This window comes from Adiantum capillus-veneris, chromosome 1, assembly GCF_014529385.1.
Source record: "Adiantum capillus-veneris isolate H3 chromosome 1, ASM1452938v2, whole genome shotgun sequence".
Taxonomy (NCBI): domain Eukaryota; kingdom Viridiplantae; phylum Streptophyta; class Polypodiopsida; order Polypodiales; family Pteridaceae; genus Adiantum; species Adiantum capillus-veneris.
The window spans coordinates 135,260,872-135,321,819 of record NC_140931.1 but is presented as its reverse complement, the minus strand read 5'-3'; the positions used below and the strand labels follow the sequence as shown (position 1 = coordinate 135,321,819).

At 42.1% G+C, this 60,948-nt stretch overlaps 1 protein-coding gene across 1 annotated transcript; it reads right to left on the bottom strand.

The window, feature by feature from the left end:
• Nucleotides 1–1,914: 1,914 nt before the first annotated feature.
• LOC147465617 (folate-sensitive fragile site protein) lies at nucleotides 1,915–36,334 on the bottom strand. The gene is made up of 11 exons (XM_086520955.1): nucleotides 36,178–36,334; nucleotides 27,365–27,432; nucleotides 26,783–26,867; nucleotides 26,585–26,668; nucleotides 25,979–26,018; nucleotides 4,183–4,228; nucleotides 3,325–3,383; nucleotides 3,087–3,154; nucleotides 2,893–2,970; nucleotides 2,703–2,821; nucleotides 1,915–2,380 (listed from the first exon to the last, which is right to left on the bottom strand). The coding sequence occupies exons 1-11, from the start codon at nucleotides 36,231–36,233 to the stop codon at nucleotides 2,277–2,279; spliced, it is 807 nt and encodes a 268-aa protein (XP_086377081.1). The 5' UTR covers nucleotides 36,234–36,334; the 3' UTR covers nucleotides 1,915–2,276.
• Nucleotides 36,335–60,948: the final 24,614 nt, after the last annotated feature.

Below are 60,948 nucleotides of genomic sequence, written 5' to 3'. Positions count from 1 at the left end.
ATGTAGATACTTTTGATAGTCTTTGTTTTTTTTGTTTGCATCTAAGCTCATCGAGTACTTCTGTGATTCTTTGATTTCCATATCAAACCATTTCTTGAGCAACCTTTATTGATGACTTTGCCATACATGTGCTTCACAACAAAGCATTCATTTACACAAGAGTAAATGACTCACTTGCAAACTTCCCACTTGCATTCTGGTGTTGGATCACTTCATAGATTTGTCTTCCGTAAGATTTTTCAACCCTAAAAATGTATATAGGTGCTTGTTTGAATCAATGTACAAAGATAGCTATCCCACATTATGTTGGGTATTTACATGCATGGGTCTCCCCATACATTTCAATACATAAAGTCCTATTATCCATATTCGGATTCCATTTTCCAACTGTAAAACTATGTATGAAATTGAAGACAGTTTTTATAAAATAACGTAATGACAATCATTGCGTTTTCTTCATGTAAATCGATTGGTGCCATTTCATAAAGATCACCATTTGCAATGAGCGTGATAGTGCTATTGCACATTTGAAGAACGTTGAAGTGCCATATTGATCAAGTTCTTTTTTATCACTATAGGTTCAACTATACATGTATACATCCTCCTTGAAACATGCGGCATATTAAATTTTTGTATATCATGTTGTAGAGTCATTGTGCATGCATACATACATATAACCAAAGAAAATAACCTCACCATTGTCCTTGAGGTGAGAAATGTCTCTCTTTATGTCGAGAAAAGGTTGATCTCTATCCAAGCAAGCATGATAGTTGGATTCACGGAGACGAATGTAACAACCAACCACCAAAGTGGATGTGCCTTTTGGATAGGGCCATTCTCACAAACTATTGTATGGAGAAAGGGGATCTCTATTTGAGTTTACGCAATCTAGCAGTTATGAAGTTTTAGAATTGGGTAAGGTCATCCTCATTGTCCATCGTATGTTTTTAGTAAGTACTCCATTGCTTGAAGCTTTTAAGTGGGAGGTTGTTGGGATTAAAGACCACAATGACGTCCAAGCTACACTCAAATACACAAACACTCGTTACACGCTCAATATTATCTTGATCCTCCTATCTCTTAGAAGCTCGAGATGCTTTTGTGTTGACGAATTGGAACATTGTGATTGTATATTAGCAGTTTGCCATTTTTGGTGATGCTTGCTCTAATTTATGAAGCAATTCCTATGAAGATTGTGCTTCATAGTTGAGAGTTGCATTATTCAAAGAACCACGCAATTCTTATGAAGCACGTGCCAAGAGGGATATAGGAGAAATGAGCAACACCCTTAAATGACTTACCATTTACCTTGACAGACTGACCTCCTCCTTGTCACAAGGGTGAGACTTTCTTGGACCATACAGATATCAAAGCCAACTCTTGGACCTACACAAATATTGAACACAAACTGTATGCATAGCTATTCACTACCTACAAAAACCGACAATGAGTTTTGCACCTTAGGTCTTGACATTCAATTGCTTCTGGAAACTTGTGCACACTTACTCTAGAAACTCGCTTCTTTTTGGCAAAATAATATTGTAGCATGAAAGTAAAAATAATTGAGGGAGTTCGGCATACATTTGATGTGAAGTATTGCTGGATTGAATCTCTCTTTGATCTTTTAGTTTGCAAAAAAGTCCTTTCATTTAAGAGCCTCATATGGGTCAATTTGATAAAATTGTTTTATTATTTCCTATGCTGATTGGACTCACTTTTTCGTATGAAAGCTTTAAAATTTTCTTTTATTTTAGTTTGTCAATAGGTCCCTTCCTTCCATTGCTTTACATGACTTTACTTCCTCATTATTTTAATGTTTTAGAATGCTAATGTGAGCCTTTCACCTTGTTTAAAACACTCTCAAGATGTTGTCGCCCACTTCCAAAAATCTATGTTATATGAACAATAAGAGGATACACAAAACCATAAATGTACATGTCAACTATATGAGTGATCATTTCTTACATAATAATGGGGTCTGCTACAATTGAGCTACATCTTTTTGCATGTGCATGCTTGACTAAACCAAAATCCTACAGCTGCCATTGCCAGAAACTATGTTCATTTCTATGCTCAGGTCCAAAAGAAACCAAATATTTTCAACAGGTTTTGGGACGCTTCATAGGCTCAACAGTTGTTTCTTTCTCCCAATCCAAGCCCAAAAATTTCACAAAAGCTAATGCAAATCCTTACAAAGCAGTCTTGTAGACTCCAAAACAAATTGCAGAGAATACCATTGAAAAGGGAGCAAGTGACTTGGAAAGCAGCCAACTGTATCAAGGAAACATCCCCTTGAAATATTTATCATCCTCTTCTTCCTGGCTTGTTGATTGAGTCACACCGTCTCCTGCTGTAGCGGAAGGTGACAAGCTGGAACAGCCTGAACAATTAAACAATGCCAACATTACTCTTTAGATGTCCATTGCAACCTTGGGGAGTGCACTTATAAGAAACCATCTATTATCACATGCATTCAAATGGTATTAAAATGATTGTGAGGCTATAAAATGATCCCTTTTCTCTTGTTTAACTTACAAGTTTTTCCTAATTTTCAATAGAAAAACCCCTTTTGCAGGTAAAATAAATAAATTTTATGAATTAAAATACCCCTCCTTTTGAACGCTTGTGATACACAAACATGCTTTGAGGTGCACCCCCCCAGATTGCAACCTGCAAGATATTCTTGCTCTCAGCATTCTTACCAGCCGAATGTACAGGCTCGCAGGTATCGACCTCGCTCTCTGACATTTGCTCTGCATCCTCCGTGCGCCTGTTCTTTTTGCGTTTTCCATGCTTACATGGCCTCTCTTCCGCTTTCAGCCTGCAAACAACCACCTTTAAGATCAACCATAAACTCTTCCTTTCCAGGTATTTTAGATCTCTTTTGTAAACCTTTTTTTTTCTTTGTCACGTTGTTGTTTCAGCCTCTCACGATCCCTGTCCCTTCTGTAATTTAATTTTTCTCCACATCTGGCATATAACGAACTTTAACATCAGCTCTTGCAAATGCATTTACAATTGATGATGGATGTAAACTTGGCCTCCTCGAAACAACAGTGTCCTTGGAGAAAAAGAAAGAACAGTACCCGGGGCAAAGTCGTAATTTGACTAATGCCTGTTTGTTTTCTTCAACCTCCCTGTAAGTAAAGTTGACCTGCCAAGATCCCACCATTGCACTCGCAAATGCATCAAAATGATCCTTGACTTAGGCAGAAACTTTATGCCATGTTTCGGGTTTTTAGAGAAAATAAAAAATAAAAATCTTTCATCCTGCCAGAAAACAAGCAAACTAACATACTACGTCCAAAGCTCACCAAAACATGCCTCATAGCTGGAAAGATCATCCTTGGCGTCGCATTTCCTATTGCCACATACAAACTGACCTATATGAAGACAAATAAGAACATCTAGCCTTAGTGCATTTTGGCAGAGTGACTGAGCCAAGAAAAGACAATTACAACTTGTCCATACTTCAATTGATGGATTACATTGAAAACAAGGATAACACAAAAATTGAAATGCAGCACACAACATTTTTCCACGATACTTGTGTTGGTTCTTCGTCTGTTCCCTACACCACTGGTGTTTCGTATTGGGACCAGGATAGATCTTTAAAGGCTGGCAAGAATTCAACAAAAAAATATAGATGATGTTACAGAGGCCATGCCCTAAAATATTGCCCATGAAGGACAATCATTGGCACACAAAGGGGCGAGAGAACTATTAACACACTCTCTTGTTGAGAGCAGGAAAGCAGCCTGGTTTAAGATGAGGAATGCATATCACACATAGGAGTAGCAATGCCTCCCATTTACACAATGATCTTTATACTCATTATTGCTATTTGTATGATGCCCATCCTAAGCACAAAAGAGGCTCACTAAAGCGAAATAGTTCTGACTCTGTGTCTAATTATAAAGAGCTGTTTCTTGGCCCGTAAAACTAAGGAAAAAAGGCGGCAGCAGGACTTTGTTCCACAAATGAACAAGCATTGAAATTCACTTATAAGTTGCAGTTTCTGAAGAAGCGTCAATAAGGATAATCCTAGCATAATTTGAACATAATGAAGTTCATATGCCTCACAAAGTTCAAATGCACTCAGTATTACTAACAAGCAGCTAGAAAAGGAGAAAATTAATCACACACATTGCGATGTGCATCTCTAAATTGAAAAACAGTCACCTTTGCCAGAAACCACCTCCTTTTCTGCACGCCATCTCATTCCTATCTGCCAAAGTGAACCATGAGTAGTAAGAACCTTTGACATACATGCGCTGCCAGCAATTATGAGCCACTAAAAACAGAATAGACAAGCTGATACAAAGGTTAAAGCAGCACTTGTGTACGTATAGAAAGGACTAGGAATACGTGAAAACAGAACATTTGTCCTAAGAACATACAGGTGTTAGTTAGATTAGCCTCAATTTCCAGACATGAAACAATCCACATGTTTGAACAAAAGTCAAAACGTGTCTCTACAATCACGATGCCAAGAACTATTCAAGGACCGTTAATAATTTGATTACCAAAAACCATCAAAACATCATAGACCTTCCAAGTCCTTTCATCCACAAAGAGCGAAAACACTTGTGATTGCTCTCAAGTCCCCAAACTCGCAGTTGAAGGCAGCTTGCAAACACAGAGCCTCCTTTCGGCATGCTCTGCCTCTCCCTGGGGAGCCACTGAGCCAACACAACCCACCCGCCCTTAACTACTGTTTCCATGCTCCACCAGCCCCCCTTTGCTGCTGCTTCTGGGGCCCGCCACCCTCTTCTGCACACTGCTCTATTCCCTTGCACCCATCAGCTGCTTAGCTCCTTGGTCACTTTCAGTTGTTGCCTACCTTGCCAACGTCCTTCCCGTCTTTGTCCACGTTTTAAAAGGTTGTCAAGGCACAATAAACGGACGCACACAACTGGCTCAAACACGAGCAAACCTCGTGGCCAACTGCCTTGGCCCCCGTTTCACACTTGCCATGCATTATTCCAAGACCTCCAAGCCATGTCCGTTTGCCCGTATCAAGAGCGTCGAGGGAAAAGAAAGAAACAAAAATAAATTAAATAAATAGACACACCAACTGGTCATGTATCCCCTCTTGAAAGATTGCAAGGACCTCGATTGCATGCCTATGAAAACGATCCATGCCAACACATGACAATGGACACACTGTGGACAGCCCACCACTATTTGGATCATTGCAAAGAGACTCATATTAACTGCAAATGTCTTTAAGCGATAATTATTACAACAATCCTGTGTGCTCGCGTAAGTGTTAATTACATCTCACTTGAGAATAAACCAATTACATGCTTTCCAAAGGAACACTGTAAACCGTACAAATGTATGCTATCAAATGTATTTAAACAATAAAAGCCACTCTATGGCACTGAATTGCAAGAACATGAGAAATAGAGGCATCACCGCTACCCTCCTTTGAGCATCCCCCTATGCACTAGATTCTTGCTCCACAAAGCCTGATTGGACCAAAAGTCATTGTAGGTTCCAAAGTTGAAAGCCTCTAGGTTAAGTTGCAATACATAAGGTGACTCTACTAACTTAATCTTTTCCATCCATTTTGCAGCCATTGGTGGATAGTTGTAAAGGTTGAGGTGCTTACCAGATCAGTCTCCTTTATACGGGACCTCCCCAGAGACAGATATGCCCGCCTAGCACTTGAGTCCTCTCAACAGTTAGCCATGCAGGGAGATACAGCATGCTGGTATGAGGAGATGCCATCATGGTTTCAGGTACATGGGCAGATTGCCCCCCTTCCAGTACTCATTGGATGCACCCTCTCTAACAGTTAACTCTTACACAGTCCAAGATCACCAGGCTCATCTGCCAAGACCTGACTTAGCTAGATACCAGGAGGACTTGGATACAGCCGGCACATGAGCTGGGCATGAAGATGGCTTTCTATAGAGAGCATCTTCTCTAGCTTACTGAGGATGGTTTTGTGACGAGGCCCAGATACATGGACGCCCACTTATCTCATGGGATACAATGTGCTATTGGCCGGATACGCACATCTTCACACCAGCTTCAAATCGAGACCGGTAGATACAGCAGAGTACCAACAGAGGCCATGACATGTCCCCTATGTCACATGGCTTGAGACAGAGTTGTACTACACATGCCACTGCCCAATTTACTATGAGATACGAGGCCGCTTTCAGTGCTTGTTCAGAGAGGGCTTTGGACCACTCTCTAGAGTCATGGGGTATGTTTTTGCTCGATCTACGTAGACACAGAGAGAGCCTGATGAGAGGAGAGGCTAGCCAGTCTCAGAGACGGATCACAAACTTCTTTAGAGCGGACACGCGGCGGCCGGAGGAGCAGCTACCACAGCAGAGCTCACATTCTCCTCACACTAGAGGCACGTTAATCGATCGAGCGACTGAGCTAGGGAGATCCAGACGCCCACAACTACGGAGGACTACATAGCATCGACGGAGGCTGTATCGGAGGATTCGGATCACTTTGGCCCGACATGCACGACGCCTGGTCAGACTACTGACCATGGAGAAGATTGATGAGATCCGCTAGCAACCGATGATGAATCTCTTGTGATTTAGCTCTTTTGAGGATTGTACACCCTGCTCATCTTGTACCAACCTTTGTATCAGCTCTCATCCATTCCCCACACACCGGTTGTATTAGCCCCCCGTCACTACTTTCACCCCCCTACTAATATCCTACACAATTCCAGCAAGTTGCTTGATTTTAGTTTTCACTTTACTTCATTTTATTTTTGTACCCAGACATTGTATTAGATCCACCAAGATTGTATCAGTTTGGTCTCATAGGTCATTTTGGCCTTTTGAAGACGTTTAATATAACATTTCTGTCACGATTGTGACTTGTTACACTCTTCTTGATTCATTACAGATGCAGATGCGAAGTGTGACTAACACAGGAGGACTCCTGTTCTCGAATGGTCACACTCCTTCGTCCAAAAGACATACCTCTTCGCCAAAAGCCACACTCCTTCGACGACTGGTCACACCCCTTCACCGTACGGATGCGACTCTTCACCCAATGGTTGCAGCTCTTCGCCGAAAGGATGTGTCTTTTTGCCTAAAGTCATGTCTCTTCACAAAGAGACATGCCTCTTCACTGATGACTATTCAATTCCTATAAAAGGAACCCTTGTATCACACTTTCGATCAATCAAACACAGAGTCTTCTTAGTCTTGTTCTAAGTTCAGTTTCAGTTTCTTAAGTCTTAATCATGAGTTTAAGTACTTAATTAAGGATTAGCGACTAGAATCCTTACAGTGGTATCAGAGCGAATTTTTCCCGGGACCCGAAGGTTGCGAGCCTCTCACCCTCGCCGCTACTCTCCCCCTTCCCGGAGTTGTATGGAAGCAGAAGAAAGATGGCCAGGACCCATGTCAACATGAGGTAATTTTTTCTCAAACACATACATAAATATAAGCAGAAGATAGCAGAAAGAGTGGGTGTTGCGGCACACCGGTTGCACTCCTGGAGTAAGTCTCTCCAGCAGTAGGAGACTCTTCGCGTGGACGACTTGCGATTTTTCCCATGAAGAGTCGCACCCCCCCTTGCGCATCTGACGCGAGCTAGTGCATCCAGGCCGCCCCTTCACCCGGCAACTCACACACGGCAGCCCACGTTGGCAAGCGCTGGCTGTTTTCGCTGGAGGCAGCAGCGTTCAAGTTTAATCAACAGCAGCGCAGCGTTTGGAATTAAAAAAAAACAAGGCCAGCGCTGGACTTTTTTAAAGAAAGGCCACCCTTTTAATTAAAAGGGTTTTTGGCCGGCCGCCCAACCCAACTCTTAAGTGGGCACCACTTTGGAGAATAATTATAAAAAAAAAAAAACCAGAAGGCCAACTGCAGCCAGTGCAATGACTAATTAACGCCAACGTGAGAGAAATTCATCGCCCCCTCTTCTGCTAATATCCAACGCCACCAATTCTGGCCATCGCCAGACGCGCACGCGAGCTTGTTCAGAGTCATGGAAGATGATGCCCTCGACGTTCCCGTCAATTTTCTCTCGTACATAGACGAGGTGCCCGAAGCAATATTGCCAAAAAATCCTCCTCCGGCTCCCGAAGTGATAATTATACCAGATACCCCCGAAGCAGAACCCGTACCCGAACCGGAACCCGCATTCGAACCGGAAGTCATTCTCATTTCGGATTCCCCATCTCCAGTTCCAGTTCCAGTTCCAGTTCCAAAGGAAAGACAGGTTCCCGACTTCATTCCGGCACCCGAGCCTGCTCTTGTACCTGCATTACAGCAAGCAGTGTTGCCCCAAAATTACCTGGTTTATGTCACTCATCGGCATGCCTCGCGCTCACAGGGCTGGGTGGTGTGGCATATCATAGTTACGTGCGAGCCTCTTCATTTGCCACACTACGAACACATATTGAGCCGGTACCCCCACTTGGCCTATTCTCTGACGGAGTGTCGCATAGATTCAGTAAACGACATCATTTCCCAGCAGCCTTTAGTTCAGGTTCACAACGAGTTACAGCTTCCGGACTACACGCCTTTGACGCCAGACGACACACCTCCTATCGACGAGGTGGAAGATATCGAGAATTCGGATCTTGGACCAGATTTCTTAGAGGAGTGGGACACAGCATCAGCAACAGCTTCACCCTTTTACGGCAACCACACCTCTCCAGCTTCTCCGAGATATTCCCTCTGAGCCGTCAGAATGTCAGAGACAGGCAGTGCTGCACCAGACGATCCAATAGCCATCCTCAGAGAACAGATGTCCATCCTCCAAGAGGCCCTCTCCACTGGTCTTGCATCGATGACCGCACGTTTGGATGTCCTGCAGGCCTTTTCTTCTTCGAGGACGCAGCCAGCTACCCATTCAGTTTCTTCGGTAGCTTCAGTTCCTGAGCAAGTCGACGCTCCGGAACCAGAGGTAGACAATCCTGAATTGAAATATCTTTTTAAGATAATAAACACAGCACAAAAAAAGAAGATAGATGCAAAGTTGCCCGAGCATACAACGGTCACCGCGATAAGCGCGTGCTGGACCATTGGCTTTTCAAAATGAAGGTTTACTTTTCAAATACTGATCTCATTGAAAGCAAGAAAGTTGCTTTGGCTAGCTCTCTACTAAAGGATACTGCATTCCTTTGGTGGCGTCGCCGCATCAAAGATGGAAAAATCACCGCTACTTGGGACAAATTCTGGCGCGTTCTTTGCAAGGCTTTTGAGCCTGCAAATGCCGATTTCCACGCCCGGTCTTCTCTCCGCCGCCTGAGCCAAACTGGTTCCTTGGCCGCGTACATCTCAGAGTTTCAGAAATTAACTCTTGAGATAGAGACTCTCAGTCCTTCCGACAAACTCCACAGTTTTGTTGACGGACTTGAGCCTTCCATGCGAGATGATGTCCATAAATTTAACCCTGCCACACTGGATGCTGCAATCGCTTATGTTGAGCGTCTTGGTGACAATCGGCGCCCACTCAGAAGTTTCCTTCCTGGTGATCGAGTTTCCAATTCTGCAAGCTCTTCACAACGTAATTACCAAGGACAAGGTGGTCAGAATCAACGTTCTTTCTCAGAAGCTCACTCTTCGAGACAATACTCTGTTGGACAAACTTCTTTCCGACCCCAATCTTCTGGACAAGCAGCCACTTCCAGAGCCTCCTCTTCGGCAAATAATCAGAATCGACGAAACAATCGTCCCAATCATAGAAGGAATGGTCGTCGAGATTTTCGGCCGAATACGTCCTCTGGACAGCAATCCTCTTCATCAGCTCCTTCAACCTCCAACTCCAACCGTACAGGATTATGTACAATTTGTCATGGAGATCACAGGTGGTATGAATGCCCCAAGAAGCCAAATCCTTCAAATCCTCGCCAGAATTCTCACATGGAGACCACAATTTCAGAACCTATCCACAACCAACCTCCTGTCCCAGACAAAGGCAAACAGGCAGCACGTTGTGTTCGAGTTTCCAAGGTTGTAAGTGCCTTAATGATGAATGCTTGGAATCACGTTTCTGCTCCAGTGGATCTTTCGAATCAGGTTCTCAATCTCCTTGGCTTTGTTGGCAAGCAGCCAATCAATGTTCTTGTGGACAGTGGGTGTTCTACTAATTTCGTCAGCACATCTTTGATTACTAAACTGCGCCTTCAAACTCAACCTAGTGAGGCAGCTTACCAAGTAGAACTTGCTGATGGTTTCTTCCTCGAGTGCAACAAAAGGATTGAAAAGCTGGATTTTCAGATTCAGGATTACCAGGATCAGCTTGGTTTTTCAGTTATGCCCTTGTCACATTACGACTTGATCCTTGGCCAATCTTGGTTATTTCAGTATGATCCAATAATCACTTTTAGAGATCACTCAATTCGGCTCTTTCACAAGCAACAGAAAATAGAGCTTCATGGTCTTTTCAGTGCCAAACCCATTATATTGGTTTCTGCTTTACAAGTCAAACGGCTGGTTCGAAAACGTGATTGTGCTACTGCCTTAATCATGTTAAGAGATGTTAAACCCGGTGCAGAAGAAGCAGAAGTTAAATCCTCCTCAAATATTGCCTATTTGTAGCAACCCTTCTTTCAACCACATTTGGACTTGTTTCCCGACGAGCTACCAACAACTTTGCCTCCTCGGCGTCCCGTGGATCATCCCATTGATTTGATCCCCAACCAACCTCCACCAATTCGAGCCCCTTATCGAGTTTCATACTCAGAGTCTCAAGAGATACAGCGGTAGCTAGAAGATTTGTTGGATAAAGGTCATATTCGCCCAAGCAAATGTCCCTTTGGAGCTCCTGTTCTGTTGGTCAAAAAGAAAGATGGATCTATGCGTCTTTGCATCGACTATCGTGCTTTGAATAAGTTGACGATCAAAAACAAGTTTCCCCTGCCTCGCATTGACGAGTTATTTGATCAGTTACTGGGAGCAAAGATCTACTCCAAAATTGATCTAAAATCAGGGTATCACCAAATTCGAATTCGCATTGGTGATGAGTACAAGACAGCTTTTCGCACAAAGTATGGTCACTATGAATTTCTGGTATTACCATTCGGGTTAACCAATGCCCCGGCCTCTTTCATGACGCTGATGAACGAAATATTCGGACCATACTTGGACAAGTTCGTAATCGTGTATTTGGATGACATTTTAGTTTTCAGTCGAACGATGGCTGATCACAAGAAACATTTGAAGCTAGTCTTCCAAGTTTTGCGAACCGATGTGCTATACATCAATAAGAAGAAAAGTGATTTCTTCAAGAATCAGGTGGAATACCTTGGTCACATTATTTATGCCAGTGGCGTTGCAGTCGATCCCAAGAAAATACAGGTCATAGTGGATTGGCCTTTACCGCTCACCATCTCAGACGTGCGCTCCTTTTTGGGACTTGCAAACTTCTATCATACCAAGGTCCACAAATTCTCCGACATAACAGCTCCTTTGACTGAGCTTACCAAGAAGGATAAACTTCAATGGACTGAAGAAGCAGAACAGTCGTTCAAAGCCCTTAAACACGCCTTGACGACAACTCCAGTTTTGGCTATTGCAGATCCTACTCAACCTTTTCAGGTCATGACCGATGCGTCAGATCGTGCTTCTGGAGGTGTTCTTATGCAGAATGAGCGTGTCATTGCTTTTGATAGCCGCAAATTTTCAGCCATACAAATGAGATACACAATTTATGACAAGGAATTTTTAGCCATTGTTCATGCTTACCGCACTTGGAAACAATATCTTCTTGGCGCAGATTCCGTGGTGCAAACAGATCATCAGTCATTGACATACATATTTACTCAACCTGTGATGAATCCACGTCAAGGACGATGGGTTGAGTTCTTGGCAAATTTTCATATGATTATTCAATACGTGCCAGGCCTTGCAAATGCAGTTGCAGATGCCTTAAGCCGCCTTCCTTGAGCCATCAACTTTGCCATTTCCGGTGTGCAGATGGAAATACCTGCTGGTTTCAAGCATGAGTATTTGACAGATCGAGATTTTGGGGATGCATTTCAAGCTCTTAAATCCTCTACTCCGACTCCTGTAGAGATAAATATGTTTGCAACTTACACCATTGTCAATGACTTGCTGTGGACCTTTCAAAATAATCAAGAAGTACTCAGTTGTCAGTTACAAGTTGAAACTTCCACTCTCATGGGGAAAACTTCATTCACTTTCCACATTTCTTGGCTCAAACAATACATACAAGGAGATTCGCCAATTCCAGACTTATCTTCTTATGTGCTAGAAATTGAGGATGAACACATAATTCTTGTTCCAGAAAAGATTCTTGATGTTAGACAAAAAGAAACAAGACGAAAGATCACAAAAGAATTTCTTGTCAAGTGGATGGATCTTGATGAGTCACACTCAACTTGGCAGACAGATGAAGATATGCAGCAGTACCCAAACCTCCTTCAAGAATTCTTTGAAAAGCGGAAGACTTTCATCTAAACACGGGGTTTTAATGTAAATGGAAGGGAATGTCACGATTGTGACTTGTTACACTCTTCTTGATTCATTACAGATGCAGATGCGAAGTGTGACTAACCCAGGAGGACTCCTGTTCTCGAATTGTCACACCACTTCGCCCAAAAGACATACCTCTTCGCCAAAAGCCACACTCCTTCGACGACTGGTCACACCCCTTCACCGTACGGATGCGACTCTTCACCCAATGGTTGCAGCTCTTCGCCGAAAGGATGTGTCTTTTCGCCTAAAGTCATGTCTCTTCACAAAGAGACATGCCTCTTCACTGATGACTATTCAATTCCTATAAAAGGAACCCTTGTATCACACTTTCGATCAATCAAACACAGAGTCTTCTTAGTCTTGTTCTAAGTTCAGTTTCAGTTTCTTAAGTCTTAATCATGAGTTTAAGTACTTAATTAAGGATTAGCGACTAGAATCCTTACAATTTCATTTCATCTCTCTCTCTCTCTCTCTCTCTCTCTCTCTCTCTCTCTCTCCATTAAGGTAGACAACACCACAGCACAGTGGGTAAGGCGATTTACACCAACCTTCACATATGATCAGCAGACGGTTGAGTATACAGACGCATACACTTACCTAGGAGTGGTCATCAATGGTCAAAAGTTCTCCTTGAGGAGAGCAGTAGAGACTAGACTGACGAGATTCAGTCGTGTAATGCATATGCTCTCGTAGAGACTCTCTCATTACACGAGAGTGCCTTGATGTGTTGTTCATTGTTCAGCAAGCGTCCTTCCGGAGAATATTTGTAGTGTCTCCTCTTTCAGGATGTGACATGATTCTAAGCATTCGATGGTTACGTGAGCATAACCCCCTCATTGATTGGGCGGACAATACTCTCACTTTCAATGGCAAAAGTGACTCCCATTGTCATTCGTGGAGAGGAAGTTATTCATTCTTCACCTCTCATTTCTAATGTGCATGCGAAGCTTGTAAAGGAAAAGGAAAAGGAGACTCTCTAAGTCTTTTCTTCTCCAAAGCACGAAACACATGTTTTGCACGACACACATGTGATTATTCACAAGGATGATGATTTGCATGATAAAGATGTGATTGTTCACAAGGATGATGGTTTAGATGATGCTTTTTCTAGTGAAGCTAACCTCATTGCAGATACGATCAATCACAAAGAACAATCTTGGCTCTTGAGTCGAGGTCCAAAGAACCCACTCAGGAAGTATTGTGTGTACGCATGATTAGTCAGCACACATTGTTCGAGTGTTTCATTCGTGACGGTTTCTTGTATTTTTGTCACCGTCTTTACGTGTTCCCTTTCCACAGGCATGCCCTATTGTAAGATGCACATGATTCACTCATGGATGAGCACGGATGTACGCGGATCTCTCTCGAAATGAACGAAAGTTTGCATTCAAGGAATTCACATTCCATGTCTCTTCCTTGGCATGACACAGTCTTAGAACGAGCACAAGAAATTGACCATCAAGCATCGGCATTTTCATTGTGATTTGTCATAGTTGATAAGTTTAGATCAGAAAGTCAAGATTCGATCTCACTTTTTGCATGTGTTTGATGAACGGTTTGGCACTCCGTCACTTGGTTCATCTCAATTGCATGCACAGTCGTTTAGAAAGCGTAGTATTTTTCCAGTCACTCTACATGGAATGGATATGTTCATCTTTTTGTGTTGGAAGTGGTTTCATGAATTTTCCTCCTCGGAGATTCTTGATGAAAGTGGACCTACTTCCATAGACACAGTTAGACCATTGAAGCAGCCACAGATCACTTTGTGTCGCTCTCGATGTGACCCAAAGAAGCAAGCGTTTCAGACCTTTATGAAGTTCAAGTATCGCACGACCCATGCATCAAAGTGAGCCGGCGAAGAGTCCTTCTCAGTCGGCGATCTCCCTCGACACCATACAGTTCGGTACCAATACCTCACTTTAAAAAGAAGGGGATGTCATATGTGCATGTGGACAAGCTACTTCAAGTCCAAGGTTCAGGTCAGCTTAGAAAGTGTTCTGGCACCTTTGTGAGCCTGTGCACAGGCCGTGCATGTCTAGGCACTTAGAGTAGTTGCATATCCTCTGGTTGCACACAGCATGATCATCAACATAACAGTCAGTACCCATCATGAGCATTTTACAGTGCACAAAACCCATTTTCCCTTTTTTATCCATATTTCACTTATTATTTAATAAGTGACTTTGTTGGGAAACTCGATAGGCAAATTTGCTAAGTTAATATATAAGAAACCTAGTGCTAGCACTTTCTGACAGAAGAGGCAGCAGAAGTCCTACAACTTGCAGTGCACCTTCTTAGCAAGACCGGCAAAACTCCCTAGCGTTTTCAGCCATCAAGACCGACCAGCGTTTTGCTACAGAATGACCAGCATTTCCAGATTGCAAATCAGCATAGCGTTTCTAGTTTGCAGCACTACCTAGCGTTTTGCAGTTTCTGGCGAGAATTCAGCCCAAGCACTTCAGCGTTTTCTGTTTCTAGTACTTGGACTCCGCAAGTACAGCCCCAAACCTTGAAGATCTCATCTACCCGTGGTAGATCCTCGCCGCACGGTCAGATCAGCGAGCGTTTTCAGTTTCAGCCCGCTGTTCTCAGATTTCAGCATCTGCGTTTTCAGCGCATCGTCATCGCGTCGTCGCCATCGCCGTCCTTGTCTATACAATGTCAGAATTCAGCAATTAGTAGATTTGCAGATTTCAGCCCGTCTCGTCGTCGTCATCATTGTCGTCGACATCCTCGGGAAGTCCATTGCATCTAGATCATTGTACCACATTTGTGCAATCAATAGCATATAGCATAGACCTCTCTCGCCATAGAGAGGGGGGACCCTTGGAGGAGGGCTTGACAATATTCTGGTGTCGTATTCTTCTTCTCTCTCTCTCAGTCTCAACACCTTCATTCACAGTGTCATTCACTTTGTTTGTGATCATTTGCACTCTCTCACTAAAGGAACGGAAGGCTCTCCCTTCCGTAAGTAAAAGGAACCCTTGAGCACAGTTCGGAGCACTCATCTTGAGAGTATACAGATGCTTACACCTACCTTGGGTTGGTCTTTAGTGGACCAGCATTTTCATCGAGGAGAGCATCAGAGACCAGATCGACAAGAGCCTATGCAGCATTGGGGGGATTGGAGAGGATGTGTTCACAGATTCAGTTTCAGGAGCCTCGGATGAGACTCTTGCTTTTTGACACTCTGGTGGCTTCCGCATTGCTCTATGGAGTTCAGATATGGGGGCCCTCTTTGGACCATCATGTGAGGTCGGGTCGCACTGATGGATGGAGAGGCATGGAGAAGCCTTTGGTCTCTATGATCTCATGACTTAGTAGAGCCAAGGCTTCAGTACCACATGACATTATTCGAGCAGAGCCCCCCCACTAGTGGTTGAGGCGCTCACGATATCAGTCTCCTTTATACACTGCTTATGGGACCTCACTAGAGATAGATATGCCCGCCTAGCACTTGAGTCCTCTCGACAATTAGCTATGCAGGGAGATACAGCATGCTGGTATGGAGAGATGCATCATGGTTTCAAGGACATGGGTTCAGCATGGACAGATTGCCCCCTTTCCAGTACTCATTGGATGCACCCTCTCTGACTCTTACATAGTCCGAGATCACCTGACTCATCCGCCAGGACCTGATTCAACTAGATACCAAGAGGACGTGGATACAGTCGGCACAGGAATTGGGCACGAAGATGGCTTCCTATAGAGAGCATCTTCTCCAGCTTATTGAGGATGGTTTTGTGACAAGGCCCAAATACATGGACACCCGGGATACGATGCGCTATTATCTCATGGGATACGATGCGATATTGGCCAGATAGGCACATCTTCACACCAGCTTCACGTCGAGACTAGTAGATACAGTGTAGTACCAGCAAAGGCCGGACATGTCCCCTATGTCACATGGAGCCGGAGACAGAGTTACACTACACATGCCACTGCCCAGTTTACTACGAGATACGAGGCCGCTTTCACTGCCTATTTAAAGAGGGCTTTGGACCATTCTCTAGAGTCATGGGATATGAGGATCACACATGTCTGGGACTGTTTTTGCTTGAGTTGCGCAGAGAGAGAGAGAGAGAGAGAGAGAGAGAGAGAGAGAGAGAGAGAGAGAGAGCTTGATGACCGAAGAGGCTAGCCAATCTCAAAGGCAGATCATAGACTTCTTTAGAGCGGACACTAGGCATCCGGAGGAGTAGCTACCACAACAGAGCTCACATTCTCCTTATACCAAAGGCACGCTTGTCACAAGACGGGCACCACGTGCCAATAGAAAAGAACAGACTTTTAGCACTTCAATAACTGAACTGAGAGAGAGAGAGAGAGAGAGAGAGAGAGAGAGAGAGAGAGAGAGAGAGACGAGATGCGACACGGAGTGGCGGAATTCCACCCCAGAGAGTATTGGCCCCAAGCCTTGGCGCCCCTTTCGGTATTTCTTTATATTGCATCAACACTGTACAAGCCGGTACTCCAGACTCTGCACCTTCTCCAGGAAGCATCCCAGAGAATGAGCCCTTAGCACATATTTAAAGGCCCTAGGCCCCAAAAGTAGTTTACATGAAAAGCCTTCAAAACTCAAAAGCTCATGGTCCAACAGCAATGCCAAAAAGCTACCAACGCGATTTGTGGAATTCCGTACAATTGCCACGTCATTAGTCAGCGCAAAACGCGGAGCGTCCGTACAGCTGCCACATCATCACTTTTGTGTGTGTGTGTGTCCTGCTTTATTTTAATCCCTTTATGTCATTGGGGCCCCATCGGACGAGGTCTCCATAAGTTGGTAGGACTTCTTCTTCTTCTGCTACTTGTTCTTCTTAGGGTTTAGGCCCCTCGGTCGGCATCTGTAAGTTGGCTCCATTCTTTAGGGCTTTGACACGTCAGCAATTTGTGACATCTCCCCTTCTTGAAAGAGAGTAAGTGTCCGCCATTACAGCATATCAGCAAAACAACAAGTTAGCTTAAAATTTCCGAGGGACAATCAATTTTCTCTTTTTGTTAAGGAGTTAGCTTCTCCTTTCGGCTCTTTTGATCAAGGAGGTGGCTTCTCCTTTCAACTCTTTTGATCAAGGAGTTGGCTTCTCCTTTCGTCCAGATCAGAACTATTGATATTCCGGTGTAGTAAAATTAGCCATCACACCCAAACCGCACTGATCTTCCACGGGTGTCTTGATGCACTAAAATTACATACCCAAGCAATCTCATCCAATTAGGAATATTCAGTGGTTGGCACATCACAATGCAGCACAAATGCTCCCATATGCATGTTACAAGATATAGAAACATAAGTCGCCGATGAACACTTCTCCCGCATAACCTAACAAGGTCCGAGCCGGGAGATATTCAACGACTCTCTCATCACTCCTCCCGCATAACCTAAAAAGATCCGGGCCATGAGATATAGAGGCCTTTTACAACCAAACACCCCCCAGACCGTAGCCTGCGTTGTTTGGAGGTGCTGAGAGTAACCACTGCTTAGACTTCTTAATACTCCTTCCGTATAACCATCCAGGTTCGGGCCGGGCCCGGAGTCACAACAACAATTGTTTTACAAGCATACAACCAAACGCTCCCAAGCATCGGCCTGCGTCGTTTCGAGGTTTTCTAGCATACAATGGAACGCTCCCTTGACATCGGCCTGCGTCGTTCTGAGGTTTTTAAACATACAACGAAACACTCCCCAGGCATAGGCCTGCGTCGTTCCGAGGTTTTCAAGCATACAACGAAACGCTCCCCAAGCATCGGTCTACGTCGTTCCGAGGTTCAAACAATATCAAAACAGTATTTCTCACTTCTCCACCCGGGAGTAAAATCACCAATCAATGAAACTAGTATTAAAACCAGAGTCAAACATTTCAACTCGGCACCAAGACAAGTTCAAAACAGATACCATCCATTTCAAACAAATTCCAAACAGGATCACCAAACAAGTTCTCAAACAGATTTCAAACTTAAAAAGAAATCTCGACATCAATCGAGCTCGAAAAGTCGATTGACTTTCCATCCTGAAACCTGCACCAAACAAATTAGGGTTAGGTTCATTCCGTAAGGTCGTAGCCAAGCACAGCATGGTCCATCAGCTCTTGGACGAACAATGTTTCTTTGGCGGCGATGGTAGTCCCAAGATAGCAATCGCACTAGACCTCCAAGGTCATCAGCTCGAGAAGAGACATCTACTGAGAGATGTCGAGAAATTTCAAGTTATAATCTGCTACGGCTTCCATGGCAAGCATTTCAGGATACCCCACTCTGCCAGAAGTTGCACTGCAAAGGAAGATGTCAGAAACTATATAGCTTCGGACAAAAATTTTCTTGAAAGCTTGCCAAGTACTTGGAATATGCTGCTTGGTAGCTATCAACATTTGCATGGCGCTGCCTCTGAAAAAAACAGCGGCTCGAAACAAATCTTGGATCCTTCTCTTGTAAGTGATCTTTATGGCTTATGCCCTGTAAGACATGAGCGGGGAAGACAGGAGCGCGCCCGATGGGTGATGAAGTAAGGGTGGGAGTGGCTAATAAGTCCAGGGTCGGAGCACGAAGCTTAAAATTTCCAATGAACTTTGGAAGTGCGATCTTGCTCTGTCTGCTCTTTGGTGGGACCGGTATGCTTTCAAAAAAGCACACGCCTGATGCTCTGATACCACTGTCACAAGACGGGCACCACGTGCCAATAGAAAAGAACAGACTGAACAGACTTTTAGCACTTCAATAACAACTGAACTGAGAGAGAGAGAGAGAGAGAGAGAGAGAGAGAGAGACGACACGCGACACGGAGTGGCGGAATTCCACCCCAAAGAGTATTGGCCCCAAACCTTGGCGCCCCTTTCGGTATTTCTTTATATTGCATCAACACTGTACAAGCCGGTACTCCAGACTCTGCACCTTCTCCAGGAAGCATCCCAGAGAATGAGCCCTTAGCACATATTTAAAGGTCCTAGGCCCCAAAAGCAGTTTACATGAAAAGCCTTCAAAACTCAAAAGCTTCTGGTCCAAAAGCAATGCCAAAAATCTACTAGCGCGATTTGCGGAATTCTGTACAACTGCCAAGTCATCAGTCAGCGCAAAACGCGGAGCATCAGTACAATTGCCACGTCATCACTTTTGCGCGCGTGTGTGTGAGTGTCCTGCTTTATTTTAATCCCTTTATGTCACTGAGGCCCCATCGGACGGGGTCCCCATGTCACGTGACGCATCTAACCCTATGTGTACGTGGACAAGCTACTTCATGGCAAGGTTCAGCTCAGTTCAGTCAGCCTAGATTAGGAAGTGATCTAGCAATTTTGTGAGTCTGTTCTCGCAGACCGTGCATGTCCAAACACTTAGATTAGATGCATATCCTCTGGTTGCACACAGCATGACCATCAGATTTCCATCAGAACCCATCAGGAGCATGTTTACAGTGCAGACCTATTTTCCCTATTTTTGACATTTTTCACTTATTATTTGTAAGTGACTTTTGTTGGGAACTGGGTAGGGCAATTTCACTAAGTGAATATATAAGCAAACCTAGCGCTAGCATTCCCTAGCAGAAGAGGCAGCAGGAACTCAGTTCAACTCAACGGGACCCCCAGCATGCCTAGCGTTTTCTGCATCAACAAGAGACCCTAGTGTTTTTGCATCCACAGACCAGCCTTGGCGTTTTTTGCAATTGCAGATTCCCAGCGAGAGTAGAACAGCAGATCAGCCTAGCGTTTTGCATTGCAAGACAACCGGCAGCAATTCAGCCTAGCCTTTTTGGATCAACAAGACCAACCAACGTTTTGCAGATTCTTCACGACAAGATCCACAGTAGCATCAGTGTTTTCAGTTTTCAGCAGTCAAACATCGCAGAACAAGTCCCGAACCTCGCAGATCTCACCTTCCCGTAGCAGATCCTCGCCGCACGGTCAGATCCGCCGAAGTTTGCAGATTCAACCTGAAAAACGCAGATTTCAGCATCTGCGTTTTCAGCGCATCGTCGTTGCATCGTCGTCACCGACATAGAGTCAGAATTCAGCAAATAAAAGATTTGCAGATTTCAGCCATTAGCGTTTTCAGATTTCAGCCCGTCTCGTCATCGTCCTGATCGTCGTCGGCAAGTCCAAAGCATTGTAGAGATTTGTGCAATCAATAGTAGACCGCTCTCTCCATAGAGAGTGGGGCCTTCGGAGGAGGGTTTGACAACATTCTGGTGTCGTTCTCTTCTCTCTCTATCTCTCAGTCTCAGCACCTTCAATCACACTGTTTGCCACTTTGTTTGTGATCATTTGCACTCTCACACTAAAGGAACGGAAGGCTCTCCCTTCCGTAAGTAAAAGGAACCTTGAGCACAGTTCGGAGCACTCATCTTGAGCAAAGTTCAACATTCACTTCCACTACACCTTACACCCCATAAGTTGGTAGGACTTCTTCTTCTTCTGCTACTTGTTCTTCTTAGGGTTTAGGCCCCTCGGCCGGCATCTATAAGTTGGCTCCATTCTTCAGGGCTTTGACATGTCAGCAGTTTGTGACAACGCTTATTGATCGAGTGATCAAGCTTGGGAGATCCAGACGCCCACGATTGCGGAGGACCACACAACACCGCCAAAGACTGCATCAGAGGATTCGGGTCACTTTGACCTGACATGCACGCCGCCCGATCAGACTACTGACTATGGAGGAGATTGATGAGACCCGCCAGCGACGACCGATGATGTGTAACAAACTTGGACACCCTAAGTCAAGAGTCTACCGCGACACAACAGAGATTCACTTCAAACTAGTTCACAGATCACAAAAGAGTCGACACGGCTCGACATAGTTCCGTGCCAAGAGATATTTGCCCCAAAGAATGACGCTTGTTTCGGTATTTATTTTTATATTAATCTTTGAGCAAAGTACAACTAAGCCCACGAGAGCACCCGCTCTCAGACTCTGCGTCCAGATGCTCTGCAGGTGAGTCCCTAAGGCCACTTATAAAGAGTTTACAAGGGATGCTAAAAGCAGAGACCCAAAAGCATCAAAATCAATAGCAAAACTGTCCCAAAAGCTGCCAGAGTAATTTGCGGAGATCCGTACGCTTTGTCAACACAAAAAGCGAGAATCCGTACGGTTTGTCAACACAAAAAGAGGGAATTCGTACGCTGCTGCCATGTCAGCACAGCCAATGCGTATCGCGGAAATCCGTACCGCTACGTCAACCAATCGACACATTTTTCGAACGTCCGTACTGGGTGCCACGTTACCATGCGTGTGTGTCCGGGTGGCTCTGCCACGTCACTAGTTTGTGACATACCCCCCCTTGAAAGAATTGTAATTGTCCTTGATTACGCCTGCAAAACAGACAGAGGCCATAAACTATCTTAGTAGACACTGACTATTAGTATTGACGCACTAGACACGACACATATAGCACTTGTACAAAACGACAGTCACATCACAGGACATCACAGGACAAATCACAGAAAAATTCATTCCAAATCTCAGACCATGACCATCGGCAACGTATTTAGTAATCGCATCAAGATCCATTCCAGACCTCACTGATGCCCGATTAACTAATCCTTATTGCAATCATGTCTATAGAGAATTATGAGACCGAAATGTTGCAGTCGTTTCCCCTTTCAGTTCCTGCACTCAAACAAGTCAAATGAGAGAGTACAAATCAATCATATTCATTTTCGGGAATTCCGTGTCATAAAGTCATACAACAGAATACTAGTCAACCCATTAGTATCCCTAAAAGGGGACATCACTGACCTTATTCAAAAATTGGGGTAATCTGTTGACAAAGGAGCGGAGTAACTCCCCTCTTGTGCAAACCCGCTACACTAGATTCACCCTCGCTGAATTCGGGGTTCTATCGGAGTAGACTATGTTAAACCGAATGCTTCAAGGTAAAGTTCCAAAATCTGAGGAGTATCTGCTAGGTCCTCCTCCATCCACTTCACATCCAATGTAGGATAGTTCTTGAATTTAACCAAGAACCACCTAATCACTTTACTTTTTATCTTTCTGTACTTGTGTGCCAAAATCTGTTCTGGAACGAGTATCTCCTCACTTTCCTCCACTTCAGGTTGCTCATCAGGCTCCCCATCAACTGGCACATTGCCTTTAAAAGGCTTCAATAGACTCACATGGAATGCATTGTGAATCTTCCAAGTATCAGGCAGCTTGAGTCTAAACAAGACATCATTTATCTTTTCTTTTATCTAGAAAGGGCCATAATACCTCATGCTAAGCTTTTGAAAAAGCCGCTCCTTTCCTTTTCGTTTTCTTAGGCGTGCCTTCTCAAAACGTAAGAGCACCCAATCGTCTTCCTTTAATTTCAAATCTCGTCGATGTCGATCTGTTGCCTTCTTATGTCGTTCTTGAGATTTCGTTAAAGCCTCCCGGACCTTGGCAAAAGCAATGTCCAAGTCCCTCGTGCACTGGTCGGCTTCAAAAAAATTATCTTTAGTGTTAAGGAAGGGTGGAACCTTCGGAGCACCTTCAATGATCTCAAATGGCGCCTTCCCCGTCGAAGAGTGGATCGTGTTATTGCAGGCCAATTCCACCAAGGGCAAAAAAAATTCCCATTGAGTCTTCTGATCAGAGATGTAAGACTTCAATAAATCCTGAACAACTGATTTTTCAATCTCAGATTGCCCATCTGTCTGCGGGTGGAATGCTGACGAGAACTGCAATTGTGTGCCAATGTTCTCTCAAATAGCCTTCCAAAACAAACTTGTGAATCAGGGATCTCTGTTAGAAACTATTCTCTCAGGTATGCCATATAGTCAAAAAATCTGTGCAATGAACAGTCTCGCTAAATGATCCGGCTTGACTGTTTTCTTCACTGGAATGAAGTGGGCTAGCTTGCTAAATCTGTCAATGACAGTCCAAATGCCATCATGCCCATTTTTTGTCTTCGGTAGATCAAAAATGAAATCCATTGCAATACTTTCCCAGGGGCGGGTGGGAATGGGTAAAGGTTGTAGTAATCCCTGCGCCTTATGTCTGTCAAACTTGACCTTCTAGCATACTAAACAACTGCAAACAAAGTCGTCCACATCTTTCTTGAGTCTCGGCCAAAAAAAGTAACACTCCACACGTTTCAAGGTGGTGTCATCAGTGGGGTAAGTCAAATTCCCCGAGTGTATGGAGAATCCCCATTTCATATGACCCATTAATTCTTGGATAGAATTCGACTTTAACCTCTCGCAATAAGCGTCCAAAGAATCTCCCTTGGTCATCCGAAGATGGTTCCAAGCGGTTCTTACATCCCAGGTCAGCCAAGAAGAAATAAAGAGCCTTTTAAATTTCAACCACTTGACTAGAGCTTCTTTCCTCAGAAGAAGAGTGGACCACCATGTTCAAGCATTTCCTTTGAGAAAAGATGCATCCCTCCTGATCTTGGAGTGCTCTGAGTAATGTCCTCCAAGAAGACTATGTCAAACTGCTGGATAAAGGCCAAAGCCCTCACAGCATCTCGGAATCTAAAAAAGGATTCAAATTTTATCGATTGTCCACCTTCTTTAAATTTTTTTGTTTTCTTGCTCGTCTTCGAGGAAGTCATATTGGTTGGCTCTGTAGAAGTGCTTCTTCTTTGCATAAAACATATGGTCATCCGAGTCCGAACTGTCAGAGGATGACTCCTCCGTAGAGCTATCAGAAATTGGGCGGAATCTGAGTTTCTTTGCCTTTTTCTTGCCTTTTCCGAAGCTTTGCTTTTTGCTTCGCTTTTTGCCCTTGCTGTCCTCCTTGCTCGAGTCAGAAGAGCTAGAAGAACTATCAGAAGAAGAGGAAAAAGAAGAACTGGGTAGTCCTTCAAAGCGTACACACTTCTTCTCACTTCTTCTGCTTTCTTGCAAATGCAAAAGAAGATTGACAACCCAAATAACCACGGTAGTCAATTCCATTCTTGCGCTTTTTGGATTGATTTTTCGTGTCCAAAAGGAGACTGATCTGAGTCTGAACCACCTCTTGAAGTTCTTGTTCTGTAAACATCCTCGTAAAGAGGTTTCTTGATTTCCGGTTTGATTGGTGGTTTGGCGGCTTTCTGCCACCACTCAGTGTGCAATCCAGCGATGGATTGCTGAGACAATAAATTTGCAAACTGAGGGTCCACAAATTTAATCATCTGCTTTGTGCACTCGTCAATCTCCTTTCGGCGCTTCATCTCTTAAAGTTCATACTATGTAGGCCGAGGTGGCCCGTACTCTTCTTCTATTAATTCATTTAAATCTTCTGCGTGGTCTCCTGCTGCATCAGCGGATGCAGAAGAAGTCGACTGATTCTTTTCGAAATCCGTAAGTGTCGCGAGATAAGGATTCGGAATTCCCGGTAGAAGAGAAATCAGCCGTACTATAACAAACTTGGACACCCCAAGTCAAAATTCTACCGTGACAACAGAGATTCACTTCAAATTAGTTCACAGATCTCAAGAGAGTCGACACGGCCCGGCATAGTTCCGTGCCAAGAGATATTGGCCCCAAAGATTGGCGCTCCTTTCGGTATTTATTTTTATATTAATCTTTAAGCAAAGTACAATTGAGCCCACGGGTGCTCGCTCTCAAACTCTTCGTCCAGATGCTTTATGTAGTAAGCCCCTAAGGCCTTTTATAAAGAGTTTACAAGGGATGCTAAAAGCAGAGCCCCAAAAGCATCTAAATCAAAGGCAAAACTGCCCCAAAAGCTGCCAGCGTAATTTGCGGAGATCCGTACGCTTTGTCAGCGCAAAAAGCGGGAATCCGTACGTTGTTGCCACGTCAGCACAGCTAGTGCGTACCGCGGAAATCCGTACCACCACGTCAGCATGTCAACGCATTTTCCGGGCGTCCTTAATGGGTGCCACGTCACCATGCATGTGTGTGTGTCCGGGTGGCTCTACCACGTCACCAGTTTGTGACATGATGGGTCTCTTGTGAGTTAGCTCTTTTGAGGATTGTACACCCTGCTCATCTTGTACCACACACATACCCACATTGTGTTATATTAGCCCTCATAGGTCATTTTGGCTTTTTGAAGACGTTAATATAACATTTCATCTCTCTCTCTCTCTCTCTCTCTCTCTCTCTCTCTCTCTCTCTCTGTGTGTGTGTGTGTGTGTGTGTGTGTGTGTGTGTGTGTGTGTGTGTGTGTGTGAGACATGCAGACAACGAGCACATTGGTCGTCGAATCCTGCGCTCTTGGATAGAAGACAAGAAGAAGAAAATGAGACGGAGCTTCTCACAAAAGGAAATTGGTATTAGTTGCCCGAGAAATAAGGCAACACTTTAGTAGTACACATCGAAACAATGCTATAGCAACTGCCTCCAGCAGTGCCAACAAAAACATCTCCAAGGAAAAAGCGAGAAGTATAGGGCTCCAGATCAACAAGGCTGTGGTTCAATGCATTTAAATAGTGCTAACCTGCAGAAAATAACCATCTCTCTAGGCACAACGAATGCTGATAGCCTTAAAACTCAATGGATTTTAATTTCATAATAAACTGCTTTCTTCTGAATCTTTCCAAAAATACTCTTCCAACTCTACATGAAGACAAAAACTAGTATCCAGCTCTCACATCGCAAACTTCAAAAAAAAACAAACCAGAATACCTTTCCATCCTTGTAATGAGCCATGTCAGCAATACAATATCTGATTGATGTTGAGTACTCCAAGATAGTTCTTAAAAAGTTTTCATTAAATAAATTTTAGGAGGCACTGTGATTCCACTGTTATTCTTGAATGATGGAGAACCTTTAGGCTCCAGGAGTCCTGAGCCACTGAACACCTGGTCTTACACATTAGCAAACTAATGCATTACTGCAAATCAGGCTTTGATCGAAACATGATGATAGCTTTTCTATAAGCAAGTTGCTCTGGACATGATCGTTCACAAGGAGCACATGTGACTGTATTGAGTACCAAATCAAAACTAGCTTGTGCTTTACTACAAACAGCCTCAGATCTCGATTCGTACTTAAATGTAAAACAATCGTTATTGCCTCAGACCTAGATCATGCAATCCTTATTGCCGCAAGATCACTGCTAACACAAAACTCACTTTCTTTCAACACTTGAAGCCCAGTGTGGATAACAATTTGTAGATTCCCATTCAGCATGCATAAACAAGCGCTAGACATCTACACGTCAACCACGAATGAACAAATTGTTTAAATTCAAACCCAGCACTATTGGACACACAAGTTAAGAGAGGATACTCCTTGAAGAGTTTGTCATAATAACGCTTTGCCAATCTTTGTTCCCATGAGCTGTCTGAATCATCATCTTTGGTTCGGATAAACCTTGCAAAAGTTACACATGATCAATACAGATAGGTTCAAAACGGGAGGTGCTAAAGGACCCATTTTCTCAAATCAATTGCACACAATACAGAAAATCCCAAAAAACTACAACACCTGTAAGTTTCTCGCAAAGTATCCTGATCCGTCTTTATCGGTCTTCTTTGTTCTACCACTGTAGTTGGTTTGCTATAGTGAAGCACTGAAAAAATAGATACAGTTTTAACAGCTGCATGGTAGTGGTAGACAAGCAGTTCTAGGGAAACATGCCATTTCAGGTCGCGTGTAGCCCATTACAAAAAACTCCTTGTAAAGGATTGTTCCACGACCTTTTCCTTGCTTTGAGGATGCAATGAGTCGGCAAGCAAACATCTTGTTACTTGCCCTTCTCATAAGCATCCAAAGATGGGCAAACTGGAACTTGCACCTACTACCAGATCATAGGAGTCATTCAACTGCACTCACAATGTGTAGGGCATTCCACACTAAACCTTGCTTTCTAGTTAAGAAGTATTACATAAGCAGTCATGTATCTGGAAGCCTGCTGGGCAATTATGCTACTACCATCATGACATCTTGTAATAAGTAAGCCCGTACGTCAGAAGATGCAAAAGATCTTTCAAAAACAAAATGCTTCAACTAAAGCAATAAAATTTGTTATTTTCTGTAAACTGTTCACATTGGGCACTTCATACTCACCATAGTCATTCATGAACTTCTTGTGGCGATCATAGGCATTGAGTCCCATCAAATGATCAGTATAGTGCCTGCAAATTATCCTCATATCAATATAGTAGATATCTTCGATTGCAATAAATATAAAATTTCAAATGGATGACAAATAGGCAGACACAATGGCATAAAGCTTTATTATGGTAGCAATCTCGGGTAGCACTCTTGAAATCACATATCTCAATTCCATTAAGGTAGGCAACACCCAAACCAATGACACATAGCTTAAGACATGCAATGCACATACTACCTCCAGCCAATGGCAGAAAAAGTGCACAACTACAATGAACGTGCCTTTGTGCACAAGCATGCCATTTCCAAAAACAGAATGCAGACCTACCACAAATCCTATTGGTCCAGCTATCGAATTGAAGGTGGCTCAAAGCTGAGTTCATGTTCCTTTCAGAGCGGGAATGGAACACAAAACAGCCCAAAGTGAAATCTGTATTAAGGAGAAAGGGAGGAGAGAGGAATTGACTTGAGTCTTGACGGTGGCTCAAAGCTGGGTTTGTGTGCCCAAACTCAAATCTGTGAAAAGGAGAAAGAGCCCGGAGGAGAGGGAGGCGGGGGCCCCCGGGGGGGGGGGGGGGGGGGGGGGGGGGGGGTTAAGATATTCATCCCCAGTAGTAGAAGACAAATAGATGGCAAAAATAACTAGAAAGCAGCCATTATAGGGTGCCTGTACTACAAGACACCACTTTATGTATACCAGAAGGGAAAATGTTCATCTCACGTTGACCGCCTGCGTTCCAAACGGGGAACCCGTTCCCTTTAAGTTCCCTGTGGGCGTTCTCACAAGGAGAGAATGTATTTTCCCTTGAAAAGGTACAAGTGGACATTGCATGGCCAGTGTGAAACGGTTGCAACCAAACGGGGAATCTAGGTCGGTCAACCAGGGACAAGTCTAGTCAGCACTGAATTCTGATGAGTATGGAAGCGATGTGTGCGCCTAAATGCAATTTGGGCCACGCGGCAAGTCACTGACAACTTTATAAGTTGGAAGAGGCTAGGAAACTAAACCATAAGTGGCATTAGAGCCACTTGCTTGACTTCTCCCGCTCCAGGTCATTCCCAACTTGGGGGACACCCAAAAGAGACAAGGGGCAGCATTTTTCAGTTTTGTGAGTGGATTTTCACGTTCACAGGTTTAATGGAAAGCTTGCCCAATGCCTTCTCCCTTGTCCCATGTAGAGCGATGATTCTGCTCCCGTACATCTCCCCCCCCCCCCCCCCCCCCCTTACACATATGGTAATGCCCCACTAATTTGGCTCCTCAGATGACTATGTATAGTCTTGTGGGTTTAAGCGCGTTTGCCAAGGCAAGAGCCTTTTGAACAAGAACCGGATTAGCTAATTGCTAATCCCCCACAAGCATGCACAGTTCCGTCAACACAGATTGCGAACCAAGGGTTGTCTCGCATGAAAACTCGTCCAAATCAAAGGGGAAGTGTCCCATTGCGTGCGGGAGATCCTGAGACACTCATAGTGCTCCGCTCAAAACGATCCAAAACAGCGAACTTTCGCTTGCTACATTTATTTGCAGGTTTAGGGTTTCGCATCTGAACTACAAGATAACACCTAGGAAGCTTCAGGGAAGCCTTGGGGTACTTATACATGAGTCTAGACACCTGCCAGTCACCAAAACAGGAAATTACAGCGTGTTGAAATTTACTTGCAACTCAAAGGAAAGCTTCTGCAAGAGAACATGTCCTAGACTTGTACTTTTGACCTACAGAGATTTTGGCGCATTTATGCTGCCGAGATTGAGTTGCAAACCTGCAATTTCATCCCTTGACAGGTTTGGACAGCTTGGTTGGAATTTGGTCTCTGTGTCTGGATCGTTTATTTTCAATTGAATAAAGAAATACCGAAAGGGGCGCCAGTCATTGCAGGTGTCGGTCTTCATGTGCGCAATGACATTCTAGTTGCTGGATGCATCTATTGTCACAACTCAATTGAAAACAAATCTTGTATCCTTTTGTAATAATGCTTAGTTTTGCATTTGAAAATTGTTTTCCTCTTTGAATGCAAGATAGGTAGAATAGTGCATTTAGGATGGCCACTGATAAGTAGTCACAAGTTAAGGTGGACCCACGCAGTGGGTTAAAACATAAATAATGCACACTCCCACCGAGATAACTTGAAATGACGCTTGTGACATGTAGCTCATACATATCGGGGTCATACTTGCACACAAAAAGGATTGATGCCTTGAAGTGTGGGCTAGGTCCACCAGAAAAGACAGTTCCAATCAATAAGATGGCATGATCATGAAAGATTTCTCATTGTGCATGTGGGTCGAATGCTTATATGTCTCTACAAGCATCTTGGATTTGTGTTTTAAAGCTAGAATCGTGATCTACTCGATAAGAGCTTTCATTTGATACCCATATTGATATTTCTTTTTGTGAACAGTTTCCCAAAGAAGGAAGGTTCTCGAAGCTTCTAGAAGGTTCTAGAAGATTCTAGGAGCAAGGTCTTGAATTTTTTAGAAGGCCTTGAATTTCAACAAAGGCCTCGAGTTTCAAAGGATGCCTTGAATTTCAAAGGGGACCTTGAAATTCAAGGTCTCACTTGAAATTCAAAGGAGACCTTGAATTTCAAAGGAGACCACTCCACCTATAAATAAGCCTCTTCCCCTCTCATTGCACCTTCTCCTTGTTGCTAAATTTTCCTCTACAATCAACCCAAGAAGTCCCCCTTCACTACCATTACCATCTCTCTCTAACGTCTACTACTCTCTCATCCTCAAAAAGCCATCTCTCTCTCCCTCTAGCTTGCTGTTTTTTAGGACAACACACCTGTAAACTCTGAAATTTCAGCTTTCATCTTCAATTTCGCGCTCTTCTACTCACCCTACAAGCAACCAAGGCGCTGGATCTCTCCTCTATCATAGGTATGAGCTGAATTTTCTCTTTGTACATGTCCAAGTTTGCTTTTATGCATGTGCACATAACATTTTGCATGATCTACAAGTGTGAGTCTTAAACTCGCTCTCGGGTTGATTGTAACTGAGCTCAATCCTAAGGTACTTGGATTGAGCAGAAATATTTCCTTCGGGGAGGATTGCCCATCTTCAACCCTCATTCTGTCTCTTGTCTCTTTCTTGTGTTGAGATTCATACTTTGCAAGTTCTTTGAAGTATTGAACCACCAACAAGCACTTAGTTGCACGGGGCCCTTACAGTGGTATCAAAGCTTTGCCATGGCAGCTCTCCTCCCAACATTGCGTCTTATCGAGTGAACCGTCCTCTACAAGAGGAAATCCAGAAGCAAGTGGAAGACCTACTTAGTCGTGGGTTGATTAAGCCTAGTAGCTCACCCTTTTGTTCTCCGGTTCTTCTTGTTCACAAAAGAATGACACTTTCAGAATGTGTATCGACTATCGAGCACTCAACAAAATAACTATGAAAAATAGGTTTCCCATTCCACGAATTGATGACATTTTGGATCGCCTTGGTGGCGCCAAGATTTTCAATAGAATTGATCTAAAGAGCGGCTATCACCAAATCAAGGTAATTGCACAAGAAACCCACAAGACTGCTTTCCGCACTTCTTTTTGCTCGTATAAATTCTTAGTGATTCCTTTTGGATTAACTGATGCACCGGCAACTTTCACCCACATGATGGAGCGTATCTTTAGAGGTCACCGCCAATATGTCGGCACTTTCATTGACAATCTTCTTGCATTTAGCAAGAATGAAGAAGAGCATCAGCAACATTTGGAAACTGTTTTACGACTTCTTCATGAGAACCAGCTTCTCATCAATGGTAAGAAAAGTGAGTTCTTCATGCATAAAGTAAATTATCTTGGGCATGTGATCTCTTCAGAAGGCATTCAAATGGATCCAAAGAAGATCACAATAATCCAAGAATGGCCAAATCTTCGTGATGTGCAAAAGGTGCGATCTTTTCTTGGGTTATGCTCTTACTATCGCCGCTTCATCAAGCATTTTGCCCACATTGCTTCTCCTCTACATGACCTAACCAAGAAGAATGGCACTTTTCAATGGAAGAAGAAAGAGAAGGCAGCTTTTAAAAAGCTGAAAATCGCACTCACTTCAAGCCCAATTCTCATCATCCCCGACTTGGCAAAACCATTCGTGGTTGAAGCATATGCTTGTGGCAATTGCATTGGTGTTGTGCTCAACCAAGAAGGTCATGCTGACGCCTAAATGATGTGGAGAAGAGGTATGATATTAATGAGAAAGAGCTTTTGGTTGTGATTCATGCTTTGAAGATACGGAAACATTATCTCTTAGGCAATGAATTCATTGTAAGAACTCATCACCAAAGCTTGAAGTATTTCAAAACTCAAAAGCACTTACAGGAAAAGCATGCAAAGTGGAAAAACTTTTTGTCTGTGTTTCTTTTTTTTTTCAAATCTTATATACTCTTGGCAAGCACAATGTGGTCGCATACGCACTTTCAAGAGTCCCCCGAATTTCAACCATCACAATGCTCATCATGAAGACTTTCACGGTATGAAAAATACCTATGACAAGGATATTGATTTTCAAACAATATGGTTGAAGCTGCAAGAAAGAGAGCCCCATCCAAATTAGTGCATCAAAGATGGATATCTCATGATGGATAATCGGCTATGCATCACTCTCCCTCTCCCTCAAAAGGTGCTTATAGAAAGTCATGAACCGCCTTATGCAGGACACAGAGAATAGGCGGCCACTCTAAGTGCTTTAGAGCTATTGGCCAACACTTCGAAAGGATACACACAATTACATCGAAAAATGTCTCGTTTGTCAAAAATCAAAGTTTAAAAGACAAAAGGCTCCAAGATTATTACAACCTTTACCAGTACCAGATTTGGGAGTTCTTGGTGTCCTTGCGAGTCTATCACCATGGATTTCATCACACGAAATCCAAGGACACCAAGAGAGAATGACATGATTTGGGTCACCATAGATAGATTCAGTAAGCAAGCTCATTTTATTCCTTGTCATAAAACACTAAAGTCTATACAAGCTGCACCGCTCTTTATTCAACATATCTTTAGGTTACATGGCATGCCTTCAAAGATCATTTCTGATAGAGACTCCAAGTTTACTAGTAATTTTTTGTGTACTCTAATTGAGAATTTGGGGACAACTTTAAAGTTTTCCTCATCATTTCACCCACAAATAGATGGTCAAACAAAGGTCATGAATCTCACTCTTCTTGATATGTTGAAAGCTTATATTAGTGAACAGCAATCACAATGGGGAAAACTATCTTCCTTTACTAGAGTTGGCCTACAACAATACGGTACACTCTTCAACAAGGAAAGCCCCAATTGAAGTCATACAAGGAAAAGTAATACCTCCACCTATAATTCGCACAAATGATAAAATTTTTGCAGCTGATAAATTTGTCACAGACTTGAAGACAGCCATGAATCAAGTAAAAGCTATTCTCAAGGCAGCTCAAGAACGACAAAAGAAGTAAGCAGACAAGCGACAAAGAGATTTGGCCTTTAAAGAAGGTGACTATGTCCTACTAAAGTTTGATAAAAATAGGTTGAAGCAAAATTCATGGCAAACAAAGACTTTTACAAAGCTCTCTAAAAGATACTTTTGACCCTTTAAAGTTATCAAGAAAATCAATGAAGTATGCTACAGACTTGAGCTTCCTACTCATTGGAGGATACATAATGCATTTCATGTAAGCTTGTTAAAACCTTATGTGGGATCAGTACCAAAAGAACCCATCATTGAAGAGCCTTCAGAAGCCGAAGAACCAGAGCAAATTATTGAACCTGTGCGGATTCTATTTCATAAAGATCGAACTACAAGAAGCGGTCTTGTAGTGCGTAAGTTTTTGCTCAAATTCAAAGATCTATCCACGACAGATGCAAAGTGGGTGAATAAAGAATCTATGAAGGAATATCCCGACATCCTTCGACAGTATGAAGAAGCTTTTCAGCTGAGGACAGTTGAATGAGAGCCGATGGGCTGTCACAACTCAATTGAAAACAAATTTTGTATCTTTTTGTAATAATGCTTAGTTTTACATTTGAAAATTGTTTTCCTCTTTGAATTCAAGATAGGTAGAATAGTGCATTTAGGATGGCCACTGATGAGTAGTCACAAGTTAAGGTGGACCCACGCATTAGGTTAGAACATTGATAATGCACACTCACACCGAGATAACTTGAAATGACGCTTGTGATATGTAGATCATGCATATCGGGGTCATACTTGCACACAAAAAGGATTGATGCCTTAGAGTGTGGGCTAGGTCCGCCAGAAAAGACAGTTCCAATCAATAAGATGGCATGATCATGAAAGATTCCTCATTGTGCATGTGGGTCGAATGCTTATATGTCTCCACAAGCATCTTGGATTTGTGTTTTGAAGCTAGAATCGTGATCTACACGATAAGAGCTTTCATTTGATACCCATATTGATATTTCTTTTTGTGAACAGTTTTCCAAAGAAGGAAAGTTCTCGAAGCTCCTAGAAGCTTCTAGAAAATTCTAGAAGGTTCTATGATGAAGCCTTGAATTTCAAGCAAGGCCTTGAATTTCAACATAGGCCTCCAGTTTCAAAGGATGCCTTGAATTTCAAAAGAGACCACTCCACCTATAAATGAGTCTCTTCCCCTCTCATTGCACCATCTCCCAGTTGTTGAACTTTCCTCTACCATCAACCCAAGAAGTCCCCCTTTACTACCATTACCATCTCTCTCTACGTCTACCACTCTCATCCTCAAAAAGTAATATCTCTAGCCCTCTAGCTTGCTGTTTTTTAGAACAGCACACCTGTAAACTCTGAAATTTCATTTCATCTTCAATTTCGCGATCTTCTACTCACCCTACAAGCAACCAATACGCTGGATCTCTCCTTTATCATGCATAGCAACTGAATTTTCTCTTTGTACATATATTTGAGAAGTCTACTTATGTTCAAGTTTGCTTTTATACATCTGCACATGACATCTTGCATGATCTACGAGTGTGAGTCTTAAACTCACCCTCAAGTTGATTGTAACAGAGTTCAATCCTAAGGTACTTGGAGTGAGCAAAAATATATTTCCTTCGAGGGAGGGTGCCCATCTTCAACCCTCATTCTTTCTCTTGCCTCTTTCTTGTGTTAAGATTCATATTTTGCAAGTTCTTTAAAGTATTGAACCACCAACGAGCACTCTTAGTTGCAAGGGCCCTTACATTAATGTTCTCTCTTCTTCTCAATCCTCTGTGTGAAATTAACAGGTAATTGAATTAGTATTGTCCTCTACTGTATACTAGCCGGTTATAACTACAACCTAAGGCGTTGTCCGTACAGCGTTGCCACATCAGCAAGGGCTTCCACGAATTGCAAGCTCGTCCGCACCATCTGCCACATCATCATCTTTTAAGCAAAATTGGCTTATGCTTGTTGTTTTTAGGGTTTAGGCCACAATAGCTTCTGCATTGACTTGGTCTCACTATTTATGTCCACTATGATCTGCAAAGAGGGTGTGAAAGTTTGTAGCATCTCAAGTGAATAGCCCAATGTGATCCCAATAGTTATTTGAACTTTAGGTATTTATTTTACTTATTTGTCAAATCTTGGGTGGGGCAATTTGCCTAGGTGACTATATAAGAAACCCAAAGCCCCCATTATGAATCATCTAATTCATTGCCAAGGTTGGTTGGTTTAGAAGTCCCTCTCTCTCTCTCTCTCTCTCTCTCTCTCTCTCTCTCTCTCTCTCTCTCTCTCTTGCATTCTCTCCTTGGTTTAAGTAACTTTGACAATTGTTGCACATGTTCCGGCTTTCACACACTTGGTTCACTTACCTTCATCTTCATCAAAAACTCACAAAGACTTGCAGAGGAATACCACACTTGTCAAATTTCTCTCTCAACACCTGGCTCAAGCGGCGATGGCTCGTACATCATTGGCAGAATCTATAAAGTGTTTGGAGAATGGTGAGTTGGACTTTGAAACAAGATGGCTCCACTACTTCCCGGAGGAGGCGTGGCCAATCTCTGACTTTTCCATAGCTATTGATGACATGTTCACACGGTATGGTGTATAGGCGGAGAAGCTATAGGCTATAAGGCTAACTCAGGTTTCTAGAGCCTTGAGGCTTGCGGACTCTGCCACATTCGGAGGTTGCTTCTATCCACCATCAGAGACGAGCTGTGCTCAGAGGTTGTGTACCCATTGCCAATCTTTTCAGCCTTACCCATCCCACCTTTCATTGCCACTTCTGGGAAACTCAAGTTGACATCTGCCATTCTTGCTTGTGTAACTTTTTGATACCTTGCTGGATGGCTTATGAAGAGTACAAATGCAAAACTATGACGCCAAAATGTTGCAACTCCCCAGCAAGCTTCTATATGTCCTTGGAGATAATTGCACCTTTTAAACTAAAAATATTCTATAACTACTGAGTCTCTAATAATAATCCCAAAATAAAACAGCTTCACCACACATGAAACCATCCTTGAAGGTAGCATATAGGAAGTAACATCGGTATGGTTTTTGGCTCAAGGAACGCATCATGTCTACTCCTGAATATAATAACTAATCTGTATGCTGATAAGTAGGAGCTTTGGGCTCATGCAACACGATCAGTCAGGTCAACCACTCAGATCAGCACTTTTTACAGCTTAACTCGGTGCTGCTTACATGTGTCAAGTTCATGTTCGTGTGTATTATTCCACCTGCGAATGGATTTTGCAAACGCGATCCATGTTTTCCTTCTTCCCTTTGTCCATTTCTAAAATTTCGAACCCCCCCCCCCCCTCTCTCTCTCTCTCTCTCTCTCTCTCTCAGGACAAAAGGCACAAAGAATTACCTCTTTCTCTCTTCTCGATCAAAAACCTGGGAACGTAGAGCTGAGAACGACGCCATCGCCAACAGTGGTCGATTTCAAACGAAGGTCCAGTATGGTCGGGACAGTAAATAGAACTTCTAATGCCTCTAGTCTTTGGTGCTTGACCTAGATTCTATTCAACATGTGGCCAGCGTAGTCATGTATGAACCTTGCATTTCTAAGCCAAGGTCTACCCAGCAACATGTTGTACGTACCCTATATGTCTATCATCCGAAAGTTGGTTTGAAACTTCTCAGACCCTTCCTTGATTTGCTTTCAACTAGACAAGTTAGCTTGTACTATTCTTTGATTTGCCATCCTTATTTTGAAAGGCGTAGCTTTCATTTCAATGATTCCACAGTTTTGTAATCTGATATGCTCACTCAGTATATTCACTCCAACATCCCCATTTAGAATGACTCTTGATAGTGGCTCCCACAATTTTCTCTCCTTGTTGACAATCTGAATAACTGGTCTTGTCATCCTTAATATCATACCATATTGTTATCATTACTTTAAATTCCTTATCATATCATATTGTTATCATTACTTTAAATTCCTTTTGTCTCTACTTCCTTATGAACTTAGCAACCTCAAGTAATGTCCTGCTAATTTCATCTAGTTCAAGAATTGGCTTCTGGATCCTTTCACATAATTTGACATAAATCTCATCTTGCTTGTTTCCAAAACTACCATCTGAACTAGACGACCTTCCCTCTAGAAAACTCTCCTCACAATGGCATGCCTCTCCTAGTCTTCTTTGTCCTCTGGCCACCAGATCCTTGAGTGAAGATTTAAATTTTTCCTTTTGAACATTCTTTGTCCCCAAATCCTTTTTAACGGCCTTGGCCAAGTCAGCCTTGACTTGTCGTACCTCTTTCTATGGTTCCTCATCCAACCCTCCAGCTACATTTGTAACATTCTCCTTACCAAATCTTGAAGTTGTGATTTCTTTTCACTATGCTTCTAAAACTATCGATAAAAGCCTCTAAGTAGATCAAGTTTCTAAGCACATTGATCTCTCTAGCCTCCTTCGCTCCAGATCTTGGCTAATCTAAGCTACTAGTACCCGTTGCTCTTGCCACTCATCCACTTCCTTGTCCTTTCCCTTAGCCTTCCAGATAGCCGTTTGTTTCTCGCACTTCTGAGCCTCTTCACTTTGCTTCATTGAGTGGTTGAATCATTTGGTATCTCTTTGATGACAACGCCAACGCTCCTAGTGATCACATGCATAGGTACTGGCTTTGTCACCTTTCCCTCTGCCACTTCAGCTTTTATATTGTTTGGATATTGTGCTCCAAAGTTTTTGTACTTTCCACAAGTGTAGAAATTAAAATTTTGCATGGGAAAATCAATTTTACCCCTTGTCTAGAAAAATTCAAGCACCTCCCTCTTCCAACCATTCCACTAGTACTGGCTCCATTCTACATTTTTAGATGCCTTCTCCTACTCTAGATTGGTCAATGCTATCATGGAGACTTCTTTCCTCTCCTTGAAGGCATGGATTCTAATTTTGTAGTTGTTCCACAAGTGCCCAAAAGCTTTGCAATAAGTACATTGGCAACATTCATAAGACCGATGTTATTTGGATTTGCATTTTGTGCACCAAGTCTCTAAGGGTGGCTCATTCAATTGTCTGGTCAATTTTTTAATTTTCTCCACATAGCTCCTAACTGGAAGTTTACCTTACCTAACCTTATCCAGGTCATAGAGGAAATCCTCATTCTCTTGGTCCTGATTATATTTTAGCAAGAAGTCTTTCTTTAGTTTGTTGTTGTCCGCAACTTACAGTTTGGATAATGATAGCACCATTTTTGTGTAGCATCTTTTATCTTCGTCTATATCCTTCATATTTACATACTACTCAAATGCCTAAATATGAATTTCTAGGTCATTTCTATGACTGCCTTTGAAAGTTGAAAATGGTATTTCTAGATCATTGGACCTCTCCCCATGTCTAGATTTGACATGATGATTTGACTCCCTTTCTCGATGTCTGGGTTTATCATTGTGATCTGGTTTTGTCTCTTGATGTTTGTGCTTGACATGATGGTTAGTGTTTGCTTCCCATATCTCATTGTAGTCATCATTAGTGTTTGTGACTATATCAGCTTCTTTTCCTTGACGAGATTTTATATGAGAATTTGATCGTTGATGCATGTGTATGGCTGCATCACTAGTGTCAGTCTGATCTTTGGCTTTACCCTTTCCTATCGAATGACTGATTGCTAAAATGGAATGAGCTAGATTGTTTTACCATTTATTCCAAAGTTAGACTCAGAGTCATTGACTAGACGTCAAACTCTTAATGTCCAAATGACAAATTCAGACTCAGAGGATGAGATGACAGATAGAGACTTCAGATGACAAACTTCAAAAAATAGCACAATTTCAAATAATCGACGAGGAACTAGACATAACAGATTCAGATGATAGACAACTGGATGTGTATTCAAATTCATATAGTACTTTGAAGTGCAAGAGTTCGGAGAGAATAGTGTTTTGGTGGTCCCTTTGCACCTTGTTCCTTGTATACACTTGCATGTATATATGGCTCCATGTAGGGTTTCTAAGGTAGTACCTTTGCACCTTGTTGTACACACCCACATCAACCATCTGTGTTACATGCTCAACAATCGGAAGAGCAAACTTGCGTAATTATTTGATATATAGAGGTTTCATGCCGAGCACTAGTGTGCAGTGCTCATTGTATTGTTTTGTACACCGCATGAGTCTATGAGATATTCATTGCTTTTTGGGATCACTATCTTATATTGGGCTCGTGGAAGGAGGATGGGACACAATGCGAGGTATAGTCCGTCTTTCATTAGCTCCAAGTATTATTTTCCTTTGTCCTTTCACTAAATCCTTTGACAAATATCTGTTGTGTAGGGGGCATGGAACGTGGGCATTGTTTCCTTTGGCAGCTGCTTGCACAATACACTAACTAAAATGACGTTGTTGTTCAATACAGGGATGATTGCGGTGCATTGGCCTTAATGGGTTAGCTAGATGGGTCGTATGATGACAATGTTTGAGAGCAATGAGGATGTCTCCAGTAGATTAACTAATGTTTTAGAGATGCAAGCCCATCGACTACGAGAGATTCAGGAGCGAGATAAGAGACTAGCAGATGAGGTCAAGCGTTCCCTGAAGGCGGCGTCTCTAGTGGAGCCGCATCCAAACATTGTGGAACTAGATCCACCAACCCATCCCATAGAGTAGACCAGTAACAAGATACCTCACATTTTGTAGACGATGCTATTTGTGGTCTTCCACTGTATACGCATGCTTTGAACATTTTGTGAATAAATAGATGTGTTCTCTTTGCTCGCAAATATGTGCAAAGATTACTTTTGCTTGTTGTCGTAATCCAGATCATTTACTTTTTGTACAAACTTGTTTGTTTTTTGTTTCTTGAGTGCTACGTGATTTTTTGGCTGTTTTGTAAGCTCAATTAATCACTATGGTTGTCCTGAGTAGGTGCTACGTAGAGCAGAAAGAGAGCTTTTTTGTCTTTTTAACTCAATCCACTAAAACGAGCATAGAGAAAGCTTTTTCAAAAAAATAATCAATTGTTCTGTTTTTTAAGAAAAGCTTTCTCAAAAGCTCCCTCATAAAGCTTCCTCGGATCCCCTACTCAACCATGATGTGTTGTTTTTTTTGGTAGATCATGACACTAGTATTTGCCATGTCCATGTGTGATTCTGACGGGCCTCAACAAGTTCTGTTCTACGATCTTAGAATTAGAGAGATTGTTGTAGATGGGAAGGGCTCAAACATTGATAACGACACAGTTCAAGAGCCTCCATGGATGCTTAATAGCAGTGGAGAAACATTTCATTTAGGTGTAGAGAGCAGTAAGTCCCTTGCTTGGTAAGTTTGCCTCTATTGGCCACATTACAAATATCTAGGGCATCCACGTTGTATTGTGCACGTTTTTGGATCGTACGCTTCTTGGGATATTTACAAGAGTCAATGACATGGTGGTAGATTGTCTTGCTAGTTGTGGTGGCTTGGCAGTGGATTGTCTACCTCTTCAAATACATTGCATAAACATGGAGCTCAACATTGTGATTTTTTGAGTACTTATCGAGCCTTGACAATGCCTACCTAGAGAGCTTGGTTTGATGCTTTAAATTTTGAGGTGTGTCCCAGTACATGGATGTGGACAGTGGTTGGTTGAGCCACCTGCATATCATCCATGGGCCCTCCATGCCCGCTGCTACCTTTTTACCCACCACCAAATGCACACCACACTTCAGTGGCACCTTGGCCATTCATGTACGGCCCACTTCAGCCATCACATTGCACGATTATGGGCCACCTTAACCGATGGTGATGAGTTTTCCTTTGCATGCATGTCATCCAGTGCTGCATAGGCTACTTTCCCCCCTACCACCATGGGGCCACCATAGCCACCGCGATAATGTATTTTATGGTTCACAATTTATTATGTATACTCTTTTGGGAATTTCTTAAGTTATGGTTCTTATGTTGTTTTTTTAATTGTTAACTAATTCAATATTTCATTGTTGTGTATAAATATATAATTTTATTTGTTGGTTACAAAATTACATTTGGCTTGAACTCAAATAAAGCAATTTGGATATCAAGAAAGCCACCAAAAAAATCATAAAAGTGCGAAATTTGGCCAAAAAATAGGATTAGGCAATTCTTGTAATTTGGTCATAACTTTCAACTTTAACACTTAAAGCTACCTAAAAGCATCAAAATATGTTGAGAACTACTAAGAATAATCCGCTAGCAATCTAAACCTCACAAACATGAATGTTTAGAGTGGTATCATTTGCAAAACTTTGAAAAGAAAGCCAAAAACAAGACCCGTTTTTTCACATTGTTTAGGTTCAAAAATGTTGTACAAGAGTAAGGTTAATGGTGAGATCAATATTCCAAAAAAATGTCAAGTTTTTTTCAACTCATAAGGCAAATTTGTGGATATATAGAACCTAGAAATTCAATCTCAAACTCTTCAAATAATTCAAGCAAAATGGTCACTTAATAGGACATAAAAGTGTCCCATTACCAACCTAGTGCTAATTAGGAATTTGCTCGTCAGATTTTGAAAAACCACTCACCATGAAATGCTTGCCAAAAAAACACATTTCATTTGTAGCTCCAATTGGGGCATTACAAAATAATTTATTTCTCTAACCTGGAGAAAATTAGTCATGTTTAAAGACTCCGAATTTATTCTAACATTTTCTAAACATTTTAGGATGTTGAAATAATCATAATAATTCAATCAAACTCTTACCAAAGGATAACTTTGCTGACTTCCCTTACATCATACTTGAAAGACCAAGGGAAAGAAGAAAGCCCCGCTCCTCTTCTCCATAGCCCTCCACATTGGAGGTGATTTGCATCTCAAGCTCCACCCGGCCAAATCCTACAATAGGAGAACATCTCCTATTAATAGGCCGTTTTCCATTGATGCAACCTTAGCCTTACTCTTACTTGCTCTTAGTCATAGCACCTAGGGTCCTTGTTCTGACATTACTCCCCCCTTAGAGAAGCGTTTTTTTCCTTGAAAATAAAAAGTGGAATATGTGTTTGTAAGAACAGTGATGTTTTTTGACTTGAACTATATCATGATAGTCAAGAATATGTTTAGGTTCATATGGTTGAGTGGGAGGCTCAATAAAATCAACAAGAATATCTTGATTGAGACGAAATTTTTGTTCTTATGTAAGCATTTATGTAAGTAGCTTACAGGAAAAACGGATGAATACGAGAGTGTGCATATCATATCTTCAACTTGCTTGAGTATTTTGAATGGGCCACAACATCCTGTAGATAACTTAGATGTATGACCAATTTTTAGACTTTTTAACGGTTATGGAACACGTAAGAATACCCCTTCTTCACCTTTCGTGAAAGTGACGTGCTGACTTTTCTCAGTAGCGTACTTCTTGTAAGTTTCTTATGCTTGTCAAACATTTGAACGAGCAATTTTGAGCATTTCCATGTGATTTTGGATAAAATTCTTGACTTGCTAAATTGTTTTAGGAACCAACCGCATTGTTATTGGTGACTTAGTTTGAAAACCGTACATAAGCTTCAACAAGTACTTCGCTTGTTTTGAGGATCTACTATTTAGTCTATAGAATTGATTGTGTCTTTGGAAGCAATATTCTTTGGGTACGACTAAGATTTTGAATGACAAATCACTTAGTAAGTGTTGATGGTCACTTATTTGACCCTTCACACTTATGATTTCAAGGAAATAAGTTCTAAACTATCAAGTGATAGTAGATAAGTTCACTTTACCAATATACTTACAATTGCTAATGGTGGTAAGTAAGCCTATGATGGTCCCCATCTACCTAGTGGTTTAAGTAGTATCACTTTGTATGTGTCAAAAAAAACCAAGGGCTCTGTCAAGTTGCACAACAGTGTTGCACAAATTTTCTTGATGCAAGTGACATGGTCATACATAGCTACAGGGTAGTAGTTACTAGAAGAGTTAGAGGTTAGTATACATTGTACCTCCTCTGATAATTTTTGCTTATCCTTGCTCATTTTCCTTAGGATGGAATCGAGGGTCCGATTCTGGTAGTATGTACTCTATTAATGGTCAACTTTCTTAAGATGAGCATAGGCGTACAAGGTGGGGATCTTTCTTTGGCACATGTTGTCAGTCACACGGTGTACAACATGGTCTAGAAACTCACAAGGTTTGTTTTAGCCAGTGTGGAGCAAGATTTATGAGGAGCCCTCTCACTCGTATTGCGAAGTGTTTCCAAATCCACACACAAGTACTTTTTGTACTTGATGGATGTTACATTTTACCAACATCACTCCATGAGACATATTCCATAGGTGGAGAATTTGACTCTTTGGAACTAAGATTGGTGCCTTTTCCTTGATTATGTTGTCATGATAAAGTCCCTATGTACTCATCAAATCCATTACTAGACCATTTCAAGCATGCAATATTGGGAACAATTTGAGTGGCCGAAAATTGTTGGGTATATAGTGCAACTTGTTAATATAACAAGTACTACAAACAACATTAACTAGTGATTGTTTAAGATTTTTAGGTTTCCACTATGCCTACCTATTACGTACATAGCAAAGGCTATTTTGTGGCAATGAAAAATTTTCATAGTTTTTACCTAGATGTGAGTTAAGTTCCCATTCTAACATGCTTCGAACATTTTAACATGTTTAATAATTGTTACATCTAATTACTAAAAATTGCTATGATTCAAAGAGGGAAGTGTTTAGTTTCTTTAAGAAGAGCTATTTACACATCTATTTCTTTGAGTTTCATGTATTCTATGAGCATCAACTCAACCATGAGCATAGGCAAGCAGAAAACACTCCAATAGTGGAAAGGTGGGGCTTGAGAACTTTCTGCTAATGCATGCACAGTAGGTGTTATGGCCCTAGTGTTTAGCAAAGGCATATTTGCAGTGGCTGCAATTTCTATTCACAATTGGATTGTTAAAAAAATCATACCATCCCATTGAAAGAAGAGGAAGATTCTCAAAACCCAAAAGAAATTCATCGTGCTAGGTCTTTATACATACATACATACATACATACACATACATACATACATACATATATATATATATATATATATATATATATATATATATATATATATATATATATATATATATATATATAAGAGATATGCATGACAAGCATAAATTAATCATAAATGCGTGGTTGCAATTCCACAGCTGTAATGTTAAATGAGAGACACTTCTTGATAGCCACACCATGCCTATTTGTTGCAGAAGAAATCATCATCTCTAACATGTGTAGCACACTGATTGCATACATGTGCAGCTCCAACAATGTCCTGGACATTAAATGAAGACATAAACGAGATGCATTAGTTGATAAAATAAGAAAAATAGATGAGATAGAGTCTTACCCTTTGTGCCCGTTGATGCGTTCATATGCAACAAAGACAAGCACATGTACCGACCTCAATTGTTATTGAGTACAAGCTTAAAATTATGGGTAACTCCTACAACATCTTTAACAGAAGAATCATCAATAAAAATGATTTGGAAAACAAACAAGATCTTAACTATTCTAAACTCAAGAGCATGCAAATACCACCTTAATTTAAATCCACCTTGTCAATTATCAAGCAAACAACCGATGGACTGATAGTGTAAAAACTCTATGGGTGGAATTAAGTCCATCTTACTGGCACACCTTGCATGCAACTCATAAAAAATAGATTGATAAGCTCTTGGCTACAATGGAGGCCTCAACGATTGTAGTTGATACCCTTAAGTGCCTTGCACTATCCAAAATTGGCATTGATACATTCAAGTATGAGTTGAATGTATTATACATAAAATGTGAACTTGGATCCAAAGAATGCTTGCTCCCTTACCCTTGGTGTCTTCTCAAAGATGCTAACTCTACTAGCAAGGCATTTGCATGAGGGTAGAAGCCTTGTTTCATGTTATGGCTTTGATTGCATAACTTGAGTATCCGGCTTGTAGTGATGGATTCTGAAGTATCTTACTGTGAAGTTGGCTCATAGCCCTGAGTCATATCCTTTGCTCATAGTCGTGGAGTCTAATATACCTTGAGCCCTTCTTATGTACCTTGTAAGCCCTTTGGCATGGTTCATGCGATCTAATATCATAGGCCATTCATGGACCTGTATGCAAGTTGTCAAATACACCTTTGAATCGATCATGCGTAAGCCTTCAGAACCCCTCAACCCCATATGCCTATAGCATACCTCAAGCCCTGGAAAGGAAGACAACAATGCTAATTTTGTCAAGTTTGATCATGTTTCTACAAAACAAACTCAAGAGTGAGTTAAAAATACAAAACAACCCTCGACCTTATGGCCCTAATGTGGGTGCTACCGCTTTCTTGGATTGTGCCTTGATGATTTAGGGTATACATAAGATCATGTGGGGACTCCCTATAAAAGGTGGGAACCAGCTTCTAGAGATGCATTGTAGGGGGTTTTACTTGGGTGAGTTAATTGGCAGATTATCATCAGTTACTCGATAATGTGTCACTCTGCTACAAGCCAGGCAAACACCGATAAATAGGACCCACTAATCCCATTTTGGGGATTCTGACTCTTATCCTCTTGAAATGTTACTCTTGGAACTCTAGACACTAGGCCTCTTATAGAGCTTAGGAGCATGTAGTGTTAACCCTTGTATGATTGTATTGCCCATACATGGAGCCATATATACATGCAAGTGCATAGAAGCTGCATTTCACCAACAAAAAAAAAAAAGTTAGGCATTAGAGAAGGAATATAGGTAAGCATGCCTTATCACCATTTTAATAGCTTACCAGATAGTCCCCCATACCTCGTACCACAAAATATCATGGCACAATCCTTGGATTGCTACTTGCTAGACTCTCTCTACCTAGAGTCCCATGAGGGACTTTTCCTCAATCCCCTAGACCTTGGAGGGTTTCGTCCCCCCCTAGAAATTGTGTTCCACTTGGAATTTCGTGCTTGGAGGATGACCACCATCTTGATGCTTCTCTCTCTCTCTCTCTCTCATTGTTGGAGTGCATCATTCTCTAGGGGAGACATGAAAGGCACCCGTCCTCTTGCTACTATGAGAATCGTGAGAGATGGAGAAACAAGATAGAGATCAACACTCCACACTAGATTTACTGTTTAAAAACTATGGAATTGATGAAAAATTTAACAATAGATGAACAATCTGATTCTTACTAATCATTTCTATAAGTAAATCCATTAAAAATACTCATTCTTTGTAGGGTGTGAGCCAAAATTGGTGCTTCTTCCCTTTTCTAGTTAACCTTCTAGAAGACAAGAGATCCACACACACACACACACACACACACACACACCCAACCCAATAACCCAAATTCTTCCCCTCCTCTTCTTCTCCATCTCCTTCACTTTTGACTACGAGAAAACTCCTTTCCTCTTCACTTTCGAGAACCTCGAGAAGAGAAAATCTCCCTTCCTCTTCACTTCTTGAGAGAGAGAGAGAGAGAGAGAGAGAGAGAGAGAGAGAGAGAGAGAGAGAGAGAGGGAAAGAGAGAGAGAGAGAGAGATTTTATCATCATCTTCGGAGGTCAAATATGACCAATGGGACCAAATTTACATGTGATGTAGTATGTATGGGTCTGATAAGTGTTTCTCAGTGCTCAAGATCAGAATCGTAACAATGGAGAGCCCATAGTCTGCATGGGAGAGGAAAGTTTGTAGGTCTAAGTACTCATGGCTAAAAATGTGAAGGAAGCAAATTTGGATGTGGAAAAAAGCTGAGCACTCTAGTAGTGTGTGGTACTGAGACTCTCGAACTTGCAGTGAGCATAATGTGCATAGTCAATTTGACTCTTCTCCATTGCCCCAACACCTTGTCTCGCATTAAAGGGAGTGGGATCTAAGCCAAATGGTTGCAATAGTGCGTATCATTGACAAGGGGATAGGCTCAAGCATATAAGGGTGAGTACAATTTCCTCTTTCAATGAAGAACGTGGTTTTGTAGTTGGGGGGAATATGGGTGGTGTAATATATGAAATGTGACCCACTGGATTCCTTCCAAGCCGTAATACATTTCCAAAAAAGCTTCATTCACTTAAGAGTCTATCGAGGCATCATTGTAGCAAGTGTAATGCATCCCATCTCCCAAACCACTTCTTTATGTCTTGCACCCATCTTGTTCTCAAGATCTTGCTTTTGATAGGAAATAAGACGTAGCTAAATAGATAATTGAGTAGATTACTTAATGGAGAGAGACAGATTTACATACATGAGATTATAGAGTAGAGAGAGAGAGAGAGAGAGAGAGAGAGAGAGAGTACACACGATATACTTGGTTCACCCAATGTGGGCTACGTCCACGGGAAAACAGCCACTCAATGGCTTTAGTACTTCAAAACAAGAAGTAGTTTACAAAGAGATTATGCCCTCAATGGAGCTCCCGCCTTGCTTCACTCTCACCACCTCACACTCACCTTGTTGCATCAACTTCACACTCTAAAATGTGTGTAGAAATGGCCTCCTTTTATAGGCCAAAAGGGTTGCCCTCTCTCATGAGAGGCAGCCATGTGTAGCCGCCCTTGTGTAGATAAGTCCAAATCGGACCCTCCTATCCGCCCATGTGTGGCCGCCCTTGAGAAGACAAGTCCGCTTTTGAATTCGGCCATCGGCCACCGGCCACCGGCCATTGACTTCGGACCATCGGCCACCGGCCATTGACTACCGGCCAACTGACGGTTGTTTTCCGACCACTTTCCGACCGCCGTCCGACCATAATATTCCGGCGAGGGGAAAAAAAAAGTCTCAGGGGGCTTCCGCCCCCGAGGCCCCTAAAGTTGTCCTTGGTTTTTGACTGTGTGAAAATTTTGGTTTCCGGTGAGTGATTTACCTTTACGCACGATGGCTTCTCCTCATAATGGGGGCCTTACAAATGTGCGCTTTTACCACAGAAAATTACAAGGGTAAATCAGGCTCCATACTTAACAATCTCCCACTTGGAGACTGATCTCCAAACCAAACCTGTGACTGCTTTCCATTCTGGCTTCTTATCCTTGAATGCCGATTGAAGATGAGCAAAAGCTCAACTTCTCCTTGTTGACCACCTTTGTAAACATGTCTGCAGGATTTTCACTTGTATGCACCTTTCCTAGCTTTAGCTGTCCCTCTTCCAAAAGAGTTCGTATGAAGTGATATCTCACCTCAATGTGATTTGTCCTTGAATGAAAGACTGAGTTCTTCGCAAGATGGATAGCGCTTTGGCTATCATTGTACAAGACACAATTGTCTTCTTTGAATCCAAGCTCTTCTAAGAATCTGTGAAGCCACATAATTTCTTTGCTTGCCTCCGTCATTGCTACATACTCTGCTTCCGTGGTAGAAAGTGAAACCACTTTCTGCAGCTTTGAAGCCCAGCTTACTGTTGTGCCTCCAACCATGAGCACATAGCCAGTAGTGCTCCTTCGAGTATCTTTGTCACCTGCCATATCTGCATCAGCATACCCTTCTAAAAAAATATCAGTTCCTCCAAAATACAAAGCATTTGTTGTTTTCCCTTTTAGATACCTAAGTATCCACTTCACAGCTTGCCAATGCTCTTTACCTGGGTTGTCCATGAACCTACTCACAACTCCCACTGCATGTGCAATGTCTGGCCTTGTCAAGACCATAGCATACATTAGAGAACCTGCCGTTGCAGCATATGGAACTTTAGACATATAGGCTATCTCCTCTTGTGTCTTTGGACACATATCCTTCGTTAGTTTAAAATGACCAGCCAAATGTGTAGAAACTGGTTTTGCATTTTGCATTGCAAACCTTTCTAGTACCTTCTTGATGTAATCTTCTTGAGATAGCTTTATTGTCTTCTTCGTCCTGTCCCTTGATATTTTCATACCAAGTATCCTCTTTGCAACACCTAAATCTTTCATTGAAAAAGATTTAGACAGCTCCTCTTTTAGGTCTTTGATGTCCTGCATGTTAGCACTTGCAATCAACATGTCATCAACATACAACATTAGGATGATGAATTTCCCATCTCCCAAATTCTTCGTGTAGACCCAGTGATCCGAGTTGCATCTTGTGAATCCATGATCCAACATCCATCGATCACACTTCAAGTACCATTGTCTTGATGCTTGCTTTAAACCATACAAGCTCTTATTTAATCTGCAAACCATTTTCTCCTTACCTTTTACTTCATACCCCTTTGGTTGAAGCATGTAGATTTCCTCCTCTAAGTCACTGTGAGGGAATGCTGTATTTACATCCATTTGCTCAAGATTTAGATCATGAGCAGCCACAAGGCTTAAGACAAGCCTAATTGAGTTCATTTTTACAACAGGAGAAAATATTTCATTGAAGTCAATACCTTTGTTTTGAGAAAACCCTTTTACCACAAGCCTAGACTTGTACCTTTTCTTCCCACCTTCTTCTTCCTTCAGCTTGTACACCCATTTTTTTTGAAGTGCCCGCTTACCTTTAGGCAACTCAACCAACTCCCATGTTTGGTTGCGATGTAGTGAGTCCATCTCCACTTGCATGCTCTTCATCCATTCTTCTTTGGATTCATGTTGCATAGCTTCTTCGTATGATTTTGGCTCTCCAGAATCTGAGATCAAGAGATGGTTGAAGGAAGGAACAAACCTTTCTGGAGGTCTACTTGCTCTTGTAGATCTTCGGGGAATAGGTCGAGGCTCCTCATTTGGTTGACGTTGTTGCACATTGTCACCGTTTGGAGTCCTTGAGTCTTCACCGTCCTCAAGCTCCATGTACTCATCACCTGTTTCTTTTGTTTGTTTTCTTTTCCAAGTAATCTTTGTACATATTTTGTTCGTTAAAAATTACATCCCTACTCGTTAAGATTTTACCATCTTCAGGATTCCATAGGCGATACCCAAAGTCACCTTCTCCATAGCCAATGAAGAAACACTTTTTGGACTTTGCATCTAGCTTTGATCTTAGGCTTCTATCTATGTGCATGAAAGCCTCACACCCAAACACTTTGAGAAATGCATAATTCACTGGTTTACCTGTCCATGCCTCTTCTGGAACCCCCCCATCCAATGCCGTTGAGGGTGACCGATTGATTAAGTACACAGACGTACTTATAGCTTCCGCCCAAAGCTCAAGCGGTAGGCCTGCATGTAGCCGCATGCTTCGTGCTCGCTCCATGATTGTCCTATTCATCCTTTCTGAAATCCCATTTTCTTGAGGTGTCCTTGGGGTTGTCCTTTGCCTCCGAATGCCATTGCTAGCACAAAAGCTTGGTTGCAATATTCGCCTCCATTGTCGAATCTGAGGCATTTAACCTTGGTACCTGTTTCATTCTCCACAAAGGCTTTCCACCTTTGAAATATGGAAAATACATCGGATTTATTCTTCATGACATAAACCCATGTTTTTCTAGTCGCATCATCTATGAATGTTACATAGTACAATGAGCCACCAAGTGATGGTGTACTTGCAGGACCCCAAACATCAGAATGAACCAACTCAAGTTTTTTATTTTTTCTTTCATTTCCCGATTTTTGAAATTTTACCCTCTTTTGTTTACCATAAACATAATCTTCACAGAACTCTAAGTCCACTTCTTTCAAACCTAGTAGAAGCTTCTTTGTTTGAAGGATTTGCATTCCTTTGGCACTCATATGCCCAAGCCGGTAGTGCCACACCACACTGTCAACTTCTGTAGTTGCGTGCTCATAGTACACAAGTAAAGTGTACCAACCTTTTCTCCCTTGGCAACAACCAAAGATCCCTTTGAGATCTTCCACCGTTTGTTTCCGAATGCAATGTTGTGACCTTCATCGTCCAATTGTCTTGTAGAGATCAAATTTTTCGAGAAGGAACATGCATAACATCTTTAAGCTTCCATTCATTTCCGTTAGCAGTTTTGACAGAAACTGTACCTTTGTCGACAATCTCACAAGCTTCATCATCTCCCAAGTATACATACCCAAAATTACCTTTGGTGTAATCTTGGAAATGTTGCTTGTGTGGTGTCGCATGGAATGAAGCCTCGGAATCTACTATCTAGGAATTAGACACATTGTCTAATGAGAGAATTAGAGCATCTTGCTCTACTTTACCTTCCACATTGGCCTCCGATGTTGGCTTGGTGTCTTCAGACTCAGTCTCCTTCTTCTTCTTGGACCAGCAATCCTTCTTGACGTGGCCCTTCTTGCCGCAGTTCCAACATTCAAGAACTGACTTTGTGCATGACTTGCTTCGTCTTGAGCGATCACGACCCTTCTGATTTTTAAACCTCTCCTTAGGCCTTCCTCTTGTTTCCACTGACAATGCAACACTTGATGATTCTCCTGTGCTTCTCCTTCGTATTTCCTCACTTAGGAGAACACCCACAACATCATCAAACTTAAGAGTATTTGTATGAGAGATAGAATTACTTACAGCCATCACAAGGCTATCCCAACTATTCGGTAGAGATAATAGTATAAGGAGAGCTCGCACTTCATCATCGAAATTGATTTTCACCGATCAAAGTTGACTTATGTTTGTGTTAAAGTCATTTAGGTGTTCTGCAACTGAACCATTATGTGCCATCTTTAGATTGAACAAGCGCTTCATAAGAAATACCTTATTGGATGCCGATGGTTTCTCATAGAAGTCGTCAAGTGACTTCATCAAGTCCTCCGTGGTCTTCATCTCCAAAACATTGAAGGCCACCGTTGACGCCAAGCTTAACTGGATTGTTCCCAGTGCCTCTCGATCAAGGACAATCCATGCTTCATCTTCCATTGTTGCGGGCTTCTTCGCAAGACCACCTAGTGGCAAATAGAGGTCCTTCTGGTAGAGATAGTCTTCAATCTGCATCTTCCAATGTTGGTAGTTTTTGCCGTTGAACTTCTCAATCTTGAGCTTCCCTTCCTCCGCCATAACTCCCACTCAATTCAAGGAATCCTTTCCTTGAGATAATTTAGCTACGAGAAAACCTTTCTCTGATACCAGTTGATAGGAAATAAGACGTAGCTAAATAGATAATTGAGTAGATTACTTAATGGAGAGAGACATATTTACATACACGAGATTATAGAGTAGAGAGATAGAGAGAGAGAGAGAGTACACACGATATACGTGGTTCACCCAATGTGGGCTACGTCCACGGGAAAGTAGCCACTCAATGGCTTTAGTACTTCAAAACAAGAAGTAGTTTACAAAGGGATTATACCCTCAATGGAGCTCCCGCCTTGCTTCACTCTCACCACCTCACACTCACCTTGTTGCATCAACTTCACACTCTAAAATGTGTGTAGAAATGGCCTCCTTTTATAGGCCAAAAGGGATGTCCTCTCTCATGAGAGGCAGCCACATGTAGCCGCCCTTGTGTAGATAAGTCCAAATCGGACCCTCCAATCCGCCCATGTGTGGCTGCCCTTGAGAAGACAAGTCCGCTTTTGAATTCGGCCACCGGCCACCGGCCATTGACTACCGGCCAACCGACGGCTGTTTTCCGACCACTTTCCGGCCGCCGGCCGGCCATAATATTCCGGCGAGGGAAAAAAAAGTCTCGAGGGCTTCTGCCCCCAAGGCCCCTAAAGTTGCCCCTGGTTTTTGACTGTGTGAAAATTTTGGTTTCTGGTGAGTGATTTACCTTTACGCACGATGGCTTCTCCTCATAATGGGGGCCTTACAAATGTGCGCTTTTACCACAGAAAATTACAAGGGTAAATCAAGCTCCATACTTAACAGATTTTATGCATCTTTTGAATTTTTTCCTTGCTTCCCATGCGATTGTAGAAAGTTGATGCGAGGGGTTGCATCTTATATCATGTACTCCACAAACCATATATGGAGTTTGTGTCTTAACTTGGAGAAAGTTTGTAAGAAAATACTTTTGGACATTCTCAAACTCTTTCCAAGTAGACTTTGAGATGCTCTTGCCTATCACTTCGACTCCATAGAGAAGAACCGATGTCATTACACATGTTCCCAGATGCGCACACACACACACACACACACACAGAGTTCCCAATGTAAGAGAGTCCAAATAAAGCCCCTTCTTCTTTTATTCCTCGAGCAAGAAATCCTCCAAGAGAGATCTCCCCGAGAGCCCACCTAAAAACCTCCCACAAGAGCAAGCAAAATTCCTTCTTCTTTTCTTCTCTTCCCATCTGAGACAGGAAAAAATCCAATTAATCACCCACTACTCCCTTCTTCCTCCTCTTCCAGAACAAACCAAGAGCTCGAAATTTCTTCACTTCTTCCTCTCCTTCATCGCAGAGAGAGAGAGAGAGAGAGAGAGAGAGAGAGCTCAACTTTCTGCCCTTCTTTTCTTGCTCGTGATCCCATTCCCAAACACTACCCGCAACTTTTCTGCTTGTTATTTACTTCTCCTCCCAATAAAAACTTCCCTTTATCCTTATTTTTAGGCCAACACACCCCTTTTATAATCATTGCCTCGTGAACAACTTGGAAAACCAACCTCAATAATGTGGAATGTCCTGCACGAGTTGCACCAAAATTTATGGTCATTTAGCCAAAACTGAGCACCCATGCATGGTGATGATTTTGCGTCTCTACCATGTTGCTAATTGGCCACCACAAAACTTCTACCATTGACCACAACCCTTGGTGGCTCTCCTTGCATTGCTGCCCACCATTCCTTTGCTTTACTCCCCTTATTCTCACATTGATCTACCCTATTTAAACAATGGAAAACCATCCAATTAGTCCAAAAGCCCATGCATTGGGCCAAAGTCAAATGCCCAAGCCCAAACCAATTGCCCAATAGCTCGAATTGGTCCCCAATAACCAAGTTATTGCCATCGAGGTCCAAAAGCCCAAGGTGGTGGCCCATTTACATCTCAAAAATTTTGGCCAAATGGCAAGCGTTCAAGTTTAAAGCCTAAAGAGAAGTCCATAGCCAAGACTTATGTGCCAAAGTTGTGTGTTGAAAAAATTCTTCATCTCAAACATACACAAATCACGTTAAGGCAATCCTCAAACAATATTTCTACTATTTTGTTGCAAAATCCATGCACTATTTTCTCTTTTCAACCTGTCCTCAACCAATTGTCCAGGATCCTTGATTGATTCAAGACTAAGCTAAGACACACTTTACCTGAATACTGATCAAACATATTGTTCTTTGCCTTTTACCTTGTGGAAGCAAAGCACCACAACATTGTTAAGCTCCTCATTGCAGGGCTCATCCAACCCTTTGATGACCAGTCGTGCCCACTTCTTTCAGCTTGTTGGCTGCTCTTTTCCTTTTGGGATTGGTCTACCTTTGTTGGTGCTTGAAGAAAGGGCATCTTTGAGCTGGTCGAGCGTTGCATTGGAATTTTTACCCTTTCTTTTGATGTGTTGCAAAACAAGTTATTATTAACACATTAGAGCATACCATTGGATTTTTATATGGGAGCTTATCGTGGTAACTTTAGCCTCATGAAATTATCCACCGGGGTAGTCCAAGAACCATGGATAGTCTAACCACACATCTTGACCATGAAACTTATCAATCCAATCATCAAGATATATCTCGTTCTCCTCTCTCTGTGACTCTACCCAAGTGTTTCTAGAATACTCGGGGGCTAGAAATTGCATTGCTACCAAAATGGCACCATTCCACCACCTACAAATATAGTGAAGAGTGCGTGTATGCGGATGAGTGCATACGTGGTGTGGTGTGCATGCAAGAAGGAGAGAAGCAGAGAGTACACAGTGTGTGGGTGGAGCAAGGCTCTTCAATGAATTGCCCCTTATTCTTTGTATATGTACACAAGAATAAGGTGTTAGTGGACATGTACCCAAAACCTGGGCGACTAGGAAAGGTACATGCACCTGTACCCCAACAATTCCCACTTAAAGGCGAGTGTGCCGTTAAGTGGGTCCTACGAGCTAAACTACTAGTATGTACAAGAAAATAGGTGAGAGACTCTCTCAACCTACACCCACTGGCTGGCTCAATCGATCTACATGCAGTCGTATTGGCTCTCGTGGTAGGCGAGCGTGCGTACCCATGCTAGAGCCTGCATGTAAATCTCATAGACTACTCTGTATGGTCTGCAAAACTCCACTATGCATCATGCTAGTGTCAGTCATCACATGACTGAGAATCCCTGATGAAAATGCTCCCATTGCAGCTGCTAGGTCGGGCCTCGACACTAATAGGTCGTACATGAGACCCCGATCGATGAAGAAATCTGCACAAACCTGGTTGTACTTGCCTCCCCTGTGCTATTTGCATGTACTACCTCATCAAGACTACTCATCACGTATGGATGTGTCAATGTCGACACTGGGATGGCTACATCCCTATGGCTACATCACTCTCACCCATAGGCAGAATCGTTTGCCCTGGTATCAACTTATCAGCATCTAGCATGAGCATATCAAAGAACTCCATGTCTGTCATTTCTATCTGTGTCTCTAGGGAGCAGACATGCTCTATGTCTCCCTGCACAAACTCTGACAACACATGTTGTGTCTCATTAGAGCACTGCCGCTCTACCTCTGTCTCTACATAGTCTACTTGCACGTTTTGCACAACTAAATGCTTTGTCTCATGAGCATGGTGAAGCTCACCCACGAAGGAAACACGTCTCGTCTCTCACTCAAAGCATGCCAGCAAACAAAACCGAGACTATGCCGTCTCGAACCTCAGACACATGCATAGGATATACCAAGCCACTACGGGCTCCCCTGGCAATCACTAGTGATCCTCAATGTATTTGGAAAGACTCCTCTCTAAGAAGTGTCTGACAATCAAAATCTGCTAGTCTCACTGAGATCAAGCTCTATCTTAGCTAAGGAACGTAGCGTACATGTTGTAGCGTGTATGATGCACCTCTGGGCAATGACAATCAAACCTCTCCTGCACCCTCTATGTCAAACACCGAACCATTGGCCAAGTGCGCACAACCAAGTCTCCCACTAGCGAATGTGTTGAATAACTCACGACATGGTGTGATGTGGAAAACAATATCACTATCTAGTAACCACTATGGAGAAAGTGTGCTATCCATAGACATATCGGCAAGAGGTATACTCGAGGCAAGCGTGACATCACCGTCACTGGCATAGACTAAAATTGTAACTGCCTCTCTAACATCTGTTAAAGCCATATTTGCATCATGCATACATCTCCGTTGATGTCTCATACGTCTGAAACAATGGCACCTAATGTGTCCTGCGTGACCACAATGCCAACGTCGTACGTATCAGCAAGAACGAGTCTGCCATCTCTCACTACACACATGTTTGCTGCCATAAGTGAATGCCAAAATGGCAACAAAGTGGGAGATCACTCGACCACTACACAATCATGAAAACCATGACCTATCGCATCAAACAGATGCTCACATATGCATAAAACAACTCCACAATCTGCTATCTGCAAGCATAAATTGGGACAAACTGCTTAATCGCTTTTTGCTCAACCGAGTGAAAAGCGCATAGCAAGTAGAGAGCAAACTAGCTCAAAACGCACCCCACAAGAGAAACTGCCTGTAAAAATTTACAAAAAATTGTGAAATGTGTGACTGTCTATCTGCAACCACATAAGCATACACTAATCCTCACTCCTGCGAGAGTGGGTACAAGAACACCAAATTGTGTCCAAGTTGACAAAACTTGTCAAAGTGAGAGTAAACACTCGATCACTATCAAAGTGGGAATATATCGACCATTGTACAAGATCGCATAACACTGCAAACTTTTATGGCGAGAAGACGAGGAAAAATGAACAGAGATTTCTTTGCAAAATGAGCCAAAACTCAATGCAAACCACAAGCCAAAAAACTGCAGATAACTACCAGAGTGGGAGTAAACTTGACCACTAACCCATCAGAGAGTAAATTGTGTATACGCGCAAAACATGGCGAGAATTTGGGGACAAACGGACAAAATTTCCTTGTATATTGAGCAAATATCACAGAATCTCACGAGTTTTTTTTAAAACACCAAAACAGACACTCAGTGTCTCAGTAAACAGATCCACAAATGGCCTACATGCATTGCCAAAACCCTGGCAAACTGGCTCACTCCTGAATGAGTGGCTCTATGGACATGTACCTATCCAAAATACTACAAACCTGTGAACCTGGTACCTGCACGTTATAGCTAGCTCAAACTGTATTCAGAAATGCATACATAGCATGACACTGCACCCAACCATGCAAGAAAAGCTCTTTGGAATGCCCCACACAGTCATACAATGCGCATAAAATTGGATCCAGATGTGTAAAGATCAAAAGTCACATCCCAAAGCATTACTTGCATATGCAAAAACAAGGTGAAGTCTCTCTCAAATAGCACTACAATGTGCCATACATAGCCAAAGATGCAAACCGTATCACTCTCTACAATGTAGGAATCAAACTGCAAAACTTCGATTAATCGAGATTGTTGACAGGCTATTGCAAAAAATTTAGCACTCAGAATTTTAAAATTCTGATATGATTAGTGCGTTTGGAACGTGCCAAAACCCCAGGGTAGACTCGTGGATCACATATATCGGAGTCCGATGTGAGAGATATGTCGATGCCAAAAACATCCATTTTGGGCCCAAAAACGCATCATAAACTTGCTGTTGTTGCACTTGCTATAATTTTGATCATAATTACAGAAAATGGATATCACCATCGTGTTTGAAATGTGCCAAAACCCCAACACAGACTCCTGGATCATATCCATCCAACTCCATGTGACGGATATATGCGAAAAACACTGTTTCGAGAGCTGAAAACAACAAAAAACGAGCTGCAACACTTCTTGTTTCTTTGCAAAATTCAATAATGGATTGCTACACAAGCTCTATACAAGCTGAATATACATGCTTAAGCTTAGATTTTATGCCATCAAGCCGGATCCACCGCCGTCGAGCTCAAGCCGCCATAGCAGAGCTCCGTCGCTTCCATCTTACCAGGAAGTCGTTGTACGCACGTCGCCAAATCTTTGATACTAGTCTTGAGTGCGTGTACACAAATGCGGTGTGCGTGTGGGAAGGAGAGAAGGGGAGAGTACATAGTGTGTGGGTGGAGCAAGACTCTTCAATGAGTTGCCCCTTATTCTTTGTATATGTACACAAGAATAAGGTGTCAATGGACGGGCGTCCATAACTAGGGCGACTGGGCAAGGCACATGCGCATGTACCCCAACATATAGAACTATTAACACTAGGTTGGTAACCTAACAGGACATAAAAGTGTCCTTTCAGGGTTTTGAAAAAAACCTCCAAAACCATAGTAGATCCACTCATTTTGTAAAATCCTTTCATGAGGTTATAGTTCAAGGCCTACTACACATGGAAAAAATAAGAGACTTGTAAAATTTCTCATCTTTTGGTCACACCAAGCCTCCAAAGTTGATGGACCAGTACATTTTCATCAAAACAATCATTTCTTACGTTTTTTTGTATAAAAATAAGATTAGGGATTTTTGTAGGACTTGAGATAAATTCCCTTGTTAACTTCAATGAGTTGGTGATTAGAACATATGATTGCTTCTCACTCACTATTTTTTGTTTTGCCAAAAGAAATAGGTACAAAAAAGTTGAATTTTTACCATTCTGCAAACCTATCATCAAAGTTTCTATAGCCACGCCGAATACAAATAATATATGCATGTTTTCTTAGTTCCCTATTGTACTTTAGGTTCATAAGGAGCCATGGAGCATGTCAAAAGAATAATACATCTCTTACCAAGGGGAATCTTGGGGACAAAGATGAAGTGCTAAATACAGCAAACATGAAAAAACTGGGTTCAACATTATGAGTTGTAGAATCCCATAGAAACTATTGAATATCTAGCCAAATTTGATCCTTATGACTAGATATGGTTACTACCTACAAAATGCATATAGTTGTCACAAGAAACTAGCAATATTGAGAAAGCTATACTTGATATACTAGAATGTTTTGTTTTCTTCTATAATAGAAAAAACCAACCATCGTTGTGTACTATGCAAAATAGGGTATTAGGTGCCCAAAAACTCAAGGAATATTAGCTTTATGTTACAATATGGGACATAGAAAATCAAAACTACATTTGGATATCATGAAAGCCACCAAAAAAATCATAGAAGAGCTAAAATTGGCTAAAAAACAGGATTTGACAATTTTTGTAATTTGGTCATAACTTACAACTTTAACATTTATTTCTCCCTAGAAGCATCAGGACATGTTTAGGACTACTAAAGATAGTTCTCTAGCATTATAGACCTCACAAACATGAATTCTAGAGTGGTATAGTTGCAAAAAGTTGAAAAAAGCCAAAAACAGGGTCACCCGTTTTTTCACACAGTTTAGGTTGTGAAATGTTGTGCAAGGACAAGGATAAAGATGGAATTGATATTCCAAAAAAATGTCAAGTTTTTTTAAGCTCATGAGACAACTTTCTAGATAGATAGCACCTCAAAATCCATTTTGAAACTCTTGACATAATTCAAGGAAAATGGTCACTTAACAGGACATAAAAGTGTCCCAAGACATAAAAGTGTCCCATTACCAACCTAGTGTTAAAGCTACATCATGGATAGTAAAATTAACATAGAACTATTCAACCTATGGCATGGAACCATACAACCACCTCCAAACCTAATAAACATACGATATGGCACCCTGAACCTACATCATGGATAGTAAAATGAACATAGTAGACCCATGGCATGGCACCATGCAACCACCTCCAACCCTAATAAACACATGATATGGCACCCTGACACCACCTATAAAGAGAGAACTATTAAACCTATGGCATGGATAGTCAACAGTACCTATACAACAACCGTGACATGATGCATGCAAAGTGAGGTTACTTCTCCCCAATTGAATAGGTGGTGTTATGCCCCTCCATCTCATGAACGATTTGTTTAAGTGCTCCGCATGCTAGTGATCCGAGCCTATTAGAAATTTTTGTTTATCATATTTTGTTGGTTTTCCTTGCTTCTAGAGGTTTACAATAAAAGAAAGAGTGAGAACAACCTCTTGGAAAAATTTAAAAAAAAATGATTTGATAGGAATTTTTCTTGACTAGTTCACCGGAGGTGAAAGGTAGAGGGAGAACCTAGTGGTAAAGGAAAGGGAAAATATGTAAATGTGAAAAGAAAAAATATGATGTGGTTGTGGAGCCATGCACCCATGATTCAAGGGTCATGAGTGGCTCATATCATCATGGCTTTGGAGCCATATGATGATTCAAACAAATGGGACCCAAGTGGAAGACTTGGTAAAGGAAGAAACCAGACACATGATTTTGCTAAATTTTTAAAAAATACTTCCACTTCGATCCAAGAAAAGTTGTCTTCATCAAAGTTGTAGCTGATGAGCTGGAGATTCTGGCCATATTTTTTTTACAATTTTTGCATCTACGGTCTAGGAGATATGGCCAAAATGGTGGACACCAATTTTTTCAACTGTGGTGGAGACCACCCCCTCTACCTTTACACACACACACCCTTCCTTTTCCACATTGAGACCTTCTCTAAAAATCAGCCATTAGTCTTCTCACCCTCCTCTCCTTCCTCCTCTCTCTCAAGCTCAAAAACCCATCAAAATTCCTCTTCTAATCACCTCTCAAGTCATGCTTAATCTTGTTGTAATTCATAAGTCCTCATTCAACCCCTTTCTATTATTACTAGATATGTATTGATTTTATGTAGATTCTTTACATTTTAAAATAAGGAAGCTCTTGGACTCAAGCTATGGAAGAAGGAGTGAAGACAACACAAGTGATGATGGAGCTAATTGGTCAACAAATCACTTAGAAGGAGCTTCTTCATTGGTTGAATGTCCCTAATCAAGCTTCATTTGTACAAATTACACTTGGATCTTAACCTCACTCCTAATCACTCTCTTTCCTATATAAAGGGCCTTCCCCTTTGTAATTTCAAGCCTCCCTCAGCCCCATTGAGCCTTTGTATCACTCACCATGAGCCCATAAGCTCATTCATTCACTCTATTCTTGCACATCCTAGAGTGCAAATTGTTTCATGCTAGTAACCTCTCCTCCTCTTACTTATGTTAATTAAGAGAAATGTTTTATATGCGTGTGAGAGTGCTTGATGTGATCTTGGCTAATCCTTGAGTGATTGTTTGGTAATCTATATGCTATTTGTGTTGGGAGTGTTTGAAGTCATCCATTCCTTGTACACACACTACGGTTAATGCTTCATTCATAGTGATCTCTCTCTCTCTCTCTCTCTCTCTCTCTCTCTCTCTCTCTCTCTCTCTCTCTCTCTCTCTCTCTCTCTCTTTGTGTAGCGGTCCTAGTCCACGCTTCCAAGACTAGGTGGTGCCCTC

Coding starts and splice junctions, on each gene's coding strand:
- LOC147465617 (XM_086520955.1), bottom strand. CDS start 36,233: ATGGCGTCGTTCTCAGCTCTACGTTCCCAGGTTTTTGATCGAGAAGAG. Junction 27,433..36,177: donor GATCGAGAAGAGAGAAAGAG/GTAATTCTTTGT, acceptor GATAATTTGCAG/GCACTATACTGATCATTTGA. Junction 2,971..3,086: donor AAATTACGACTTTGCCCCGG/GTACTGTTCTTT, acceptor GTTATATGCCAG/ATGTGGAGAAAAATTAAATT.